The 72,089-nt window shown below is 43.3% G+C and overlaps 1 protein-coding gene across 1 annotated transcript; it reads right to left on the reverse strand.

The window, feature by feature from the left end:
- Positions 1 to 12,870: 12,870 nt before the first annotated feature.
- On the reverse strand, positions 12,871 to 42,213 carry CXCL14 (C-X-C motif chemokine ligand 14). Its single transcript, XM_086931514.1, has 4 exons — positions 41,855 to 42,213; positions 40,507 to 40,612; positions 23,199 to 23,312; positions 12,871 to 15,608 (listed from the first exon to the last, which is right to left on the reverse strand). Exons 1-4 carry the CDS (start codon positions 41,916 to 41,918, stop codon positions 15,593 to 15,595), a joined length of 300 nt encoding a protein of 99 aa, XP_086787640.1. The 5' UTR covers positions 41,919 to 42,213; the 3' UTR covers positions 12,871 to 15,592.
- Between the last annotated feature and the right edge of the window lie 29,876 nt (positions 42,214 to 72,089).

The raw sequence follows: 72,089 nt of genomic DNA on the forward strand, positions 1-72,089 counted from the left end.
CAAACAGTCTGGACACGTAGAAACAACATGGTCGCGACCGTTACGACCACAAAAGTAAGTTTGCGTTCCCGAACTTGTAAAAAACCCTCGCGAACTGGCAAAAACAGCAAATTTGCAAATTCGCACGAATTCGCGAATTTTGCGAATTGCGAGTTCGCTTTCGCATGAATTCGCGGATCGCGAATTCGCAAATTTCGCCCATACTTAATAATGATCCAAATATGTGCAACTTCATCAGCCATCCCCCCAACAAGTTGGCAATCCTCAAGCTGACTGCATTAAGAAGTAACTATGCTGGAAGCAGGCATCATTGGAAGCATAGGAGGGAGTGGCTGCTTCTCCTCCTGTAAAGCTGATGCAGTCATCTTTTATAGTGCTGTTTCCCTGCTCAAGTCACCATGATATGTGTGCCTGACAGTGACCTTTGGGAGAAGGGAATAAAGTTTGAAATCTGGCCTCCTGCAGGAGGCTGGTTAGCAAGAAAGTCTAGGAAGGTAGAACACAATCGCAGAGCTCTGGCAAAACACAGAGGAAACAGGAAAAAACACAATGTTCATATCCATAAAAAAATATTTAACAACAACATTTTTTAGCACTATTAGTGCAGAAAATATGCTCAAGTATGAATATCACAAAGAAAATGATATCCCAAAAATTGGCATACCTAGAAACTAAAATTAAACATGTAGACAAAAAACTAATTACACGAAAGGCTTTGCAGATCTAACAAAATGATGTAGCTAATAATAGGAGGGCATGAAATACTTAGTGTAGAAGTCCAAAAAGGGTCCATATTTCCTTAGCATACAAAATGTTTACCAGGAACAGAGCTGGGAAATCACTGGCAAATTACTTGAAATATACTAAAACTAAGTCGCTCATATTAGCCATCAGCAATGACACATAGGAGGGTGTAACCTCAACCCAGGGCATTCTTGACTCATTTCGAGTCTTTTATTCCAACCTCTACAATTTTATTAAACCAGTTTCCCCAAAACAATGTGCTGAGTACTTAGATTCCTGTGTTCTTCCACACATAAATCACAAAGAACGGCTATGTCTTAATGCACCTATTGAAAATGCAGACATTCTGAAAGCCATCCACAGTCTTAAGACCAGAAAGGTCCAGGACCCGCTGACTACTTGGGTAAATTCTATGAATCATTTGAATATCTTGAGGTAGATCCTCTGAAAGCTATTTTCCATCATATTTGCAGATTCCGGAACTATCTCAGGTTCAGCCACCGAAGTTACAACAGTGGTCATTCCGAGGGAGGAGAAAGATCATTTGGATGTGAAGATTAATAAATCTTGAATATAAAATATATACAAAAATTATGGTGTTGAGAATTGAGATAGTTATATTCCTCCCAGACAGGGTTCCTCAAAGGTAGATTGGCCGTTGAAAACATCAGACTATTTAAAATATCCTTGACAAGGATAAATCCATCCGCTCCTCACATTCTCTTACTGGCATAGCAATAGAATCAAGATAGAGGAGAAAACGATACATTTGGAGATCTGGGCTAATGCAGGCAATAACACCATGGGGATTTTGGAACACAAGATAACTCTATTTCTTTCTCCACATTACACATGAAATTTGCTTTTACTGAGACACAATTCTATAACATTTTAAAATTGAAAAGGGCAATTAGCAAACTGGTCCAACCCCATACTATTGATCTTCTCAGGTTGCGCCCTAACTTTAGGAGACCGGTCACTCAGCATCACATATCTACAAATAGCTTGAACCCACTAAAGACAACATAAGAAAGGGTCTGAGAAAGAGATGGTCCACATACTTGCAACCTATTCATACTAAACCCTTGAACCATTCAACATGAGTAAAGTTCTGGCAGTCCCCATTTTTGGCTGAAATCAACCTGGCTTTTCCACAATACAGATTCTGGTCCATTCATAAAACTTACTGAACTCCTGCCAAACTCTACAAATTAGACTTATCTAGGACAAACATCTACTGGAAATTCATGGAGGCGGTGGATTCTTTGGAACACGTTTGACTCCTGTAAACATGTCCAACCATTTTGGCTAAGAATACAATCTCTGATCCAAGATATTTTCTAAAAACCTTTTAGGACAGACCTTCCGACAACTGAATTGGGAATCTCTGCCGTTCCAAGGTCATCGTCCCTATCAGCTTAAAACTCATTATTTCTTAACCTACTTTTAACCTTAGGTACTAAAGAGGGTTTTATGGAGTGGAAATCAACATCCATTCAAAGAATTGTGGTCCATGCTTTGTGCAACCAACAGTGAGGATAACATCATGTACACAAAGTTACACATAGATCTCAGCTCAAGACATCTATGGGATTCGTTTGATGAGTACTTACAGAATGAAAACCCCTGCAGTTAAAACTATAATACACACATAATACCCACTAGCTAAATAAGAGGACTGCGTAGGATTCATCTGACATAGGATCCTGGCAGTCTTGATCATGAATAGAGATTCACTTACCCCCCCCCCCCTTTCTTGTCCTGCCTTCCCCTTTTGTTTGTTCTTCTATCTTATCTTTTTCTTCTTATCTCAATGTGCACTTCTATTTGGACATCATGTTCTTTTAGTCATCAATAGAATTCTCTTGCATTTCTCGAGATATGTATTTTATTGTGCTGTTTTTTAATAACTCAAATATCTGCATCTCTGTACTGTGCCCTCTATTGGTACATAAGAGGTGTTATATATGATGAGATCAAAGCCTTTTTCCCAGAGTATACTCCCCGATGTATGTTCCCCTGGGACAGGGCAACATTGAAATTGGTGGAAGTGAATGAATAAGAATGATCAGAACATGAACTTATAGCACACAGGAGAGATACTTGAAGAGCAAGGCTGTGTAAAAGTGAAAGCATACTTAAGAGAAGCTTGAAGGACTATGTCGTGGGACGTTGAATTCCTATGGTGTTATGAAAACAAATGTGAAGGGAGTAGTGGGAAAAACACAGTGTACAGGAGAGACCCATACACTCTTATGGAGTGTGTAGACCTGACAGCCCTTAGGGTGGCCTCCCCCCAAACATTTTGCCTACTCTGCTCCTGTTTTTGAAATTCGTTTTTGTTGATTTTAGGATTTTGTACACTTTAACACAGCTTACCAGTCATAAAGTGCATGTGCTCACACCTTAAAACATGGCAATATTGACCTAAACCTGACTGGCAAATTTAAAGTACTTGTATATTCCCAGGATAGTGGTACAATATGCACCCAGGACCTGTAAATTAAATGCTATTAGTTGGCCTGCCACGCTTATTGTGCCACCCAACTGAAGTAGGTCTTTAAAACAGGTCGCAGGTCTTCCATTGTATCCTGTGTGCAGTTTTAAACTTCCAATTCCACCTGTCAAAATCAACTATTTTCCAGGCCTTACCCTCCCTTTTTAATACATATAGGTTTCCCCTAAGGTGGGCCCTAAAGAAGGTTATAGGGCGGAGTGCAGTGTATTTAAAAAGTTGGACCTGTACTTTTAAGTTTCAAATGTCCTGGTGGTAAAAAACTCCTAAATTCCTTGACACTACTGTGAGGCCTACCTCTTCAATAGGATAACATTGGGTTACATTATTACATTTAATAAGTACTCACTTTTGATTGGATATAGTCGAAAAGTCAAGTTTGGTCTCAAAAGAATTGTAATTTAGAATCCTCTTTAATGGTATAGTCGGATTTCAAGTCACAATTCTGAAAATGTCACTCTTAGACAGTTAGTATTTTCTTGCCGAACCATTTGGGTCCTGCAGCCTGTGTCCTGGGTCACATGACTTTGAATAGTTGGCAGTTGGCCTTTGTGTGGTCTTCTCAGACAGTGAGACTGAGGGGGATTAGGTGTCGAAAGTATGGACCATTTTGCCAGGTTAGGAGGGGATGTTCCTTGCCACACTTACATTTCGATTCAGAAAAGGGGGTGGTGATGGACAGAGTTTCTGAATTAAGCAGAATACTCCTACCCAGTCAACAGATCAGGGCTTGATCCATCACCGTTTTTTTAGCTCACTGCACCATCCCAGCTCAGAACCTGGCTACATGCAAATTAGTCTTTCCCTGTCCCAGTGCATCATGGGAACAGGGCAAACCAAACTACCAAGCCAATTCTTTCACTGGGAAGGAAACAAGCTTCCGGGGACCGGTTTCTGGCATTACAGCCGTCATCGGCCCGGCTTGCTTGAATCCTGATGGTGCAATGAGCAAGGGACTCACATCTGAGTATACCCTTCCACGCTTATGGTGGACAAAACGATTCAGAAAAGGGGGTGGTGATGGACAGAGTTTCTGAATTAAGCAGAATACTCCTACCCAGTCAACAGATCAGGGCTTGATCCATCACCGTTTTTTAGCTCACTGCACCATCCCAGCTCAGAACCTGGCTACATGCAAATTAGTCTGTCCCTGTCCCAGTGCATCATGGGAACAGGGCAAACCAAACTACCAAGCCAATTCTTTCACTGGGAAGGAAACAAGCTTCCGGGGACCGGTTTCTGGCATTACAGCCGTCATCGGCCCGGCTTGCTTGAATCCTGATGGTGCAATGAGCAAGGGACTCACATCTGAGTATACCCTTCCACGCTTATGGTGGACAAAACGATTCAGAAAAGGGGGTGGTGATGGACAGAGTTTCTGAATTTACCAGAATACTCCTACCCAGTCAACAGATCAGGGCTTGATCCATCACCGTTTTTTAGTTCACTGCACCATCCCAGCTCAGCACCAGGCTACATGCAAATTAGTCTGTCCCTGTCCCAGTGCATCATGGGAACAGGGCAAACCAAACTACCAAGCCAATTCTTTCACTGGGAAGGAAACAAGCTTCCGGGGACCGGTTTCTGGCATTACAGCCGTCATCGGCCCGGCTTGCTTGAATCCTGATGGTGCAATGAGCAAGGGACTCACATCTGAGTATACCCTTCCACGCTTATGGTGGACAAAACGTTTCAGAAAAGGGGGTGGTGATGGACAGAGTTTCTGAATTAAGCAGAATACTCCTACCCAGTCAACAGATCAGGGCTTGATCCATCACCGCTTTTTAGCTCACTGCACCATCCCAGCTCAGAACCTGGCTACATGCAAATTAGTCTGTCCCTGTCCCAGTGCATCATGGGAACAGGGCAAACCAAACTACCAAGCCAATTCTTTCACTGGGAAGGAAACAAGCTTCCGGGGACCGGTTTCTGGCATTACAGCCGTCATCGGCCCGGCTTGCTTGAATCCTGATGGTGCAATGAGCAAGGGACTCACATCTGAGTATATCCTTCCACGCTTATGGTGGACAAAACGATTCAGAAAAGGGGGTGGTGATGGACAGAGTTTCTGAATTAAGCAGAATACTCCTACCCAGTCAAGAGATCAGGGCTTGATCCATCACCGTTTTTTAGCTCACTGCACCATCCCAGCTCAGAACCTGGCTACATGCAAATTAGTCTGTCCCTGTCCCAGTGCATCATGGGAACAGGGCAAACCAAACTACCAAGCCAATTCTTTCACTGGGAAGGAAACAAGCTTCCGGGGACCGGTTTCTGGCATTACAGCTGTCATCGGCCCGGCTTGCTTGAATCCTGATGGTGCAATGAGCAAGGGACTCACATCTGAGTATACCCTTCCACGCTTATGGTGGACAAAACGATTCAGAAAAGGGGGTGGTGATGGACAGAGTTTCTGAATTAAGCAGAATACTCCTACCCAGTCAACAGATCAGGGCTTGATCCATCACCGTTTTTTAGCTCACTGCACCATCCCAGCTCAGAACCTGGCTACATGCAAATTAGTCTGTCCCTGTCCCAGTGCATCATGGGAACAGGGCAAACCAAACTACCAAGCCAATTCTTTCACTGGGAAGGAAACAAGCTTCCGGGGACCGGTTTCTGGCATTACAGCCGTCATCGGCCCGGCTTGCTTGAATCCTGATGGTGCAATGAGCAAGGGACTCACATCTGAGTATACCCTTCCACGCTTATGGTGGACAAAACGATTCAGAAAAGGGGGTGGTGATGGACAGAGTTTCTGAATTAAGCAGAATACTCCTACCCAGTCTAGAGATCAGGGCTTGATCCATCACCGTTTTTTAGCTCACTGCACCATCCCAGCTCAGAACCTGGCTACATGCAAATTAGTCTGTCCCTGTCCCAGTGCATCATGGGAACAGGGCAAACCAAACTACCAAGCCAATTCTTTCACTGGGAAGGAAACAAGCTTCCGGGGACCGGTTTCTGGCATTACAGCCGTCATCGGCCCGGCTTGCTTGAATCCTGATGGTGCAATGAGCAAGGGACTCACATCTGAGTATACCCTTCCACGCTTATGGTGGACAAAACGATTCAGAAAAGGGGGTGGTGATGGACAGAGTTTTTGAATTAAGCAGAATACTCCTACCCAGTCAACAGATCAGGGCTTGATCCATCACCGTTTTTTAGCTCACTGCACCATCCCAGCTCAGAACCTGGCTATATGCAAATTAGTCTGTCCCTGTCCCTCTGTCCCTGTCCTTACATTTCAGCGCACTCACAAAGAACTTGACTGTAGTCTATTGTCATCCTAGACCTCTTAGAGCCTGAGCAGGGGGTGATAAAATTTCCAGAACCAGGTGTGTGGAAAGTTTAGAACTTTCTCCCACTTCAAAGGATGGCCCCAGTTTACATATTGGATCCTCAGACCAACTCTGCACTTCACTCCTGGACCTGTGGTCATGGTCCCATAAGGACTGTCTTGTACTTCAGAGGACTGCCCTGCTGCTTGAGGCTTGCTTTGTATCTCAGAAGACTTCCCTGCTGTTACCAGAGGCACGCCCTGCTGCTAGTAGCTTGCCTCGCACCTTTAGTGGAACTGCCTGCTGCTTGAGTCCTGCCTTGCTGCTAGATCCTATGACTACCAGAGTGACACAAAGAGTCTGTTCTGAGCTACAGTGACACAGCAAGCTCCAGAGGCCTCTCTGCAACTGCTCAGCAGACCTGCCATACTGGACCTGCAACTGGACCTGCTTGAACCTACTGGCCTTTGCTGGAGTGAATTCCTGATCCCCAAGTGGTGCCTCTCGGGGTCCTAAACCCTGTGAGGAAAAGTAGAAGTCCTGAAATCTTGGGCTTCTCGCAACCTCAAACGGACCAGTTTGTGCTGAAATCTTTCGGCCCACGATGAATGCCAAAGCGAAGCTCCCGTGAACATGACTCTTCGCACTATAGGGACTGCCAGCAACAACCAGTAACCGAGATCTACACTTTGCTCTGCAGCAACGACAGCCCGATGTGACTGCCAATGCAAAGCTCTAGCAGCAACCATCCATGACACCCAATTGGATATTTTTGCTACATCAACGATTGTCCGTAATACCAGGCCTACTCTTTGTGTTACATTGACATCCATCTGTGATGCTTTCCCTGCTCCTTGCATCTCCTACATCATGTCAGACTTTGAGAAAGTAACTTTTTCAGAGGAACTAACCTAGTCCCTGAATCCAGTCTACACTCCATCATGGTAGGCCTGAACTTGTGACTTTCCCTTGGTCTAGCACAACCAGAGGACTGTAAGAGGCGTTTTGTGCTTTTAGGCGCTATTCTTTCCGAAAAGTTTGAAATTGACTATTTCTAGGTCTAATGATTTTTTATCACTCTCTCTCATTGTGTCGCGTTTTATGCTTTATGACTGTTTGAGAGCTGTTTAAATACCTAACACAATGCCTCAAAGTTAATCCTTCTAGCTTTTGTGACAGAGGGTTAATCACTGGTTAACTTAGTGACTTTTTGTGGTTCACCCCGACAGGGATGGTGGTTGTTGCTTGAGCAGGGTTTTCACCCATCCCCCAATATCCCACTTTCCTACAGAATACTCCTAAAGAGAGATAAAAGGTACCAGAAACAGAAACTGTGAAAGGATAAAGGGAGCTAGTCAGAGAGATGGTAATCCAGAAGTATGGACAAAGACAAGATGGATGGGCTAAAACAAATTAATCCATTGAGCAGAAAGCAAGAACATTAGAGAGACAAAACAAAAAGTCAATGGAGAGCAATGGACAGAGTTGCTTTCCAGGCCAGCTATAAATATGTACCAAATAGGTCTTTCTCAACCAGACAGCTGTGTTGTCTAGCAGGCATCAACATAAACATGAGTATGCAGAGCCCTTTTGCGAGCGCTTCCCGCCTCGCCCTCGGCTTCCCGCCGCTGCTCCCTGCGGCCCAGCCCCGCGCCGTTCCCATTCGCCACCCCACTCCCGCCTCCCAGCTGCTCCTCCCTCCCTCAGCCCCTCATATGGAGGCTGCACGGCGAACGCACAGCGGACACGCGCAGCGGGTGCGCCGATTGTGCGCCGAAGGCGCGCCAAAGGCAAGACCGTCTACGCCCGTCCGCACCTGGACCGCGCCCAGCGCCCGAACCCCTGGTCCTCATCGATGCTAGCGCTCCCGGCGCACTTACGACGATGCAACCCTCCATGCACTCAATACCGGCCGTAACACCACCGCCTGCTACTAAACCACCCGAGACGCTCCCACGGACCCTTCACCTGCCAAGCCTGCAAATACACCTGCCTCCGAACCTGCTCCGAACCCGCCAAGCCAAGCACCAGCAACAATCACCTCAAGTGCATCCTTCTCAACACCCGCTCCGTCCACAGGCACGCCGTCGAACTCTGGAACCTCCTCGACACAACATCACCATACGTCACCTTCCTCATGGAAACCTGGATGAACGCCTCCTCAGCCCCTGACATCGCCACAGCCATCCCGGATGGATACAAGATCACCCAGAGGGACCGCATCAACCAAACCGGAGGAGGCATCGCCATCGTCCACAGGAACACCATCCGCGTCACGACCAACTCCGACGACACCCTCACCGCCGCTGAACACCTTCACTTCCAGATCCACACAGACCCCAAGACCACCCTCAGAGGGACTCTCATCTACAGACCCCTGGGTCCACGTACACAATTCAGCGAAGCCATCGCAGACTTCGTCAGTCCACACGCCCTCACCTCCACAGACTGCATCCTCCTGGGAGACATCAACTTCCACCTGGAGAACAACAAGGACTGCAACACCACCGCCCTGCTGGACAACCTCGCCAACCTCGGACTCAAGCAACTGGTGAACACCCACACCCACTACGCCGGACACACGCTTGACCCCGTCTTCTCCTCCAGCAAGCACATCTCCTTCAGCCACTCCACCGGACAACACTGGACAGACCACAGCTGCGTCAGCTTCAACTTCAGGAGAACCACGACCCACCACCACCCACAAGAGCTGGAGCAAAATCACCGCCGACCAGCTCACCTCTGCCCTCGGCCAGAACCCACCCACCAACACGACGGACCCCGACGAAGCAGCCCACAACCTCACACAGTGGTTCACCGACTGTGCCAACGAACTCGCACCACTGAAGAATCCACCCAGCAGACCCAGCAGCAGTAAAGCTTCTTGGTTCACCAACAACCTCAAAAATTCCAAGAAAACCTGCTGCACCCTCGAGTAAGCCTGGCGCCATGACCAGACAGCAGAGAACATGACAGCCCTCAAGAACGCCACCCGCAAACACCACCAGCTGATCCGCACCACCAAGAAGACAACATTCAAAGAATGACTGGACAACAACACCCGCAACAGCAAGGAACTCTTCAGCATCGTCAAAGAGCTCTCCAACCCCAGCGCCTACCACAACGACATCACGCCCTCGCAAGACCTCTGCGCCTCACTCGCCTCGTTCATCACAGCAAGATCGCCGACATACACAACAGCTTCGGCGCACTGACCACGCACCCAACACCGAACTAGCGCCCCCCACCACCACCCTCTGCACCTGGACCCCTGTCAGCACCGAAGACACCACCCGCATGATGAATACCATCCACTCCGGCCCCCCCACCGATCCCTGCCCACACCACATCTTCAACAAAGCCGACTCCATCATCGCACCCCAACTCCGGAACATCATCAACAGCTCCTTCGCAACCGCCACCTTTCCGGAGAGCTGGAAACATGCCGAGCTGAGCCCCTACTCAAGAAACCAACCCCAAACCCCACGGACCTGAAGAACTTCCGTCCCACCTCGCTCCTCCCCTTCCCAGCCAAAGTCATCCAGAAGACCGTCAACAGACAACTCTCCGCCTTCCTCGAGACCAACGGATCCCTCGACCCCTCACAGTCCGGCTTCTGAGCAAACCACAGCACCGAGACCGCCCTCATCGCAGCCACCGACGACATCAGGTCCCTGCTCGACAATGGGGAAACGACTGCCCTCATCATCCTGGACCTCTCAGCAACCTTCGACACCGTCTGCCACCGCACCCTGATACAGCGCCTCAGCAACACCGGAATCCAAGGAGCGGCACTGGAGTGGATCATCTCGTTCCTCGCCAAAAGAACCCAGAGAGTCCGCCTCCCCCCGTTCCGATCCGCAGCCACCAAAGTCATCTGCGGAGTCCCGCACGGATCCTCACTCAGCCCCACCCTCTTCAACGTCTACATGAGCCCTTTCGCTGCCATCGCACGCCAAAACAACCTTAACATCATCTCCTACGCCAGCGACACCCAGCTGATCCTCTCCCTCACCAACGACCCCGCCACCGCCAAAGCCAGCCTCCAGGAAGGAATGAAAGACGTCGCGGAATGGATGAAGATCAGCCGTCTGAAACTGAACTGACAAGACGGAAGTCCTCATCCTCGGCCGTCTCCCTCCGCCTGGGACGACTCCTGGTGGCCCCCTGCCCTGGGCAGCGCACCCAAGCCAACGGACCACGCACGCAACCTGGGCTTCATCCTGGAGTCCTCCCTCACAATGACCAAGCAAGTCAACGCCATCTCATCGTCCTGCTTTAACACCCTGCGCATGCTCCGAAAGATCTTCCGATGGATCCACACCAAAACCAGGAAGACGATCACCCAGGCCCTCATTACCAGCCACCTGGACTACGGGAACACCCTCTACGCTGGAACCACAGCCAAACTTAAGAAGAGACTCCAGCGCATCCAGAACGCCTCAGCATGACTCATCCTGGACATCCCCCGCCACAGCCACATCACTGCCCACCTGAAAGACCTTCACTGGCTCCTCGTCAACAAGACGATCACGTTCAGACTCCTCACCCACGCACACAAGGCTCTCCACGACATGGGCCCGAAGTACCTCAACAGCCGCCTCACATTCTACACACCCACCCGCCAGCTCCGATCCGCCAGCCTCGCCCTCGCCCTCGCCTCCGTCCCACGTTTTCGGAAACCCACCATCGGAGGAAGATCCTTCTCCTACCTAGCAGCGAAGACATGGAACTCCCTCCCCACGCACCTACGGCTGACCCAGGACCATCTCTCCTTCAGGAAACAACTCAAGACCTGGCTGTTCGAGCAGTAGCAACCGCCCCCCCCCCCTCTCAGCGCCTTGAGACCCTTACGGGTGAGTAGCGCGGTTTACAAATTTTGCTGATTAATTGATTGATTGATAGATACATTTCCTTCACATGCAGAATTGTTACAATTTGGCTTTCGATGCTTGGCTGGAATTCTATGAAGCACTATATTGTTCAGGCTGTGAGGCACGTTGCCTTTTTCATAAATAATTGAATTTCAGCAGAAAATCCCAGATTTGCAAACATTGGATGTGTTAATATTTAATCATTTCTTTTCAGGAGACTGAAATCCCAGATTGAAATTCTGGGCAGTTCATAAAGAAATACAGGAGCCCAGATATACAGGATGCCTGATTTTTAATTGGACATAAATGTTCACTGAAACACCTGGACTATTTTTAAAGCTGCAAAAAGGAACAAAATAACAATTTCGACCTGCACATTTTCGGCACTCCTCGCCCGTATCTCAAGGGAAGGAGGTTTCCTGGCTAATACCTTGGGGGTTATACATGCCCTTCTTTCTCTTAAGCCGGAGGACTCTCCACTTAGGGTGAACCAGATCTTTCTTCCATTCTACTTCTCACCGTATATTAAATGGGTGTTTGTGGAGGAGGTCTGTTGTCCGATTTTTTCTATTGATTGATTTGAAGAGGGTCTCCAATATATTCCTTGGGACTACACATTACAATTACTTCTAATTAAGGTCACTCGACGGAGAGTCTAACGCTGTGGCCTAGGACAAAGAGGTGGACCCATATACCTTTGGAGTTTCCCTCTACTTCCACACTTACCTGTCTATTTACCAGTTCACAAGCCCTGAAGAAGTTCCTATTGGGAACGAAACGCGTCGGTTGAGGCCTTTTAAAGAATTTTGAAATACAATAAAAGAACTTTCTTTGAAAATTTTAAGCTCTCTGGACTGAACTTATAGTGCACCTTCTCTACCTTGAAAAAATTCCTGTATCTGTTTTCACGGTTGAGCTTTTTTGTGTGGCAAGCTCGAGACGTGGTTGTGCACTTAAACAAAGATACTGCCTTACTTTGAAACCGAGGTGCAGGACCAAAGTCAGCCATTCAGTTCTCTTTCCTGGAAAAAATAACAATTTCACTCCATCTTCCCCACCATCAAGTCCCTTATTCGGTAATCTGGCCTTAAACCAACTTATTTTCTCTTTTCAATATTGCACATTTACCAATAGTGTCTGGTGAAATGTCGAAGTGCACTAAAATGTGTCATACAAAATGTGCTTGGATAGAATTTGGATTATATCATAAAATCTGTCTGGACTTTTTTGGGGGTTTGCGTGATACAAAGAAAGTAAATGGAAGGCCGTCAGTTATGTGAAACATTTCATATGGCACATGTAGCTTTTATTTTATTGCATCATACACTTCTGCCATGACTAAATGTACACATTTTATGGCATTGTGATATTTGGAAGCATTCATAAATAAAATTCCTATTGTTTTTTGCCTAAACAATTTATATGAAAGTAAGCCACATAAAAAAGACAAGCTGAATTGTAAATATTGAAAACATTTTATTATATCGATAATTTAATATCATTACATACTTTTCAATAATATGGTTCTATATACATATATACAGTCATCTATGCGAATATTTTATGACACTCTATGTACAATAAAAAAATTACTATTTCTCAGCTCATAAAAGAGAAATTAAATGATTAGCATTAAGCGAATGCATATAAATTAAGGATTCAAAATTATTGCTATTTTCCGTTCTACCTGGAATTTATTGAGTACAATGTTATATCTTTTTAGTGTCTTTAACATTTTACAGTTTTGATATAAAAATGAAACCCTACAATATTTCAGCTCACGATCTAATAATCTGTACTTGTGTTTCCTCAATCTTATTTTATTTTAAAGAAATAGATCATTTATAATATTTCATGGTGAAAAAATATTTTTTTAAATAGAATTTTTTGCAAAATGTGATTCAGGATTATGGTAGCAACTTATTGTGTGGAGAAGACAAGGCATATATCTCCTGGCATAATGTCAACCTATGCCAAGGTGTGGACACTGTGACACTCTTGAATATATGACAGCAAGCAAGAATGTGTGGAATCTTTACTGAGCACATATCAGAAGGCCATAATCCACTTTGACTTTGCTCAACGGCAGATATTTTGTGTTGATATTAACACAGTGCATTACTTGTCACCTGGAAGAGGGGTGGATGCCTAATTTGAACACTGACATATGCAGAAGAGGCAAATTAAATGTTGACAATAATTGTAGTTTGCTTCTTAATCTTTGAAATGTCATCTACATTGAACCAAAATTTAAAATTCAGGCAATTTGTCAAAAAAGCAATCCTTGTGTGTTTTTGTAAGTAAAGATGTGCCTCGTCCTTGATTCTCGCATTTTAAGTAACTTGTGAACCCAAAAACAGATGATTAGGGTTGCTAAAGGCTTCTTCAAAATGCTCTTATCTTCTTCAGAGAGTGCCTACAGTGTAGTAATAAAAGCCAACAGAAGGCAAAAAATGTTCAACAGGATAATGAAGCAGGACTCAACTTTAAGATTATGAAGATTTTTTTCCAATCATTTTGTAAAATTAAACTATCAAACTCTACCACACCTGAAGACAGTGGCAGTAAAGAAGAATCAAAATAATGATTGGGGAACCATATAATTGACCAGTACTGGGCAGGATTCATTCACACTTCTATTCTACCGGAGCTAACAGAACATACAGTGCCACTGAGCCCAAGGAAGAACATATTCAGGTCTTTTGAGTAAAGTGAACAAACCTACAGAGGGTAAACTGTGGAGCCCTTAACCTGCATCCCTTAACCCGGCCTAGATTTGTGTGTCAAAATGGAACCACGAATACAATTGTACTTTATATATTGAAGTTTAAAAAAACAAAACATAACCTGTGTCTGTTTGTTCTGAACTACCAACTAAATATCGTCTAGGTTCTTTGCTCACTGACATATGCTTGCCAAGACAGAAGCAATATTCAGCGATAGTTACACCCTTCAAGCACATACAAATATTGCTTTGTGGCAAAGAAATTGCATAATTCATGCTGCTTTTTAAGTGAGCCCAGAACTTCAGATTGTCATTGGGCTTTTCTCATCAATACGTAATGCGAGTATTGTGTGAATGTCTTTGTTCCTCCATCTTCAAGGGACCAGTTGTTATATGATTCCACTAACAAGAGGCGTGTACAGCAGTTGCAACCACTGTATTGTTTAGTCGGCCTTATTTGGGAGTCCGCCTGATTACTAGTCTCTTTTCCACAATTACATTATGGCCACTAGACTCTCAGCTACATTTTGTGTTGCTGTTCAATTTAATGCCACATTTAGCTTCCATTTTCTGACTGCGTTCCTTATGTTTGGCGTGTCTTTTCTGTCCCATCCTCTTTCAGCATGCTGTTGATAACACACGTTGGCTGGTAAGGTAGTAGTATCCAAGTGGGAAAATGGGATCACTTCGAGCACTGGGTGTGACATGAAACTCCCTCTTGCCAAGGGGTTCACTGTTGGTCCAATGAAAACCGCGCATGGGCCTTTAGAAATAGCAATTATGTGGATGTAACAGCAAGTTGAGTCAGTGTGAAAACAAGCTGTGGCAGTAAGTAAACTGGAAAAAATGTTCATTTCTTGCTACTGTGCAAAGGACAACCCCTGGGACACGCTATAGTCTCATTTACAATGTTTTGAACACATGGCCTTTGTGAGGGCAATGATGGTACAAGTAGGATCGGATGAACACCAAACTTAGCTACTCAGTATATAAAACATTAACACATTGCATGCTACTTCTGTCTCACCCTGCACAAACAATGAAAACAGATGCAATATGGGAAAAAGTTTGAAAGCTGGTGATGACAAGTAGAGTTTCCTTTGATTCACTCTGCTTAATGTTGAACAGAAAGATGAAAAGGGAAATCTCTAATGCCTGTCGCCATGCAGCATAGCACACCCAGACATCTTACAAAGAAATCACCCACGTCTTCCAATGTCCAATAATAAAGCACACAATAAAAATAAAACATAAACAGGCGTTCATGATGCAGTTATGGACTCTAAAAGCCTTTGTAACATTGGTATAAATGTGTAACTGACCATCAGTAAAAAAAAGTGCATACATTAACATCAACTGTCTGACAGATCTATCTGGAAGCAAGTATTACTGTGCTGCCAGCTCCATTCAGCAAGACTGCAGGTCACTGAACCTTTTGTCGCGACATTCGGTGTTACTCTGCGTAAACCCTGTAAAGAAACACAGGAGACACAATTAAAATTATTTATGATATATTATTTATTATGAGAGGTGCAGAGGTGTCTGATAACCTGTAACTGCGAATGTATCTTTCCTTCCTTCACATTTCCAAACATTGCTTAAACATGGCTCTCTTTGCCAAGACATATATCAGCTCAGTATAATGCATAGGCCGGTCATGTATAAATGGAAACATAAACCACAATATGAACAGTGAACAGGTAACCACCCTTGTTTGAAACAAAATTATTATTACCGCACTTGCTGTCTTTGGCTTAGCACAATTTAGGTAAAATAAACCTATACTCAAATAGACTTTGTAACAACTTGAGTTTCCTAGAACATCTTCTTAGAGTGTGCTATCAGACCTAATCACATTTCGAGTCAGTCTATTCGGGTATTCGCCGAAAATATTGTTAGTTACCAAAAGTGTATGTCACAAATGCTCAAGTGAATAAATAATGTCTTTTAGTAAATTCACAAACATTACCTTGTGGGTCTCAATTAAACACCCAGAAATTATACACTGGGGCCTCAAAATGATAGCTGATTTTTTCAGCTTTTTTTACTATGTTCATGCAAAATATTACTGCTATCCAAAATATGCATGAGAGTGGTTACAGAGAATGTCATTTAACGTCTTTTCATTATTGTATTCATTTGCCCGTGAAAAAATGTTGTCCAATACACAATACCACTTTATTCACACATCTTTTGGATTGAGGAAATAGTGAGGCCCTTGCATATTGCTAACCTATGCTATATGTTATGCCTTGCTGTGTTATTCCTATATTAGGTTATGTTTTGGTATGCTGTTATGATTTGTTGAACCATATTTTGCCAAATTATGTTACTTTGGTATATTATGGTTTACTCTGCTACATTTTCCTATGTATGTTTTTTTTGCTATCCTATGTTATAAAATGCTCTTATAATGCACATTACCTCCACATGTTTCTTGCCTTTGTAGATATCAGATATGTTGCCAAATGTTCATTCAATTTATGCCATCCCCACTTAGATTTTTGACGTGTCCCTTTAAACAAGCAAGTAACAGGCTAAACTTTTGTTAATTCTTGAAGTCCACTATACTGCGTGTGGTAGTACCACTTTTTCTTGGAGAGGTGCATAAGAACACTTGCCACTCCCCACAATCGACGACGGCACGCATTACACAATTATTGTATGCATGTAAGACAGGCAAAGCAGAGTAGCATTTATGCCATCATAACTTAGATGTTTTTATTTATGAATTTGACACAAGCACAATTTTTATATTTTCCATACGGATATCTTATTTGCAGGTGCCACATGATTTATTTATCTGCCTCCTTCCTAAGAGGTGAAAGCATCCACTGCCTTTCAGTTTTAGGGAATGATCAACTTAACGATTTGAACATTACAGAACACACAGCCATATTCCTAAAAGATGTCCAATGATTCCACTTCAGATACACAGAGAGAACGTTGTTCTTGCTTAGAAAGACACTCTTCTTTGGGAAATACTCATAAAAGTGTATTTGTTACAATGTAGAGGTTGAAATGGGGAGTGGCTTTCTTGAACTCAACTCTACTATTTGTGCATTTACTATTGTATAGTTCCACTACTTGCTACAATTGTTTACACATTATTTGATTATATTTTTATCAGTTAACCACATGCGTGCGGGGGTTATTTTTGCGCTACGCGGCTTTTTTCCAAAAGCCGCGTTACATGACGAGCTCAGCTCGTCATCAGCACACGACCACCGTGGCTGATGACGAGCTGAGCTCGTCATCAGCATCGAAGGGGTTATAGGTGTCTCATGTTATTTAAGAATGGAATTCTGTAGTCTTTAAACAGATTCATTTCACTTGTGCTGCTGAATGACAGTGAACCATCTAAAATCTGCTATCTTTCAATTAATCCCCTCTCCCTCTCATCATCTATCCTATTCTATCTGCACCATGCCGGTCACATTTCACATTTGTTTTTGTTACACTTACCTTCCTACCAAAGCGCTGCTATGTGTCACATTCTCTCATTACAGCAGGCCACGCAAGCTAGTGGCAACTCTCTCTGTGACCATGATCATGCTACATATAAGCCCCAGAAACAGGGGCCATAGAGGAATAGATTTTTTGATTTGTGAGAATAAGAAAGTCGCTTATCTGTACACAGCTGTGGTACAAAAGAAATCAGTGGGCACACAGAGGCATTCATTATAAGTTGGAAAGATATGGTAATATAGCTTTCTGAAATTCCAATGTTGCTGGATGAGGTAATATACATACAAACCCATCACAAGAAAGGGGACTGGGAGAGGGGGCTTCCTCATATATTAGTGATTGTGTCCATATTTCAACAGGCTATTACCACATTACAGACACTTCCCATAAATAGGTTTCCCCTGATTTTAGCAGTAGCAGCTGGCATCTACGGGAAAAGGTGAGGTGGGCGGGTGTGCAAATTTTTGTTAAAAAAATTACCAGGCAAACACAAAGTCCTCTGCTCAGGAACTCCTCAGGCAATTGAAGCTGGAGCCTGGAACTCCCTTGACCAATCAGGGCACAGCTCTAATGCTGTGAGAGCAGCACTCTGATTGGAAGGAGTGGCCTCACTCGGTGTGCCACAGCAACCTGGAGGCCTGCACTGACTCTAACCCTGCTATCTGTAGACAGCTGGGTTAAAGATGATTAAAGTGCGCATGTATGGCTGGCCATCTCAAGACAGCCAGCCAAAAAGACATGCCCACAAAGAAACACGCTCCAACAGGTTTAATCCACTACTGCAACATCCCTTGTTTTGAATTCTGACCCAGGGACTCCCGAATAAAGTGAAATGGGTAACCTGTAGCTAGTTTTAACTATCACATCATTACTTGTACACTCTGCTCACCTCACCACCCTATAGCTCATAGTTGGGCATCCACCCTATCTCTTGAGAACATCTGTTCAGCTTCCCTCCTGAGTGGAGGGGTTATAGCCTGTACCATGACTAGGTTACACTGTATGAGGAGGTTCCCAATACCGAACCACACCACCCCTGGTGGATGGGGGAAACCATCCTTAAAAAGTAATACCCCTTTTCATTTGGGTTGCCCCAGTTTTCTAGATCAGTTTCCTCTTTTTCTTGCCACAGACTCAGGTGTTTCATTTTGGTTTAAAAGATTTGAGACTACTGCATTTGTTTCGATCTTTTACAAATGAGGAAAAAGAGAACGAATCCTGGTGTGTTCTTTGTTGGTTCAGACATGTCAATCGTCTTTGCTCTTTTCTGTCTTTAGTTTTCTGGTGTAGCTCCACTGTGTGTACATCTTCCTTCTGTCATGCTTATACATAAATAATGCACAGCTCTGTCTCTGTTTTTGCAGTATTTGATCAAATAATTGAGTGCACGCTACATTCAATGTGTAGTAGTGCCTCAACCTCTAAACCTATGCCATTGTGCGGTCCAGTGCTCACAGTCCTCCTCATTTCTTTTGGCTTGGCTTTATGCCTTAATACACGTTATTTGCCTTCCTGTCTTTAGCTGGGAGTTGTAGGTGGCCTCCAGAGTGGATGCCATCAAAATTGTTTTGATTCCTACATATTGTTATGTCTCCGGGTACGTCTTGGTAATATTCTATTTCTGGCAGATCTCTTCTACATTGGGCTGATGTCTGTATTCACATTTAGCTTCATGGTATGCCTTCTATTCCACTACTCAGTGCAACAGTATGTCTCAGCTTCACTGTGGTTATTATGCCATAATGTGTTTTCTACAGTATTTCCAATGCTATTTGTTTATTGTGTTTCATGTGCAGAAGGATCACTTGGGTCAATGGACTCTGTTACTATTTAGGTCGGGCATTAGCCAAGACCTTTAAGTTTACTAAAGTTATATGTATAATATTCTTGATTAGAGGGAGGGGCTTTGAGCCGTCCCTCTCCATCCACTGGTTTGTTGTCGTGTCATTCTCATTTTTCTAGTACCAACTACAGCATACAATATGGGTCAGTAGGTCGGACAACTTCAGCCTTCGGCTACATTCACTGTGAGAGATGGCTTTCTGCCCTTTCCCAAGGATTACATATACACACATAGTGATTCCCCTTAGTGCCACGGACCATCATAGCATTGTGGGCTTTTGGGACCAATTTTTGTTTTTGTTTTTGGCCTCTATTTTGTCTTAGATTGATGAGTTCCAGACAACTTTTACAACAGTAAAGTTTTGCAAAACTCATGGCACAAACAGCAAAGCATTAACAAATCCAAAAGGCTGATGGACAATGCAGACGTATTGACTTTACAAATGGTTGTTTCAACGTGCATCGAACGAACTTCAATGTTTTCAAAATGACTAATTGAAATGACCATGCCTCGAATCTAACATTGATGCTAATTTTGTGCTTCCTTCATCAAATAGCTGTAGTCAAACAACTAGTTGTGATGTTTCTCACTTGAAATACATATTTAGAGCTAAATGTTCGTGATAAAAGACTATACTAATGTTTCACATCAGCTACCCTCGAGCTGAAAGCTCAGACTACACCATGAAAATCTAATTAAAGTTGACACAGCAACGTGTCTGTGATTGATTTACTTACAGAGATACAATTTCAGTGACGAAGGAAAGCAAAAATGGGACCGAAAAGTTATATAAACACTGTGATCAAAAGTCCGCGTATTTTTCGTTTACTATGTACATTTGAATGGAAATATTTTCAAATGATATATAGTTAAGACGTTCTGGGTCCTATTTTTCTACGTTCTTCTTTTGCAAGTAGAATAATAGATGTTATTTTTGTATGCTCCCATTTTGTTTTTATTTTAATGTCTCTACGCTGAATGCGGTTTGTTCCCTCCGAAATCATAAAGTGAAAAATTGCTGGCATTGAAAAATTCCTATTAAAAACTGAAATTCAAGCAATGGAGCGCCATTTTGTCAACGTCTGATGAATGATTAAGGGGCATATTACCAACAACTAGCGATGATTATTGCTATGTTGGTTTAGCGGCAATATTAATATCGCCGAGCTCCGCCGAGTTTTATCGCTTAGGAGCCTTGCTATTATCAAGGTTTATCTCCTAAGCGATAAAAATCGGCCGAAATGCATGAATATCGCTGTAAAGTCAGCGATATTCATGCATTACCGAGCAAATGCTCTTAGCCATGTTATCCACCTACCATTGGATAACATGGCTAAGAACTGGTGTTAGCGACAGCTAGGTAATAGGGTGATTCCCGCTAAAGCGGCGATAATGCCCTTGGTAATATGCCCCTTAGTTCTGTGAATATTTTTGGGAGACGATGTAACATTCCACTGAAAAGGTTTGGGAAAGAAGATTTGACCCTGGAAAAGGGACATAGTCCTTGGTTTATCTAGAAGATACCTAGTCAATAAACTCAATGCCAGAACTGTCACACACGAGTAGCCGGGAAAGGGGAAGCATGGCTAAATGACCACAGGGCAGAACTAGGTTTACCACATCAAATATGACCCTTTTGAAAAAGGGATGAGCTAAATCAGTGAGGTAATAAAGTGAATAATACTACATCTGGCATCACTAGCCTTTAACAAAAGTTTTTCTCTCTCTCTCTCTCTCTCTCTCTCTCTTTCATGGCGTAATTTTTTTATTCTGATTAAGGACAGTTTTAACTGTCCTGCCGAGCTCATTGTAGCACAACACATAGAACACACAGCCACACTACTGACACATAAGTTACACAGAGTGGTGTGGGGTCAGCTTTCATCTGGCAATGGCTTTTTTTGAAGATCCTGGTTTAGGCATCAGATTCCTAAATTGTATCATGTTTAGGTGTTATCCCACGGCATGACATAAATGTGTACATTGCTGCCGTTTTCTGAATTGAATTGGTGATGGAATAAAGAGTAGTTCGTTTTTTTGTTTCACCTTCTGTAAAAGCAGAATAATGTTCCTTATTACATTATAAGGATAGTTGTGGATAAAGGAGCTTTAACAGTAGTATTTTATTATGCAATACTGCTCTGCCTACAGTGAAAAGGGGAAGACTATACCATCCTTACAATGCTTCAACTTGTGTGATATGACGGCGGTACTCCCGACACTTAAGGGAAGGACACGTCCTTGCACACATACTGGGGGTTATACATGCCCAACCGGTTGATCTTAAGCTGACCTAGACATCGCTCCCACATTCATTACACCGTAAACAGTATAGGTGGTTTTGGAGTGTTTTCCTTCTACTTTAAGTATTTTAGAAGAGGGTCGCCAATACATTACAGGGGTATTCCCTAATCTTACACGCTTCCTCAAGACAGCTCTACTCAGACCATATGCCGCGCTGTGTGAAAATGGGGTGGACCTGTATACTTTATAGACCGTTTTAATCTTGGACTGTTCAGATATTTACCTTTTTTGAGCCCTGAAGAAGTTCCGCAAGGAACAAAATGCATTGGCTGAGACCTTTTAAGAATTTTGATAAAATAAAAAGGACTTTTTCTAACGTAAAGCTCTCTGGACTAATCTTTAGTGCACCGTCTCTGTTCCAAAAAACATCCCTACAATGGACATCCATTAGCGGGAGGATGTTTAGCTAAGGAACAAGAGAATCTTGTCTGCAGTGACCACCATAGGGCGCAGCTCACGTGGACCCGAAACAAGGGGTTCCTATAAAGAACTTGGATATAGGACAGAAACATGAGATTGAAGTTTATCCTCTTGAGAAACTGGTGAATGAACCCCATCTCATGGTCTCGTGTTCCAAAATCTACTATGAATAGGGCACTGGGATTGCAGAACTCCTGCGGATGGTTCAGGGCAATCTGGGCCCTCATGAGTCAGTGATGAGTAGTGAGTTCTGGTATGAAGCCATTCTGATCTGGGTGGACCAATGAAGAAGTCACTTTAAGTGCTCTATGAGCTAGGAGTTTTGATACCAAGTCAATGTTGGCTTCAGTACCTACTGTTGCTGTCCCTTGCAAGAAGTTTGGCTTGATACACTATGACCTGTAAGTGTGCCAATGGATAATCTCCATGTGTTACCAACTCATCTTGCTTTCATTGTTTACTACAGTGTGTATGCCTTTAATTTAATTACTGTTTATGATGAAAACAGGAGTGTAAATTGACAAGAGTTCCAGTACTAGTAATCAGGTAAATCTCAGAGATTTTTTCTCAAATACAAAAATCCCCAACGAGAAAGGGAACCATAACTGAGTTCAAGGGAGAATAGTATGGTACACACAAATGAAGTTGCCATTATCTTTATTAAGCCCGGCATGGCACCCATATTCACTTAGATTGATGTTAAATGGTAAATCTGACTTTCTGAAGAAATAGCCTGTGCAGGCAATGCCCATGGACAACGTACCGTCTACCACTTTAATTTGTATGATATATTAATCTGAGGTGAAGTTAATCTCATTTTTGAGGAAGCTCTTTCACAAGTTCTGATTCCATGGAAAGGACCTGGAGATGAAACCACGCTTTTATGTCCCCTGGCCTATTCTTGCTTCATTGCTGCCTTAAGAGAATTTGTTTTGAATTTTGAAGTTTGTTGTTAGACAAGAGTCATCCAAGCACTGAAAAATGAGAAGGATTATACTTATGAGAATCCACTCATCATACATACCTACGCTTCTCCTTCCACAAGGTGTACCATTTGATTAATTTTTTGGTGCTGTGGAGCTTGGGGTGTAAGCAGTAGTGCTGTCCTCTAAATCGCGACGTGCTTTGCATGGTTACACTAAAAACAAAAAGAACTGTTATTATAGAAAGGTCAGCAAAGCTAAGATAGACTTTCAATTAAAGAAGCTGTGCAGGTCTAATGAACTTAACAATTTTAATATTAATCAATTTAAAGTATGCATGATCAATTCTCAATACATGAATTACTTAACAAAAATAATGCCATGTCCACCAATCCACAATTCCTTTACTTGGTGCCGCAGCAACTCAGATCTATTTACATTTTCGCCAATTTCATTGAGCACAATTATAAAACACCTTTACCCTGAACATGATAAGACTCCATTTCATTTTAAAATGACACATCAATCCTTCACTGAGTACCGAAACCAAAGATGCATTTATGGGGGTCCTGATTCACCAAGCTAAACCTACACTTTAATGTAATTCTACAATTTTTTTGCTATTCACAACAGAGTATGACTGCAGAGCCTCTGCACTTCTGGTGAAGACTCTGCCCTTAAAAAGATAGGCCTGCCCTTCCTTCCTACCTTTTTATGTATGGAGTCTCTGCCACGAGTGCGCGGACTTCACAAGCATAAATATACTCCTCGTAAAATAGTTAGGGCCTTATTTATGAGGCCTTGCAACACTTTTACACCGCCGGTGCATCACTTTTTGGAATGCACCAGGAGTGTAAAAAATTCATCATGTTGAGTCATATTTACAAAGTGATGCATCCATTTTTAAACTCCAGCGCCGCATTATACCTGCGCCAGGTATAATGTATGCACTGGGGTGTTCCAACGCAAGAAAGGGTCGTAAAAGTGAAGCAGTGAAATCTATGAGATTTCACTGTGCCACTTCTAGGACTCAAATGAGTCAATATCTTACTCCTGCCTCATGGCAGGTGTAAGACTGACACAGACACATTTAACAGGGGACTTGCCCATGTGTAATGGCCCATTGCTGGAGTTGCGTCACTTTTGTGACACACTCCAGCAATGCGTAATTTTTGCGCCTACAGATACGTCAGAAATAATTATGTATCTGTAACTCCTTGCGACATGATGCGTCATAGTGTAAATATGGTGCATCATTGGTGTCGCAAGGAGGGTGCAATGAAAAGTGATGCATCGCTGTTTTCTCGCAGCGATGTGTCACTTTTCATTAATGAGGTCCTTAGAGAATAGCAAAACAAATTGTCAAATTACACTTAAGTGCAAGTTTACCTGTGAGATTCAGCCCCATGGTTTCAAACATTGTACAGTATTAATGCACCCTGACTGTGCATAGGTAGAAGGCACACTGAAAGAGAATACACACACAGTGCAGATAGTTCTGCAATCCTGCTAAGATGGCTAGATCCCCATCTATAGGGTAAGAACACACTATACACATACAATATATTGATGCCTTGGCTACAGACTTCCAAAAGAATTTATTATAGCAAGTGCAGAGAGGTGTGGAAGAGGATGTAAATGGTTGCAGGCCAGGCGAGGTATTTGAAAAGGATGGAGGGGATCTTGTCATTGTTGAATGATTTAATGTTATGGAGCTTCATGACTGATAGTTTAACCCCTCCCATGCTCATGACGGAGCCGCTCCGTCATGAGCATCGGCTGAGCTGTGCTCATGACGGAGCGGTTCCGCCATGGCCCTGCCGCCGCGCCTGCGCGGCGCTAATTTCGCGCCTGCGCGGCGCGTTCTATTGAGCGGGCGGGGCCATGACGGAACCACTCCGTCACGAGCACAGCTCAACCGCGGCTCGTGACGGAGCGGCTAGGTCACGAGCATGCAAGCGCTGCTCGCCCCCCTCCGCCCCCCCTAGCGCTGCGGCGGAATTGCCGCCGCAGCGAAGGGGTTAATTAGAGGATTTTTGTATTGTGGAAAATGCAGCAGTGGACCAGGCAACTACTGCATAGGCTGTTTTCTTTCTCTTTATTAAGGAAACAGTATAGTGCTTAGGGTAGCCCAATTTTTAAAACAAAAATATGTAACTGGCTACAGATGGAGACGTAGGACTACAAAATGGCTGCGATAACAGTGGGGCTCCATAATAACACTCAACAACATTGGGATGTGGTAATATGCAATTTCAGAGATATTACTACACAGACTTGACTTTTGAAACGAACAGCAACATTCCCAGTAATACACATCAAATATCAGTGTTTTCTTGTTAACGCCTTAACGGCGGTGGACATTCCGTCTCGGTGCGGGGCATTCTATTGAGTGGGCGGGGCCGCGTCGGACAACGGACGTGCGCAGCTCTACGGAGGAAGTGCTTGTACGGCCTTTGGCTGACAGAAGCAGAGATGAGGTTAGATGCACAAATAAAATATAAAAAAAAATGTTGTGGTTCATTTTAAATTTGCTGATTTTTGCAAAGTCAGATGACAACAAATTGCCGAGTAAAAAAACAGGTTTACGGTTCCAGGGCAATTTGGAAATGCTGAGCCAATGATGTTGTCTGCTGCATGCACACCGTTGTTATTTTTTTCATAAATATATTATTTGCTTTGCATGCAGTAAAACAACAATATTAATGTGTAGAAGTGTCTTAACTATGCACAGGTCCCAATAGTTTGATAAGCTTAGATAAGCTAAATGGCCTGTTGCACATGCCAAGCTGGTCTGCTACCACTTCCCCCGGACCGACGATGAGGAAAGGCAGCAGCATTGCAAACGTAGTAACTCACTGGATGCGAGGCAGCCTGATGAAGATGGAAGCATGTGCAACACGTTACTCATATTGCTAAGGCTCACCTGAATTTTCCCTCAAACAAGGCACATGCATTTAGGACGCCATGACAGAAGTTGAAAAGGTGTCATGGAGTGGTTCCCCTGGATAATCTCAACCACTGTGCCATTGCACCTATCACTGATAGCAGCACTTTGAACACTGTTTGCTGGTTCATTGTGGTGCCAGACAACAGAAGTAGTAATTAATTCCATGCCTTAATGGGCAATGGTTTTTCACGGTTTTGGTGTGGTAGATGTTGATGGACCTTAGTGTTCATTGCAAGGATGTGATGGTGTTCTCATTGTACATCCCCAGAACCTTTTTGAATTAATCAAGCAAGGATTCTACTTTTAATGTTAGCTTGAGGCAAAAATGGGGTTCGCGTTGAGGTGCTAAAAGAAAATGTTTTATCTGAACAGTGAAACTTCCACATTTTATCAAAGTAAGTCTATTTTTTGGAGTGCACACACAACTCCAGCAACTAGTATATTCAACAGCAGCTATGTAGGACACCTCCTTCTAGAACGATTAGCAAACATTTATGCGTGAGTTAGGGGAATCATCTATTGACGTCTCTAGTGGATGGGTGGTGTTGATGGTCAAGTCCAAAGAAGCCTGTAAGCTACTTTATAGAAAATACAGGCATAAAGTGTTAGATCCACACTTTCATTGATGCCTTTTCCCAGGCGTCCATCATAATCAGGGTAAGTGTGTTAAAGCCCATGGCACAATGCTTAGGGAGCCTTTTAGGAGGCGGTCTAGTAACAACAGGGAGCTCATGGTGCAGAAGACAATGAAGAATATCAGGCCAAGGGCTTTGGATTTCTGATCAGAGACTGCTGAGTTGACTGTGTGCCATCATTTGTTTTGGCCCAATACAAAATTATTTAAGGCATTATTCGTGGGTTTGCAACTAGTGCAGGTGAAGAATGGGCAACTTTCACATTGCACGAGCATTGAACAATGGTGAGTTTACATAGAGGTCCATTAGGGCGTGGGGCTGATCGCCTCCACCCATATGGCATGAGCACCACCCGCCACAATGCTGGGAATAGAGGATGCCACCGCCATGGAGGCTGCGGCATCCTAATCACCGGTGCGGGACCGACGCACCACTGGCGGCCTGTTCCAGCACAGCTAGGGTGGAGGATAGATGGAAGTCCACCCGCCATCCTAATCAGGCCCATAGGCTTTAACTGTTCATGGTAACTAAAGAAACAAAAATCATTGTTCTGTAATTGGCCTGGGCTAGTGCGCTCAGCATCACAGCACCAGGTTTCAATGATGATACAATGACATAGCCAACGAATTGAATGTGTTATTTCTTTTTGTTCAAAGGCAAGAATTCAGTCCTTTGGTCTCTATACATAGTTGAGACAAGTTGGTAATAGACACTTCAGGTACCAAAGAACAACTATTTAACTTAGAGATCAGATGTAATATCATATGGTGAGGGAATTGTGACACTTCCATGAACTAGATGTATTGCACAGTTCCATTGTTCATACAGAAGCATATTTTGCCTCTGGTGTAACTAAAATGAAGTTGCTGTGGCTGGCTGCTTCTGACATGATTCCAAGCAATCAAATCCGTCTAGTTTGTTTTAAACTCTATAGTGCATTATATTTAATGTTTTGAAGGTTTTGTATAGCGCTTTAAAACCTGGTTGTAGTCCTGATTCTCTTTTGAAGTTGTTGGATAACAGGCTATCCTGTTAGTTGCACATAATTGGTAGAGTGGGGATTAACGTCTGGCCTGGGTGGGAAGTGTTTAATGTAACCCATGAGGCTCCAAGAGCTCCTCAACTCTGATCTATGTAAACCTGTAGCGATGAAGAGGGTTATAAGGCAAATTAAGTTGTGCTTGTTTTTGATGAGTGGGCTTCTTCCATGTGTCTGTTAAATAGTCATTCACATTTTGCTTCAACCACCACAGCTCCCAGCTTGGGGCAGGGGGTCAGTCCACTTTTTCCATTGACTCACTTCATCTTGAGTAAATGCATAAAGCCTGTGCATAGTGTTCCGACCCGCCTAAAATTAGTTGACTTTTTTCTCAGTGACAAAGTGTGTTCAAAAAGTGCATTTAGATTTTTACACTACCTTTAAATACCAGCAATTTATTTCGCCTGAGATCGAGGCACCCCGTTTAATCGTGATTTATTTGCTATCTATTTATAAATTTGTTGTTATAATCTCTTTAAGTGACATTGTAACTTTGTTTAATGTGCAACCTGTAAATTCATCTTTGGCGAGGTGGTGATTAATTCTTGAATGTTTAACACATAACAATAAAATGCAAGTATGTGGCAGTCACACTTAGGAGGAGACATGTTTTCCTTTCCCCTGTTGGTTTCTGCTGCTTTTGCTTGGATAACAATATCCATTGAGACCTGTTCACATTGGCAATGCATGTTTCTTCTAGTGTTGTCAAACAATGATGTAAACTTTATCTTGGACGTTTGGGTGATGTTCCGTATCACTACATTGTTATTGGGATAATGCTTTCAGGTGTTTCAGAATCTTTCGGGATAATTTTTAAAAAGTAGACTTTCGTAATGCAGACTAACACTAGGGAGTATTTTTTTATGGCACAATTAAATGTAGCTAGTTTAATCACCATACTGAAACCAAATTTTAGGGAACGTTTTGAAAAAGTTATACCAGAGAAGAAAGGGGGGTGTAAGTGAGATGTTGATCGAATGGAAAAGAGAGAGTGCGAGTGAAATACAGAGAGTGAGAAATAGAATGTGTAACAGAGAGAATGTGACAAACGGAAACACATGGGCATATTATCAAGAAAGGGCGTTAACAGTATCGCCGCTTTAGCAGCAGAAAACTGCAGCTAAAGCGGCGATAATGGGCTTGATAATACGCCCTTGTGAATTCCCATAGAAGCCCATGTTCTGGCGTGAACATGGGCTTCTATGGGAATTCTCTACGGCGTATTATCAAGCCCATTATCGCCGCTTTAGCAGCAGTTTTCTGCCCCTAAAGTGGCGATAATGTTAACGCTGTGCTTGATAATATGCCCCACAGTGAGTTAGATATACAGGTGATAAAAGCGGATGGTTTAAGTAGCACAGGATAGAAATCCCAGCATTTTATTGTATTCATCATCAACATCAATATCTTTAGTCGGTCTGATTAGAAATAGATCATAAAAGTACATAGAAATATTGCACATAGCCAAGATCACACTTTATTGTATTGGAATTGCATTTATATAACGCTTTCTAACCCTGCGACACATCGAAGCGCTTTACAGCGATAAGCACAGTACTCTAGAACCTAAGGTTAGGTGGTTAATACAGAGTGTATTGGTTATTGTGCGCTGTTGGATTAGTCACGTGGTCTCGAGAAACCATTCCTTGCATTTACTCTTAAATATGTAACTCAGACAATGTTAGCCTTTGTTTCTTCTTCAGACGTGTCAAGATCATTTAGCTGAACATTTTAAAATAATACACGCAAGTAACGCCTCTTTATGAACTGACGCTTCACATGTGTGTCAAGTAAAGTAAAATTAGGTTTTACAAGAGTGAAATCATGTGACCCAGATACAAAAAATAAATTGTTTTTAGACTTTTTAAAAGTGGGATATATATTCCTTAGCGCTCAGCTCATGTTCCCTTTCATCCAAGCAGCATTACTAGGGTGCCCTACATAGCCCCAGCTTAGTGTGCAGGTGACAATCGGGCTAATTTCAGTTTAGAAAAGGGCTAGCTCATTTAAAGTGCTCGGGCCAGAGCTTTTTCAAGGCTTGTCCCATGTGTTGTTTCGACTAATTTGTGTCTTTAATAGTTGAATAGCCAAAGCGGTGTTATGTTACACCCTTTGACAGTGCTTTGTACTTGAACTTTATTAAGTGTGGTGCTTTCAACTGCAAACCGAGTTGCATTTCTAAGTGTCAATAAAGATCTAACACAACATAACAGAACATAATAAACAACACAATAACATAAAACATTAAAAAATATAACAAAAATATGACAAGACACTACACAACTAAACAACGCTCAACTAAATGCAGGACAGATAAAAACAACACAACCTCAATGCAATACAGCAACACGCAAAAACAATAGTTCAACACAAAAAAAGAAACCATCTCAATAATCTACAAAAGTAATAAAATATACCAAAAAAATACATTGCACAAAAGACAACACATAACACATTTACACATCACTCCACAGAAACAATGAAAGCACAATAAAGTACAACCAAATAAAACACAATAATGGCACAAAACAACAACACAACAGAAAAAAAATCTACCTCGACACCAAAATACAACACAAAAAAAACTGAAAAACAGACCATAATTGATGCATTGTATTGTTGTGTTGTATTACATAGTATTGTTTTACTTTGGTGGATTATTGTGCTCTGTTATTTTATTGTGTGATATGCTGCTTTATTTTTGTGTTGTGTTTTTTTCACTTTTGGGCTGTTGTGTTTTACATTGTTGTGTTGTGCTCTTTTTGTTTACTGTGTTATGTGTTAACGTTTATGAGACTGTTCTTATGCTGTCATGTTGCGCTATGTTATGTTCCTGCATGGAGTGGTTATATTGTGCTGTTTTTTGAGTTTGGTGTATGTGTTCTGTCTTCGTTGTTACATAGATTATTCTGTTGTGTGGTGTTGTTTTGTGCCATGCTGCTATTGTGTTATTGTGATACTCTTATTGTAATGAGTTGTGTCGTTTTGTTACAGCTGTGGGGCTACTGTGTCAATGTTCCTCAGCGGCAATCCATCTGCTTACATGTGCAAAACATTATTGACAACAATCTACTTTCATTATGCAAATTCAAAGCACTGAACTGTGTGCCACCAAGGGCAGGTTTTAACACCACAATACATTGTTGTGAGATCTGGCCCATAATGCACCATTATTTGTTCAGCAGCATTTGAACGTTTAAATAACACTTTTGATGATGTATAAGGTTGCCGTGAGTGCTCATGCGCCACACCTAAAATGTTGCTGCAAGTATAACAGATAATTTGGATATACTTTTCACTGAGGCCAGCAAAAATCGGAAACCGTTCATAAGCAGCACCCAAGCAGGGCAGAAGCCGCAGCTGCTCTTCTGTTGTCTATGCAAAGAAGTGCATCTGAAACGTGGGATCCGGTTCCTCCTGCCACAAACGCACTTACAATGGCGTTGTTAAATTTAGCAGCAGGTGTGCAAACATCCGCTCCTGATTTTTCCATAGGGTTACCTCACATTCAGTGTTTGGCAGGGGTTTCAAGGGCACCCGTGACGCGGGTGTCACGTGAGATGAGGATGTACCTCAGTGGCGGCGTGCGCGTTTAGTGACGCACACCTGTACTGGGCCCTATCTCATAGGTACAGGCTTAGAAGACCTAGTACATAGCAGGTGTGATGGGGGGGGGGGGGGGAACTTGTATCCCTACACGACCAGGAAGGCCCTTCTATAGGAATTGCACCTCATCAGGGTCATAGACATAGTATATTATTCCAATGCAGAGCAGCTGCCAACTGCCTTTATTAATCTGTAATGAAATTACTCAATTCCCTTAAATTTAGTAGCCCTCTTTGTAAACTCCAACATACATTCAATTTCGTTCGGGCTGGTCCATTAATGCCCTCTTTCAGGCACTCGGCACCACCTCTGTCAGTAAGTAATCAAACTCAAGTAGGCGCCAATCAAGATCCTGCAGGCACCCCAAAGTGCTCCAGTAGGCACTCAACATAGATTGCAGTGGCGTCTGAGCTCATGCAGCCATGTTGGAGTGCTGCGGGCATCGGGCCCACCTCACACAAAAAGCCAAAAGACCAACTTGAGACCCTGAACAAATAACCTGCAGGCACCCTGTGGAGCTTGAGGCGGCTTCAGTCTAAGCTCATGCAAGCACCCAATGGAACTCCTGCAAGCATCTGGTGAAGCGAACAGTGGCGTCAGCATAAGCTCTTCCGAGCACCCAACAGAACTCCTGCAGGCATCCGGTGGAGTACACAGTGGCATCAGTTTAAGCTCATCCGAGCACCCAACGGAACTCTTGCAAGCATCCGGTGAAGCTTGTGGTGGCGTCAGTCTAAGCTCATGCGAGCACCCAACGGAACTCCTGCAGGCATCCGGTGAAGCTTGTGGTGGCGCCAGTCTAAGCTCAGGACAGCACCCAACGAAACTCCTGCAGGCATCCGGTAGGGCGCACATTGGCATCTGTCTAAGCTCAGGCGAGCTCCCAGGAGAGCTCTTGCAGACACACAGTGGCGCTCAAGGTGGCATCAGTCTAAGCTGATGCAAGCACCCAACGCATCTCCTGCAAGCATCCGGTGGAGCGCACAGTGGCGTCAGTCTAAGCTGATGCAAGCACCCAATGCAACTCCTGCATACATCGGGTGGAACGCACATTAGCATCAGTCTAAGCTGATGCAAGCACCCAACGCAACTCCTGCAAGCATCCTATGGAGCGCACAGTAGGGTCAGTCTAAGCTGATGCAAGCACCCACTGCAACTCCTGCATACATCCGGTGGAACGCACATTAGCATCAGTCTAAGCTGATGCAAGCACCCTACGCAACTCCTGCAAGCATCCGGTGGAGCGCACAGTGGCATCAGTCTAAGCTCGTGCAAGCACCCAAAGGAACCCCTGCAGGCATCCAGTGGAGCGCACAGTGGCATCTGTCTGAGTTCAGGCGAGCACTGAAGAGATTCCAGCAGGCACCTAGTGGAGCGCTCACTGGCAACTGTCTAAGCTCTGGCGAGCACCGAAGAGAGCTCCTACAGGCACCCAGTGGAGCTCACAGTGGCATTACTCTATGCTCCGGCGAGCACCCAAGAGAGCTCCTACAGGCACCCAGTGGAGCTCACAGTGGCATTACTCTAAGCTCCGGCGAGCACCCAAGAGAGCTCCTACAGGCACCCAGTGGAGCTCACAGTGGCATCTCTGTGGAAGAAGTGTGGCGCAGAGGCCAGGGTGCCTGACTCCGGACCACGGGGTTCACGGTTTGATCCCCGACGCTGGCGGCAGGTCAGCCCAGCACCATGTGACTCTGGGCAATAGCTCACGTAATCTTCCCGAGGGCCCCCAGCGCCGGGAAACCACTTCGGAGGTAGCTGTGCGCTTTACAAATTCAAGGTTCTTATTATTATTATCTTCTTAAACTCATGCAAGCACCCAATGGAACTCCTACTGCACCCACCCAGAGGAGCTCACAGTGGCATCTCTCTAAGCTCGTGCAAATACCCAACAGGACTCCTGCACCCACCCAGTGGAGCTCACAGGGACATCTCTCTAAGCTCATGCAAGCACCCAACAGGACTCCTACAGGCACTCAGTGGAACTCACAATGCCATCTCTCTAAACTCATGCACGCACCCAATGGAGCTCCTACAGGCACCCACCCAGTGGAGCACACAGTGCCATCACTCTAAGCTCATGCAAGTGCCCAACAGGACTCCTGCACCCACCCAGTGGAGCTCACAGTGGCATCTTTCTAAGCTCCTGCAAGCACCCAACAGAACTCCTGCACCCACCCAGTGGAGCTCACAGTGGCATCTCTGTGGAAGAAGTGTGGCGCAGAGGCCAGGGTGCCTGACTCCGGACCACGGGGTTCACGGTTTGATCCCCGACGCTGGCGGCAGGTCAGCCCAGCACCATGTGACTCTGGGCAATAGCTCACGTAATCTTCCCGAGGGCCCCCAGCGCCGGGAAACCACTTCGGAGGTAGCTGTGCGCTTTACAAATTCAAGGTTCTTATTATTATTATCTTCTTAAACTCATGCAAGCACCCAATGGAACTCCTACTGCACCCACCCAGAGGAGCTCACAGTGGCATCTCTCTAAGCTCGTGCAAATACCCAACAGGACTCCTGCACCCACCCAGTGGAGCTCACAGGGACATCTCTCTAAGCTCATGCAAGCACCCAACAGGACTCCTACAGGCACTCAGTGGAACTCACAGTGCCATCTCTCTAAACTCATGCACGCACCCAATGGAGCTCCTACAGGCACCCACCCAGTGGAGCACACAGTGCCATCACTCTAAGCTCATGCAAGTGCCCAACAGGACTCCTGCACCCACCCAGTGGAGCTCACAGTGGCATCTTTCTAAGCTCCTGCAAGCACCCAACAGAACTCCTGCACCCACCCAGTGGAGCTCACAGTGGCATCTCTCTAAGCTCATGCAAGCACCCAAAGGAACCCCTGCAGGCATCCAGTGGAGCGCACAGTGCCATCTCTCTAAGTTCATGCAAGCACCCAATGGAGCTCCTACTGGCACCCACCCAGTGGAGCACACAGTGCCATCTCTCTAAGCTCATGCAAGAACCCAACAGGACTCCTACAGGCACCCAATGGAACTCACAGTGCCATCTCTCTAAGTTCATGCAAGCACCCAATGGAGCTCCTACGGGCACCCATCCAGTGGAGCACACAGTGCCATCTCTCTAAGCTCATGCAAGCACCCAACAGGACTCCTGCACCCACCCAGTGGAGCTCACAGTGCCATCTCTCTAAGCTCATGCAAGCGCCCAACAGGACTCCTGCACCCACCCAGTGGAGCTCACAGTGCCATCTCTCTAAGCTCATGCAAGCGCCCAACAGGACTCCTGCACCCACCCAGTGGAGCTCACAGTGCCATCTCTCTAAGCTCATGCAAGCACCCAACAGGACTCCTGCACCCACCCAGTGGAGCTCACAGTGCCATCTCTCTAAGCTCATGCAAGCGCCCAACAGGACTCCTGCACCCACCCAGTGGAGCTCACAGTGGCATCTCTCTAAGCTCATGCAAGCGCCGAACAGGACTCCTGCACCCACCCAGTGGAGCTCACAGTGCCATCTCTCTAAGCTCATGTAAGCACCCAACAGGACTCCTGCACCCACCCAGTGGAGCTCACAGTGCCATCTCTCTAAGCTCATGCAAGCGCCGAACAGGACTCCTGCACCCACCCAGTGGAGCTCACAGTGGCATCTCTCTAAGCTCATGCAAGCGCCGAACAGGACTCCTGCACCCACCCAGTGGAGCTCACAGTGCCATCTCTCTAAGCTCATGTAAGCACCCAACAGGACTCCTGCACCCACCCAGTGGAGCTCACAGTGCCATCTCTCTAAGCTCATGCAAGCGCCGAACAGGACTCCTGCACCCACCCAGTGGAGCTCACAGTGCCATCTCTCTAAGCTCATGCAAGCGCCCAACAGGACTCCTGCACCCACCCAGTGGAGCTCAGAGTGCCATCTCTCTAAGCTCATGCAAGCGCCCAACAGGACTCCTGCACCCACCCAGTGGAGCTCAGAGTGCCATCTCTCTAAGCTCATGCAAGCGTCCAACAGGACTCCTGCACCCACCCAGTGGAGCTCACAGTGCCATCTCTCTAAGCTCATGCAAGAGCCCAACAGGACTCCTGCACCCACCCAGTGGAGCTCAGAGTGCCATCACTCTAAGCTCATGCAAGCGTCCAACAGGACTCCTGCACCCACCCAGTGGAGCTCACAGTGCCATCTCTCTAAGCTCATGCAAGTGCCCAACAGGACTCCTGCACCCACCCAGTGGAGCTCACAGTGCCATCTCTCTAAGCTCCTGCAAGCACCCAACAGGACTCCTGCACCCACCCAGTGGAGCTCACAGTGCCATCTCTCTAAGCTCATGCAAGCGCCCAACAGGACTCCTGCACCCACCCAGTGGAGCTCACAGTGGCATCTCTCTAAGCTCATGCAAGCGCCGAACAGGACTCCTGCACCCACCCAGTGGAGCTCACAGTGCCATCTCTCTAAGCTCATGTAAGCACCCAACAGGACTCCTGCACCCACCCAGTGGAGCTCACAGTGCCATCTCTCTAAGCTCATGCAAGCGCCGAACAGGACTCCTGCACCCACCCAGTGGAGCTCACAGTGGCATCTCTCTAAGCTCATGCAAGCGCCGAACAGGACTCCTGCACCCACCCAGTGGAGCTCACAGTGCCATCTCTCTAAGCTCATGTAAGCACCCAACAGGACTCCTGCACCCACCCAGTGGAGCTCACAGTGCCATCTCTCTAAGCTCATGCAAGCGCCGAACAGGACTCCTGCACCCACCCAGTGGAGCTCACAGTGCCATCTCTCTAAGCTCATGCAAGCGCCCAACAGGACTCCTGCACCCACCCAGTGGAGCTCAGAGTGCCATCTCTCTAAGCTCATGCAAGTGCCCAACAGGACTCCTGCACCCACCCAGTGGAGCTCAGAGTGCCATCTCTCTAAGCTCATGCAAGTGTCCAACAGGACTCCTGCACCCACCCAGTGGAGCTCACAGTGCCATCTCTCTAAGCTCATGCAAGCGCCCAACAGGACTCCTGCACCCACCCAGTGGAGCTCAGAGTGCCATCACTCTAAGCTCATGCAAGCGTCCAACAGGACTCCTGCACCCACCCAGTGGAGCTCACAGTGCCATCTCTCTAAGCTCATGCAAGTGCCCAACAGGACTCCTGCACCCACCCAGTGGAGCTCACAGTGCCATCTCTCTAAGCTCATGCAAGCACCCAACAGGACTCCTACAGGCACTCAGTGGAACTCACAGTGCCATCTCTCTAAACTCATGCACGCACCCAATGGAGCTCCTACAGGCACCCACCCAGTGGAGCACACAGTGCCATCACTCTAAGCTCATGCAAGTGCCCAACAGGACTCCTGCACCCACCCAGTGGAGCTCACAGTGGCATCTTTCTAAGCTCCTGCAAGCACCCAACAGAACTCCTGCACCCACCCAGTGGAGCTCACAGTGGCATCTCTCTAAGCTCATGCAAGCACCCAAAGGAACCCCTGCAGGCATCCAGTGGAGCGCACAGTGCCATCTCTCTAAGTTCATGCAAGCACCCAATGGAGCTCCTACTGGCACCCACCCAGTGGAGCACACAGTGCCATCTCTCTAAGCTCATGCAAGAACCCAACAGGACTCCTACAGGCACCCAATGGAACTCACAGTGCCATCTCTCTAAGTTCATGCAAGCACCCAATGGAGCTCCTACGGGCACCCATCCAGTGGAGCACACAGTGCCATCTCTCTAAGCTCATGCAAGCACCCAACAGGACTCCTGCACCCACCCAGTGGAGCTCACAGTGCCATCTCTCTAAGCTCATGCAAGCGCCCAACAGGACTCCTGCACCCACCCAGTGGAGCTCACAGTGCCATCTCTCTAAGCTCATGCAAGCGCCCAACAGGACTCCTGCACCCACCCAGTGGAGCTCACAGTGCCATCTCTCTAAGCTCATGCAAGCACCCAACAGGACTCCTGCACCCATCCAGTGGAGCTCACAGTTCCATCTCTCTAAGCTCCTGCAAGCACCCAACAGGACTCCTGCAGGCACCCAGTGGAACTCACAGTGCCATCTCTCTAAGCTCATGCAAGCACCCAATGGAGCTCCTACAGGCACCCACCCAGTGGAGCACACAGTGCCATCTCTCTAAGCTCATGCAAACACCCAACAGGACTCCTGCAGGCATGCATAAGGAGTCTCGTTGTTGTGTTCACAGATCGCAAGACTCCATGATTGTCAATGTAAAGCAACTATCACATTTTGAAAAAGTGCTTGACATGGGAAAGAGGATGTAAAAATGAATATCAAGAAGGTGGAAGTGGAAATGATAAAGCAGTGGATGTTAACTAATGAGGAGATCTCATGAATACATTTAGAAATGTATACAAGGGCAGATCCAGCACATTTTATGGTCAGCTGAAGATCTGGTTCAGATCATTTTCTGCTACCCTGGGTGCCAATGGATATACATTTTTTTAGTCAAACTTTTTTGTGTATTTCTTTGACTTTTAAAATATTGAACTCTGAGTTGTGTGTTTTATTTAAAACCGGTGCAGGGGGCGTAGCTTGGTCAGTAAGATTGGGGGTGAGGTTAAGCTTCAGAATTACCAACAATAACACTGGCTTGAAATGTTAAAGTGCCTTATACAGCAATCAAAGTGCATGAGAGGGGCCTAAGGAGCGGTGGGAATGGAGAGGAATGCGGATTGGTAGGAGTACAAAGAGAGAAAACACAATATGTTGTCATTTAAATAACATTTTGAGAACTTTCAAAACAGAGAGTGTGTGTGTGCGTTTTTGTCTGTGTCTGAGTTAATAAATCCTGGTGAAATCTGACAGACATATCACTCACCATACCTGGTGCAGCAGACGTTTCCTAGCTTCCAGCTGCATAAAGGCGTTTGTCATTGTGTTACAAAGACTATAACCCAGCAAGCAGACTGACCTTTGAGGATACGAACAGTGGGAGTTTGTGCAAGTGTTTTTTGTGTCTATTTGTGAGGGTGAGCAAGAGTGAGAGGGAGGGAGAGAGAGACAGAGGTTGCAAAAATAGTCCCTGAGAATCATAGAGCACTTTACCTAAAGAATGCCAGCTAGGATATCAGAGTAACTTCTCGGTAGGAAACAGGTACTCTAAATAGTGAGAAGCTGCACGTGTGTATTTTGATTTTAAGCAGTGGTGCTGCCTCGTACCCGTATGTCAGCGTGGGCAGCTCAGAGAAGCAGAGGGCTGTGTCTTCCTAATCTTAAACTGGCATGGCCGCACCAGGAAGAAGGATTGGTAAAGCCAATAGATCTCGCTTACTTTTTGAATCATGGCAAAAACATGAAAATGTTTTCTGCAGATCCGAAAAAAGAACCAAAAGGAAGAGGAATTATACACCAAACGTCCAACAGCATGTGGTAGGAGAGTGATACTTCTCTAGGTGGAAAGTAAACCCACTCCATGTGAATGTCAAACAGTTGGCAACAATAGTTTGCAGTCAGCTGGGCTATCAAGCCAGACCTAAAAACTAAGTGGATAAAATAAGAAGCTTCTGCTCTGATTCAGGTACACTTCTGGGCTAAGATTATGTATGATACAAATCACCCAAATAGAAGTGCCCTGGGTGAATGCCTAATTCAATCTGTGTGTGAGTTTATGTGTGCATATGTGTGCATATATAAATATATACATAGGAAGGATAAAGTAATAAACATTACAGGAATAAACAGCACAAACATACTCATCAGTCGTGTGGTCATACACGTACACAGCACACACTTATATACAATAGCCACATAAATCAAAACTCCTACCAAGCACACACAAGGATGTATACACTTATCCTTGTGTGGGCCCTCTATTTACTCTAACTGTACACATCTTGCCCAGGGTACATATAGATATTGCACACAAATGCACACACATTCCACAGAACAACACACACTCAGAAAAGTGTACAGGCAAATGCACTCACAGGGACAGACACCTGCTCATGCTGCCCCTCTTCATACTGTATCTGTACACATCATGCTTATCACACATACAAGCACTATGCACAAAAGCACACAAATTACACAGAACAATACACTGTGAATCACTGTATTTTTACAGCAAAAACACCCTCACACAAACACCTTTTCCTGTTGCCCCTCGTGCACATCATGTCCATTACATATTCAAACGCCACACAACTGCACACTTACAGGCAGACACAGCCTTGTGTTTCCTCTATATAGACTTTAACCTGGGCTAATAATCTTTTTTATCATATGCGAGTAGAGTGTGTGCAGTCCCTTTACCTCAGTACTAATTTAGGAGTGGATTCAGGGAGTTAGATATTTGGTCCTGAAGAAAAGCCTTGGGGTTTGGCTTGAAACATGTAGACCATTAGAAGGGCATGTACATTATCACCTACAGGTTCTACTCCCTCCCCGTTTTTAACCATACTGCCTGGAGGACAGATTAAAATATCACTTACCTACCAGGCAGGTATTTTAACCTCTCACATAAGGCACCTCATACTCCTATTCGGTCTATCAATAGTAATATACAATTTAGTACTCCTGCGTATTTTGCGGGTCAGGGCACGCCCCGTTCGCAGCAGAACAGGAGTAACCATATGATGAAGCATGCCACCAATGGGCAAACCTGATGGGAGAGGGTTATATAAGAAAAAAAAGGTTTATTCTCTCTCCTGTGCACTGAACAGGGACGGGAAGTTAACGTTTGGGAGGGCGGGCACCTCCAATATTTTTTCCTTTTTTCTCCCCCTTTCTTTTGAGAGAGTTGTTCTTCCCACCTGTTGAGACCTAACCAGAGAAACTGTAAAAGCACCTGAAGTGACAGTGCGAGTTCAGAAACTTGCATGATAGCCTAAAACTGAATGAAAAAGTACTATACCAAATAAAAAAGCAAGGAACGACCTACCAAACTGACTACGGTTTTTATTCCGCTGTGTTTAATAATTAGGTTGCTAATATTAGCCCTGAACGGTTAAGTAAGGTGCACATTAATTTGCAGCAAACCATGAGCTGCGCCCTGGATTTGGAGAGCGAGGTCTCGTTTGGAGCGCGTGACCATGTAAATAGGTCAGGCATCGACTAGTGACATAACCAGCTGCTCGGCAGGACAGGTCACGTGAGCGCGGCATATGCACTAAAGCAAGCAAGCAAACTTTAAGTAGAGAACACTGCAAACATATCAAGCGCGCAGTCCCGCGCGAATCTATTCTACACACACGCACGAACGATAGGAAGTACGTACATGATCATCTTCTCCTCGCAGTAGGGGTGTTTGGGCTTTATTTCCAGCTTCTGCACATCTGAAAATCGGATCTTTGGCCCCTTTCTGGAACACTTGCATTTTGACCCTGAGGATAAAGGCGACAAGGAAGTTTGTGTTGGTTTCTAGTTTCACTTGCTTGCTCAAAATGCTCAGAGCCAATTTACTTATCTTTGCGGATAAATACCTTCAATCCCGGAAAGTGTATGTGCTATCGGCGCTTTAACGCAACAAGTCGTGTTCGCAATAAACCCTAACACGATAAATTCAGAGGTGTACACAAAACTACACAACAACTAATTCTGCAAAGTTCTACCCTAGAAGTCGACCAAGCACATGTCTGCAACCGGGCTACAGCTCACATTTAAGAACATAAAATAACATTTGTGGTACTTTTAATAAAACAGAATCTGAAGAACCTGCGATATACAGGCTTTCAATTGTTCTCAGAAATCACTGTAATTCAGGTTTTTGTCTATTGCCGGGGGCGTAAGAAGGTCCCACTCAGCTTAAGGCAAATAAAGATCCGAAAGATGTGGGAGCCTCAGGGGCCCCTCACCATATTCGAATGGGTGCATCATTCTACGTTACGCCACTCTTTGGTGCACCAGTCAGGGCAGCCCTTGTTTCAGCCTGGGCAGGTTAAACTCAGAACAAGCTATGCATAACTTTCCAGTCTAGGAATTAGGTTAAACTCAGAACAAGCTATGCATAACCTTTCAGTCTATGAGGTATGTTAAACTCATAACCTTCCAGTCTAGGAGGTTAAACTCATAGCAAACTATACATAACCTTCCAGTCTAGGAGGTTAAACTCATAGCAAACTATACATAACCTTCCAGTCTATGAGGTATGTTAAACTCAGAACAAGCTATGCATAACTTTCCAGTCTAGGAATTAGGTTAAACTCAGAACAAGCTATGCATAACCTTTCAGTCTATGAGGTATGTTAAACTCATAACCTTCCAGTCTAGGAGGTTAAACTCATAGCAAACTATACATAACCTTCCAGTCTATGAGGTATGTTAAACTCAGAACAAGCTATGCATAACTTTCCAGTCTAGGAATTAGGTTAAACTCAGAACAAGCTATGCATAACCTTTCAGTCTATGAGGTATGTTAAACTCATAACCTTCCAGTCTAGGAGGTTAAACTCATAGCAAACTATACATAACCTTCCAGTCTATGAGGTATGTTAAACTCAGAACAAGCTATGCATAACTTTCCAGTCTAGGAATTAGGTTAAACTCATAGCAACTATACATAACCTTCCAGTCTAGGAGGTTTTCTGGCAGTGTAATGCATGAATCGGAGACTGGAGGCACCTTACCTTCCACATTGACGGAGTAGATCGCAATGACGAGGAGCAGTAACGCCACCAGGGCGGGCTTCATGGCCAGACCTGGGTCCAAACGGTCTTCCCTCTGTACGCTTTAAAATCCCTCTCGGTGGTCCCGCGGTTAGCTGGGCTCAGAGGAATTGCTCTTCCGCCTTTGCAGGTAAATGTCGAACTGATAACTTTTTAACTTCAGGTGCTGGTTCGGAGCTGCTGCTGAGAGTGCTGCTCCCAGCTGTGATGTCCTTGCTGGTTGTGCCGACTGTGGTGCTGCTGGTTGTGCGCGTGCTGCTAGTGGAGCTGTTGCCTGCTTGTCCGCCTCGGCTCCCGTCTGATTTCTCCCACTCGCTCCTGTTCTCTTTTAAAACAGCTCCGGCTGCCCTGGGCACCAGCTCATTAGTATGCAGAGCTACTCAGCGACTCCCAATTTCCCAATACAGGAGGAAGGGAGGGGAGGGGACTTCGGGCATTACTGCGTGACGAGGCTGAATATTTCATAGAGCGAGGAAAAGTGACGCAACCATCAATTCACTTATAAGAATGGAAACCATCGATCTTTTATGAGAGGGAACTAAAGACGCACCGTGACTATTTTGAACGCCCTACCATGAAAACAGAACACTTTATTGTTGGCTAACATTTTTCGTCTCTTATTTGCCATAGCACCTCTGTAATCTTGAAAGGAATCTATTCATCTGACATATATATTTCTTGCATGTGCGCTTCTTTACAGTCACACACACTCCCTCTTAACACAGTTTACCCATGTGTTCTCATGTTGTGCCTGCAGGGGGCAGAATGTGCTAAGCTTGTGCATTGCGTGGAAGCCTGAAGTTCTTAGGAGAGGCCGATTTGCGGTTGTGCCCTGCGGCCATCAAACAAAGCCGCCCACTCACCTACTTAGCAGAAAAGATCTCATATTTGCTATATGTCGTCAAAACCGTGTTACACAAAGAGCCATATTAGGAGGACATCTCATATCCGGTATATTTAAACGGGCATCCCCTTTTGTACAGGAACAAAGCTATGTCCACAGGGCTGGTAAGGATTAGTTTGTCTTTCGCCACGAAAGCATCGCCCCAAAGGAAGCAGCGCGTCCAGCCCAGCAGGAAGTCAACAATAGTTATGGTCGCGGCAACCTGATAGTTTTTCCCCAACTATTTTCATCGAGCTCACAAACAAACGTTGGTCGCATTTTCTACCGAGGCCGCGAACAGTTTCCCTAATAAACTTTCAAATATTAACGCCACGTGGTAAAATAGGTAACCTGCTCACTTTGTTATTCGTTCTTTCTTTGCGGAGCGAAAACTGAAATTAGGGACGCGTGGCATACCATTTGCGAGTATTTCCGTGGTTGGAGGCTAATTGCACATTTCTGGTGATATCTGTGAACTGACATTTCTGGCGCTGAGCAGTCGGTGAACTACGCAGGCACGCTCAATGTTTATTTTCCCATCTACTCTCGAAATTAAAGGGGTCTGTGGAGACGGATCTCGAATGTGTGTGACACAACATATATGCATTACGGATTATAGACATTGTGTTGGGGAATACATATAAACCATACTTAGCAGACAGGTAAATGCTGAGCCAATCTTTGGGGCCAGCAGTTTTTGACAAAGCCTCAGGTACAGGGATATTCAGAGCCCAGACCTCATGTGTTGCAATTCACTCCCTTGACTATTGGTTTGTAGAAGCGATATCTACTACAATGTCCCATAAGCATCACGTTTCCACACTCAAAACTATGTTACAGCGAGAAACAAAGATCACAAAATCTAAGTCACACTATTTACCTCTTCAACTGCATTCCACAAAAACTTCTGCAAGAGAGAGAGCAGGAGAGAGAGAGAGAGAGAGAGAGAGTGTGTGTGTGTGTGTGTGTCTGTGTGACACGATGACAACACATTCATATGGGTGCACTGAAGATCATATGTGGAGTTCTACAGAGATCGACTGGACTGGAACACAGGTCAGAGTGGCCTGTTTCAAGTACCCAGGCTCATCAAAGAGAAGCAGGTCACAATGAGTGGAAGCGACTTAACAGAGGTGGCAGCAGGAGGAAGAGGAGGAGGGCACACTTAATGGTTCAATAAGATCCCCACTAACAATTCAAAAAGTCTGGACTCGTTTTCAATCGTTACAATTATGCCACTGCCGTCTAAAAATCTCTCTGATCATCCCTTTAGGGCATTACTAGGGAATCTCTAATGGCAACTCACTTGAAATCCCTGTATTTTATACTTTTTAATCCTGGAACTGATCTGATATTATCATAGGTTTGACCTGCTTAGAAGAAAGTCCACCTCATCAGTTTTGATAGATCAATGGCGATTTTGACCATTTTGTTCTGGTGATCAGTGGTCGGTGAAATACCACTGTAGTGTCATAACTTGTGGGCACATCTTCTGAACATTTCCCCCTTTTACTTTATTCATATTCAACACTTTATCAGAGGCACATTGGCTACTAAATTGTCCCAACATCCAATTTCTTGCTGGTGGCCAATTTCACCTACTTGTGGTTGAGAGTTTGCAGGATTTCATTTTTAGCTCTGGCTTGTCAGCTCAGCAGTCCAACTGAGATGAACAATACCTATGCTTCTAAAGTGCACACACTGTAGGCTTCAGAGAAGTAAATGTTTCTCATCTCATCCTATTGGCTGTCCAGTGCCTCATGCCATCTCTTAGGAACGGTTTTAATTGTAATACTTAATTTGGATTGTTTTCAGCGACTATTTAGTGAATGCAAAACCCATCTTTAAAAGAATGCTTGACATTCTGAAGCTGTTCTTTTTAAATATTCTCAGGACCTGTAGAAAAAACCTATGAGATTTCAGGCTTGTGCTGCTCACTCCACTCGGAAGACCACTAGTGAAAGTGTGTGGTGATACAGGCTTTGCTGCTTTCATTCAGTAAACCTAGTAACAGCCTGTGGTACTGCAGGTCTGTGCTCAGATCCTGATAGGATGTGGCACAGCAGCCAGAGCTGCCGACTCGGTACCTGGGGATCCGGGATTAGGTCTCGGTGTCAATGCAACATCGTGTGATTCTGGGCAAATCACTTAATCTCCCCATGCCCATGGACAGCGCCTGCATACCCTCACGGGTAATAATCTATATAAATCTGCAAACAAACATAATAAGTCAAATCCACTACAGCAATCAAATATTATGAAAGAAATAAAGGGCCTCACTTACAATTTCCCTGTGCTGTTGGAACGTCACTTTTAGTGACGGTCAGGCGGCGCACTCCATAGGGCCTTAGCTAGAAGGCCACGTAAAGCCACCTTGCATGGCTCTTCATGGCCATGTGGATATGGACTAAGGCAACGAGCGCAAGCCACTGCGTTACCTCAAACAGCCTTAGGGCAGCATGCCATGGGCATTACGGTGGTGTTCCCACGTAACACCCATGGCATTTGACACATTCCCAGATTTATGAGATTTTGCAGACTTGAGAATGAGTCATAAGTCTATGCCGCCCCAGGGGGGGTAGCAGAGGTGCATCAAGGATAAATAACATTATTTCACCTCATTTTTCCTCTTTCCATGTGTGCTGCATTCTGCCCTCTTTTTTTGCCATAGGGCAGCGCAGCAGCACGGCTTGCCGCGCTGCCCTATGGCAAACTATTATAAATGAGGTCCAAAGTTTTATACGTTTTTGTGGCTGATGGTAAGTCACCACCTGGGCCATTTCCTTCACACTAGTAGTTTTGTACTTGTTTTGCTTCCAACGTTTGTGTATAATTACCCGTGAGGTACATCATTTTTCTCTTTCTTGCCTTACTTCTGATCTCCTTTCTATCCCATGAAGGAAAGTTTTCAAGAAGCTCGTCTGTTGGAGCTGCTCCCATCAAGGACTTGCCAATTCTATATCAAAGGACCCCATTTCTTATGGACAATGCACTTCCTGGATCAAATTTTGTTGAGCTAATGTAGTTTTCAATTAAATAAAATTTCAGATTGGGACTTGCACTTATTTGTCGATCGTGACTCACAGATAGGATTTAAAATATTCGCAGGATGTTGGAATTGGACAGCCTTGTGATTGGGTGCAAAATGTGTCCCTCTTTGCCCTTTATTCTTTTTCACTAATCTTGCTCCACCAAGCTTTTACTTCATCTCAGCCTTTTTAAATCACTAATTCTGTGGTTCACAATTTCTCTCAAGAAAGCTTGAAAATTGAACCTGGAATGATGACCAAAGTTTCTTCAAATATTCCACAAGGATGTAGGTTACAAGATGCACTTTTGACACCATGATAGTTCACAAAATTCCACAGCTCCTCTCCCTTCACCTGTGGCTCCCTTAAATTAGTTTTTCCCACTCCATATATGTATTTTCTAACTAAGAAAAATTAATTAAGAGCAAATGAAAAATGAAAGCAAACAACTGGAGGATTGTAAGGGCAGACAAAGACAGCTAGGTAGAATCAGTAACTGATCAAAATGGAGTAAAAGGGAACACAATAATGGTAGGTAGAAGTGCAGAAACTCATTTTGCAAGCACAGCAATCACCTCTAGCTTTCTGCACAGTGCTATGCACTGTCCCACCCTGGGGAATTGCTGCCTCTGCCACCGCCAACACTCAGGGGATTACCTGATCCTTAAGCTCTCATTCCTTTGCTTGCACATGCTGCTCTTGTACATCTTTTTTAGTGGCCAAGTGCTGCAACAATTTGTCAATCTATCAGAGCTCTACTAATCATGGACTAGTCCTCAGGAGCTGCTACATACTGGTCTCTTTATATGTCCAACTAGACATGTCACAGCTTTTGTAAGAAAGGACATACATTGTTTTCCTGGCCCCCCATTTTTTCGGTCTTATTTTTGCTAGCTTAGGACTCTGTGAGCTAGGCCACTGCTAACCAGTGGCACTGCTTTTGAGCATTCCCCTTAAAATGTACTTTGTATTGGTTTCATCTCATTGGCTCATTTTACTTTCCTGTAAGGTCATAAAAAATAGCAAAAACATTTACTAGTTTTTGGGAGGTTACATTGAATATATGGGCTGTAATTTGCTTCCACACTACTTACCTTTGGTCGTGCTTTGTGTGCCAGACCCCCCAGCTGTCGCACATGGCCTTATGCCTGCCCCCTAAGGTACACCCATTCTGCTTTTTATTTTAACTCCTTCACTGCGGCGGTTATTCCGCCACAGTGCTAAGGGGGCGGGGCAGAAGAGCGGCGGGCGCATGCTGGTGACGGAACCGCTCCGTCACCAGCGTCGGTTGCGCTGTGCTTATGACGGAGCGGTTCCGTCTTGGCCCCGCCCGCTCAATAGAACGCTCAGCGCAGGCACAGAATTCGCGCCACGCATGAGCGGTGGGCGGGCCATGACGGAACTGCTCCGTCATCAGCACAGCGCCACCGCAGCTGATGATGGAGTAGTTCTGTCATCAAAGCCTGTAGGTCGAGTGGTGCTGAGATACGAAAATTAACATTGGTGTAATTGCACAAAAGATGTTGTAGTGAGAGAAAGGCTATCAACCATTGCTGATTAAGTCCTATCAGCCCACCAGATGGCGGAGCCTCATCATGTAGGACTTCCGAACTTAGGTCAATGTGCGATCGCCCAGTTGTATTTTAGCGACGCATCACTGGACCAAAAGTACGGTCACCGCAATTGATCGTGCAGAAGGTGAGGCTGATATGTGCAGTGCGAAAATCAAATAAAGTGAAGTGTATTAAAATGGCTATCAAAGCAAACAAAGACCTTTAATAGTGTTTGCCTGGACGTCAGATTAAAAAAATAGTGAAATGACAGTGTGAAAAAATCACTATCTAACTTCCGAAGGGGCGAGATTCTGCCGCGAGGTACCGACGGACAGAGCGGTGCCTTATTCGTCCGAGCAGTTGCCGGGTGAGGTGAGGTTTACTTCCCACACATTGATGGGAAAGACCTATTGCATCAACTGAACAATAATAAGAAGATGTGGTAGGATGGTCTTGAATGATCACTCTTATTTTCAATTTTTAGTTTTCATTGTTATAGCACATACGATAGTGCCCTTGCAGTAGCAGATAAGAGCTTGGCCCTGACGAATGCCAGTGACTTTTCACAGTAAGGCAGAAACATGTTGGCCCTATATAGATCTTTGTTGGATTTCTACCAAGCAAGTTAGATAGTGATTTTTTCACACTGTCATTTCACTATTTTTTTAATCTGACGTCCAGGCAAACACTATTAAAGGTCTTTGTTTGCTTTGATAGCCATTTTAATACACTTCACTTTATTTGATTTTCGCACTGCACATATCAGCCTCACCTTCTGCACGATCAATTGCGGTGACCGTACTTTTGGTCCAGTGATGCGTCGCTAAAATACAACTGGGCGATCGCACATTGACCTAAGTTCGGAAGTCCTACATGATGAGGCTCCGCCATCTGGTGGGCTGATAGGACTTAATCAGCAATGGTTGATAGCCTTTCTCTCACTACAACATCTTTTGTGCAATTACACCAATGTTAATTTTCGTATCTCAGCACCACTCGACCTACAGGCTTTGTTGTTATTGAAGTAGTTACACAGGGGGTATTTGCCTGTTTGGTCGTTAAACACCTCCCTCAGACCCTCTCTTACGAGTTGTTAGGATAATGCAGTTCTGTCATCAGCATGGAAGAGGTTAAATTGTTTTCCTATCATCCTTCTGGAATGCCCGTGTGCTTCGATGGAAGCTGCATTATTTCTATTCATGTTGCAGCCACCCCAGCAGAGTGGAAGCTCCAGTGGGAATCACTGCTGCAAGGCGACCAACTGGGAAAAAGAATTCCTGGGCCAATCAGATTGACTATTATTTGAAGGTGTGGAAACAGTGGGCCTCCCGCAAGCTTCCCACATACCTACCCACACCGATATCTATAAAATATAAACCTTAATTTCTCAAAAAGTACTAAACAAATTTGAACTAAATCACAAAAAGCAAGCTTTTTGGGTAAAGATCCAGCTTTCTACCAAATGTGGTGTAATTCTGTTCAGGTGTTTTGGCGGTAGCATTGTTAAAAAGTCTCAATGGAAATTGCATAGGGAAATTGTATTTTGGGACCCCCTTTTTTTCTGGCTGCGCTTGATTTTTTAGAAAGTTTGTAACAATTTAGCAAAAGGTGTCAACGGCAACGTTATTAGCAAAACAAAAAAATCACGTCCCTATATATGTTGGAGTAGGCCCTCTCTGTTGAGTCATTTCAAAACTTTTTGCCTTCAACCCTCCTGTTTTCTGAACTTGTCCTTGTTGGCTTTTAGGACTCTGTGCACCTTACCACTGCTAACAAGTGTTAAAGTGCTTGTGCTCACTCCTCTAAACACAGTTAAATTGGCTTACAACCAATTGGTATGATACATTGACTAATTTACTAGTAAAACGCCTGTTAATTAAATTATACTAGAGGGCCTGCATCACTTATTGCAGTTCACCTAAATATCCTTTTAAAGCAAATCTCAGGCCTACATTTGCATCCTGTGTACAGTTTTTAACTGCCTTAATGATCTGGCAAAGAAACGTTTGCCAGGCCTAAACTTTTATTTTCAATATAACTCTACTATTTCTGGTTAAGGACAAGCTGACACATTAATTCAAACACTATTTTTCCTAGTTTAATAAAAATGCAGTTCAGTAGTGAAATTTGATTTTTATTAAATATCTATGAAAAGTAACTTTTAAAATGTAAAACGTTGGCTGCCTCAACCTCTAGTAAGCTAACTAGCATTAGTCTGGTAGTAGAAGACATTTCCACTCCATTCCCTTAATGTTGCCTGTTTAATAGTACTTAACTGATCTAAGGATGACAGCTATATGTGTTGGCTTTTGCAGGATTCAAACTTGTGACCTGCAGAAGATGAAAGCAATTAGCATATAAGTAACTGAGCTATGCTGCTGGTTACTTCTCTGTAGTGCAAAAATAGTGTCCAATAAATCATTTTGGAAGTCCTTTTATTATGGATATTACAGTCCTCCTTTAGATAGTCAACCTATGATTTTCATCTTCTATCACCTCTTGAAATTGTAAGCATTGATGTAAGCAAGCAACAAAATGATAATGCAAGACTACCACACTGACTAGTGGTCCACAGTCTAAAATGTAGACATAAGAAGAAGAAAGCCAGTGCTTTAGTGAACATTCAAACATGTTGTAAAAACAAAATGTCAAAATAGGACTATATGTTTTGTCAAAGTAATTCCATTGATATAGGTTTGTAAAAAGTATTGGAGCGTGTATGTAAACATTCCTGAAATGTTGTTATTATTTTTTCAGCTGCAATTATTTAGAAAGTGGTTTGAGGGGGGAGTGACTTGGTGCCAGACAGAGGTGGCCTCTAATGCAGAGTGAGAGTGGGGCAAAAATGCCTGAATGTAGAAGCTAAACCTCCCAGCCAGCATTTCCAAAATAAGTTATACCATGCACATATGTCAGTGCTTCTGGACTTATAACAAATTTCTTTCTTACTGCAACCTGTTTCTGTTTTCCTATTAGCGTGCCTGCCTTCTTGATTTCCGATTCTCTACGCATGGGGCTGCAGCACTCATTGTTTATCTTCATTTTAACAAGCTACAATGGCAATCTTCATGTTTGTCTGCCATGTCTGCTTAACATTTTTGATAACTCCAGAATGAATTTGACTCTGTGTTCCTCTTGATCTCATGTTCTAGTCATGAACAGCATTGTTAATCTACTCTGTGTCAAAACGTAGACGTTCTTATCTTCTTTCTTTGACTGATTGGAGGACTCCTTTTTTGAAATAATTATATCATCATTGCTCAATTTAAACTAGTGTGATTGCTGTTTCCCCAATTTTGTCTCCTATTTGAGGTTACCTATTTCTTCTTCACATGTATGGGCAAAATGAGGAGATTGAAATTAACTTCCACAGGTTCTACTTGTACATATAATAGACTTGTGATTGTTGCTTTTTCAATCATTAATCCAGTCGACAGAAAACAACACACTGTCTAAACAGGAAAGGGCAACATCAACATCTTTAACTAAGTCCCCTTCTAGTTTGCTCTCATCACATTTCTTTATCATTACACCAGCTATTGATTCAATCAGCGAAAGACCAAGAAAGCACCTTCCTTTTCCTGTGAAACACCCTGTCTATTTCTCTGGAACTGCTGTTAGAAAACAGTTGAGCCTTGCAACAATATATTGTAGAAACAAACATAAGATTTCAACGCCTTGATGATAAATAGTCACAAATGGCTGAGAGAATGTTGTAGGGAATAGCCAATTTCAGGCTTACATGACACCCCACTCAAATTAGTCTTCAGTCAGTAATTTCCTTTCTTCAAAAACAAGTTGAAGACCTTATAAATCATAATAGGAGGAACAACCTAAAGATTTAAGGTCTGCTGGAAGAAACAGAAGGCAATGATCGTATCACCCTTTTCATTAATTTTTACCTACAATTCTTGATATCTCAGAATCTATCAGGTAGATTCATCAAGCGAAATCGGCTCGCAAAGGGCCAGATTCTGAGAATCTGGCCCTTTGCGAGCGCTATTTTTGCATTTGGGATTCGTCATCCCAAATGCAAAAATCGCATTCCTAGAAATCGCTAAATTGCGAATAATTGCATTTAAGGAATCTCAATTTGAGATTCCTTAGATGCAATTCATGAACCATTTTAAAATTGTGAATTCGCAATCTGGGGCCGCTATTTACTGCGAAGTCTAACTACGTGGTAAATAGCAAAAACTTAGAAAAATGCACTTTAGTGCATTTTTCTAAGTTGTATGTTACACACACACACATGTCCTTGGGACATGTGTGTGCGCAACACCAGTGTTCATTACCATTTCAGGGGTGCAACAGGGTGTCCTTTGGACACCCTGGCACCCTTGGAATTGCGGCACATTTGTGATTAGCTAATTGCTAATCGCAAATAAGGAATGACTCCCCATTCATTCCTATGGGCCTTTAGGCCCATAGGAATGAATGGGAAAGCCATTCCTTATTTGTGATTAGCAATTAGCTAATCGCTAATAAGGAAGCAGTAGAAATTACTAAAAATATTGCAATTTCTACATGAATCCCGTTTTGCGACTCTTTAATAGCGATTCCTTAAAAATCGCTATTAAGGACTCGCAAAATATGACAATGATGAATCTGGGGGTTAATCTTGTAGCATTCAAATAGCACACCATCTAGGTCACATGTCTATCCTTACGTCTCCATCCAATTAGCCAAGAAGGGCCATACAATATATTTCTTGGACCACACAGATTTAATTAAAGTCAGCTCAGCAGCTAAAATTAGGAAATAAAGTTCCTGGTTAGATAATGTCTCACATTTTTCACAACATTTTGATAAATGTACCTTTGATAAATGTAAACGTCTTTTTAAAGCAACTTGTAAGAATAAGCTGACAAACCATGAGGACCCACTGAAATTAAAATGCTTTCTAGACAAATGCAGAGTTGAACAAACTGAGACCTCCAAACCTATGAATAGCTGAACTCATTGATCATTTGTTATTTGTTGATTCGTTTGCTATTTCTATTGTATTTTTTCTTTTCAGCTCTAATTTGCATATAGTGTCTTGTCTTGTTATTAAATGAACTTATGAATGTACTCATTAGTTAGTGCTCTTCTTAATCTTCTTGCATTGTTTTCCACAGGTTTTCCTGCTTCTATGTCTGTTACCAAACACAGTCCACCTTCCATTGCCTAAATTCTCTCCCAATCCACTTTGGAGTTTGGATGTGCCGTATTTAGTATGTTGCTTCAACACCCTCAGTGTTTTGTCCTCTATGTAGGTATATTTTAAATTATTTTCTTGTTTTAGTTTTACTAGATGTCCACAATATATTTTGAAAAATCAATGAATATACCATCTACAAAGACCTCAAATTAAGAAAGAAAATCAAATACAAGGGTGCACCTGTTGGCTTCAAGCCTCTGGACATAATGGACGTGGAGAGGCATTAGGAATCCCCGTACGCTAACCCAAATCGTGCAGGTTGCTGATACCATCTCATGGAACACCAAAGGAAGTCCTGAGGCTTACCAAATTTAGATATACCTCAGGGTAGGTGAGCCCACAAACAGGGATCGAGTAGAAAGAGACAGGGAACTTTGTCTTCAAAATAGGTATGTATTCATAGTTTGTTTTAAAGCAGACCCATTTACTTTTGGATGCAGTTATTTGTTATAATTGTTTTACATTTTTATTTACAGTTTATATAGTTCTATATCATTTGAACAGAGCACCAAACGGCATTACTTTATTCAGATTGAGGTACACACCAGTCATTTTAGACACAATTTATAAGGATAAGTAAAAAAGATACCAAAAGTATCACAAAGACCAAGGGCATGTACATGTCATCCCAAAGTGGCTCACGAGATTCTAATATTTGATCCATGTGTACATAAGAATTGTACTTAATTGCTGTGATAAAAAAAAGATTTTGAAATTCTTAATAGCGATAACACATTTGCGAATTTGTAATTGAGCAATGTATTCATGGCATAGCAGGAAGCCAAATTCTCTCTCTTTAGGTGGAATATGCATAATATTCAAATAATCTATTATCTATAACTATTATTTTTCTCATTTTGATAAAGCATAGTTGTAATTCTGCATCTATACAACTATTTTCCATAGTAATAACAATAAATGCTATCACAACTGAAGCAGGCTGATAAGCCTCATGTGAATGTAGGTAAATATTGGCTGGATAGAGATATCCTGTTCCAACACAGGGTGTTCCCCTGCAGATCTGAAACATGCAAATAAAAGGTCTGAGGGAATTCCTACAAATAAACACACCCAAAAGCTTTCTGCATGTACGTACAATGTCCTGGCAGAAGGCGTGAGCAGATAGATTTCTCCTCACACGTATACCTGCAGGCACAGTTGGCATTGAGTCACATCACATTCTATGAAAAGTAAACAATCCGTCTTTACGGCCTCCTTCCTAGTCTATATACTTTCCAGCCTCCCTTATGCAACCCCTTGGAATGCCTGTGAAAGAAGCATAAGCCTCTAGATTTACTGACAAATGCATTCCTTGACTGAAACAGTGAGTCAAATGATGTGTTATGCTATCTGTATGAATAAATACTTTATTGTATGATTAATTAAAATCTTTACAATATGAACATCTACAATATTCTGACTGATAAGACACAAATACATAAGAAACCAGTACGAACCATGGTTAATTAAAAAGTAAAAGAAACATTTGACAAAAGGCCAGAGTTCTGCTAATGTAATCACCCTGAAGCGTTTAGCTGCTAGAATACATGCATGTTTGGCAGTTTAGGATTTTCTGCTGGCAAAGCTATAAGGTGCTTGGGTTGCTTATTCTCTTGCTAAGAAAAGATAGTAACAATACGACATACGACCACAGAGGTGGCAGAGATGCGTGGCTTGATAGTCTTGGCCTCTAAGGTACATAAAACTGGCCTCTAAAGTACCGACAGGGAGAGGCTGGAAAACTAGGTTACCAGAGTCTTTGCCAGGTTGTTTGAGCGCAGTTGTTCACCAGTAGCTAGCCAGTTCCAGGGTTGACTGTCTCTAAAGGTGGTATGCTGCCATTATTTACCAGATTGATTAGGGGTTACGTGAAAATTATATATTTACCAATTTCATCGCCTCTGTGATGGTGAACACTAGTTTTGTGGCCTCATTACACCAACAGGTGCAGTGGGCCTGAAAACGTGATTTTTTTCAATCTGCAGCTTGGTAGCAGAAGTGACGGGCAACAACATAAAAGGTGATTGAGGGACTCATGCTTGTAGCCGCAGAGTCTACAGTTGAATATTTTGTGATTGACAGCCACCTCAGATTTACTTCTTTGGTTTTTAGACCCATTAGCCTTGCAAACATGATTTGTTTAAGGCACTGTTTACATAGAGCACAGGAGAAGAATGGTTGAGGTCTGAGGCAATCCAGCCGTGCACTCATATAAGATTGGACCACCACTTGTAATAGCCTTAATTTATTGAATATGTCCATATCACTTGGCTTCAAAAGAGTTTTTGTCTGTTTTTTCAGCATGGCTTGGAGAGTGGCACACACAAGCTGAAGATTGTTGAATGCTGTCTAGTAAATTTGCAGAGTGGTGATTGAGCGTTGAAGATAGTCCTGCCATGGAGTCCTTTCTTGGGCAAAAGTGTACTGGAGGACAGCTTTCATGGTGTTAGGGAGTGCATTTTTACCCTATAACAGTAGGTGAAAAAGACACCACGATAGCGTATGTTTGGGCCTCAAATATGAATGTAAATCTATAGATGTGATTGGGATTCGCAGACCCTTTTGTATGCCTTGAGTTGGTATTTATCCATGGTGTTAACTAGCAGACCAGGATAGGATTTGTGGCTGTATCTGATTGTTGGTATAAGGGCTGCTCCTAGTACTCGTCTTATACGGCCAGTGGGCGGGCTTTCCAGGGAGTTATTCATTTTGCAGGTGCTAATTATTAGTGACTCAGCCTTTGCAGTAGTATGCCTCAAGTGCTTTTGGGACCTCCTTTTGATGTTATCTAAACACGCAGGTAATTGTAGGTATCAACTACTTAAATTTTTAGTGTACCCAGGCTCCAGCTGAAATTTGTTATTTTGATCAGGTTGCAGAAAACTAAGACTTTGGTCTTAGTGCTGTTTGCCACCATTTTGTTGGTCAAGTTGTAGTCATGCAGGGTGTTAAGGGCTTTCTGTAGGCCTATCCCAGAATGATCCATGAAGATGATGTTGTCAATGTATTGTAATATTGTAACCTTAGTACTTCTAATTTTCGGGCGAATAAGGTTCGCTTGTTTTAGTGCTACACCCATATCAGCCGTGAACAATTTGAATAATAGGGGAACGAGCACACAGCCTTGTTTAGGGCCATTTTCTATTGTGATCTTCCTGGTGACTGCTGTTGGTGTTAGCTTGACCCTGACCCATGTGGAAGTGTATAGCGATATGATGGCATCGAGAAGATTGTTCGGAATGCTCCACCCTCTAAGCTTTCTCCATAAGCTGTTCCTGTCTACCAGGTCACAGGTAGGTGAGTGGTTCACAAAGTAGACAAAGTGTAGGAGCTGCTTCTGGCACTTTGCCCTTTGGGTAAAGTAGGAGAGGGCCACAATGTTATCCCGGGAGGAGAAGTTTACCTTGAAACCTGTTTGGGTGAATCGAATTATGCTATTCGTTTTAGCCCAATGCTCTATTTCTTTCAGAAGGGCAGAGGCATAGTCCTTAGTGTCAATGTGCTGTTGCCCTTCTTATATAGGGGGTTCAAGATGGAGCCCATTCAGCTCTCTGGGAACCTGTGTGGTCAATAGACAGGTTTGGTAGCGGGGTAGCAGTATTGCAGACTACAGGTCCGGATCTCCTTTAAAGACCTGTTTGGTATACCATTTAGACAGGGAGCTCCTGTTGCTCTAACTTTCTTCAAAGTTTTATAAATCCTGCTTTCTGTGAACTGTGCTCCTGGATACTGGATTTCAGGGCAGTGGGTTTGTGTGTCTGAGTCATCATGGTTTGGTAGGTTTTGAAAGTTATTCTAGTACCTAATCACCACCAAAGAGTGGGAGATGTGAGGCATATCAGGGATGTTGCTCTTTGACTGGCAGAATACAAACAAATGGTGATTTACAAAAACTGCCTGTACCATGGTAACAATAGTCCTTCCAATCACTGTAGATATAACCGAAATAGTAGAGCGACAGCTGCATACATATTGAAATTGTACACACAGTTTTAGCTCCTTAGTCACTTGGTAGTTTGAACATATTACAAAAGATTCCTACTTGTTTCACCAGTTTTCTGAAATACATCCAATTCATACGTTAGACCAACTGTGGTGATGCTGTTTTCAAATTTAAGAGGCCATTCATTTGTTGTCAAATATATTGCACACAAATGAATAAAGTAACAATGGATAAAGCAAACACAGAGTAGGATGCTAATAAGCTCTCCTAGGCCACATGGTCTGCTTACCACTCACATAATGTTATGTACTCAACCTAGGCTTAAGTAGCAAAACAACCTTTCACCTAAATTTGTCCTACCCTGTCTGCATAACAGTTTTACCCAGTTATAGGCTGAATAAACATTGATTGATTTCCTTGAAACTAGCCAGATTTATTACGCATGAGAATTCTTAGAAAAGTCCCCTGCACATAATGTAAATAACTGGATTAACATACTCTGTATAAAAGTCATGGTCATCCTCATAATAGGACTAATTTGCATAATTGCAAGTATTGATTAGGTTCCTTTACATGATCATACTCACAACATATTGATTGTGGTATGAACCCCGAGGCTATCTTTATAGTATAAAAGAACCACACCTTCACTAGATAAGCAGAGGAGATGCTTCCATCCTGACCTAATACATTGAGGTCCAGGCCTGCTGAAGCTTCAACATGCAGCCGTCTGACATTCCTTGTGGGGTGTCCACATCATGACCAAGACAGGACCCTTCATTCTCTCCCATTAGGTAATGGGGTTGGCTCTTTCCTTAGGGATTCTTGGCTTTACACCCACATTCATGCTAGGTACACTTCGGTACACTCAGGCAGGGTCCAATCCTCAGAGTGTGATTGATTACTGTCATGTTTATATGCCTGTATATATTCACTGTTTTAACACTATGGTAGAATTCTACCTTCTTTTTACTCTGTTTGTGCTTGTAATCTTTTTCATTTGCTTCTGTCGAATGTGTGGCACAGCAAACATGTTTTATACTAGAATGACGCTGATTCAATTAATGCTTATTGAAAACGTCTCCAACGTTTATTCTGTGTATCTCTCTGAGATTAAATGAGCGTGATTGACTGAGCGAAAAATACTGTACTGTTTCCATGATCCCTGAAGGATCAAGGGATGTCATGTTAGATGGTTGCCAGAAACTATTCACTCCTTGGTAAGGTTAGGGGGATTATGGTGACACTGTGAGCTATCTGGTCTATATGCTAACAAATCCTGTGGGGGTGTCCGGAATCAGTCTCGACACCAATCCCTTAGTTTATGTTACATACAAACGTGTAGATCCTATGTATTTTTCAGAACTACAAGATAATATCAGTAAAGTAAGAGTCAGAGAGTAACATCATCAAATAGCGAGGGAAATCGGTCTTCAGCTCTTTCATAAAACTGCAACAATTGCAAAAATCCTGTCACTACTTTTGTCAGTGAGGTCTAGTCAAGACAGTCACTCCACAGGTAACGGCGTGGCTCTAACAGAACTCTTCTTCTCCATTGAGTCCTTGCATAAGCACCAGTTACAAATCTCCCACTTCTCCTTTGACTTCTCATCAAGTTAAGAGGCAGAAAGTTTTATTGTGTCCCATGTGGCCTGGAACGACAACAACATACAAAGTGCATCATTGGTCCATGGGTGGCAAATCTGATATAACTGTTGAGGAGCTTATGTGGCTTTTGCATACATGACAACTGGCATTTTGGAATGTACTGTTGTACAGTTAGAGGTGGAAATGTTATAGAATCTGATATGTTAATAATACTGAATGGTCCCCGTTTTTCCCACCCTTAAGTAACATAACTGCACAATGTAAAGAGCATGGTCTTTTAGATGGTCTAAGAGTAGCACACTCTATGCCTTCTAAGATGCTCGAGAGCCGTCTTGGTAGAAAGTCTGCCCCTTCGAAAGAAGACATGGCAGACACTCCTATTAAGGTCTTTTGTACACCATGAAATCTGTTTTCCTGTTGTATTAATATTACATTTTAACCTATTCCTCTCAGGATCCAGATCCAAGCTACAGTAAATTTAATAGATGAATATAAATGTGTTGCTTATGAATGATTAAAAAAAAACGTGTGCAGTGGTATGAAAACAGGCTAAGCAATAGGAAAATGCAGCTGAAAGATGTTTCACAGATAAAATGAATGACCACCCAAGTAATGAATTGTGCACTTCTTCTAAAGTGTATGTCTCCCTTAATAAAATTACTGATACATGCAATATCAAATTTCAAAACATTTAAAACAACAAGCTATGCAACATTGTAATCTTCAGCAGATTTATAAAAAAATAGCACCATGGCTTGCTGCTACTCTTTTCCCCTGTGCTATCACCGAAATAGGCTGACACAGGCCATGCAAATATCTTTGCACCACAGTGTACCCTGGCAGGTGTTCCGTGTATCAGCTAAAATGCATTTTACTTTACTTGCTCTCAACTGTCAGTGTGGCGTTCAACTAGGATTCACAGAAGACCTGAGGCGATACAAAAACCAACTAATGCCTTCCAGACAAGTTCAGAATTAAGTAGTTGGTAACATTTAACTATCTAATTTTTACATCAAATACATTTTGGCAGGTCAAACCTGAGAAATGCATATTTTGGTGCATTATTGTGGAAATAACACTCTGACAGGTTCAAAAGCAGAGAACAGAAGTCTTTAATCACAACATCTCAGAAACCCACTAATGGGTATCCTCCTCCAGCACCAACTGACTTAGATGGAATATAGAGTCAGATGGGCAAGAGCATGGATTACAGTGCAGAGAAGATTCCACAAACATAAAGATTCCTAAGGCAAACTACAGAATAAGTGTCAAATATCACACAACTTCTCCCTAAAGTGAGAAAAGTAACCAAAAACCAGTGAACAAATTTGCATTAACCATCTAACAATGTAAAATGGAGAAAAACAAGAATTAATGGACCATGTGGAAACTCAAGGTAAATTTCCCAAGTTACAGTTGAAAAGCAGCACATAATTTAGATTCCATATCCTTCCATCATCAACTTTGACAGCATTGCCGAACCACGTATGTGCTGAAAATTTGGAGACTCCTAGTGTAAGCACAAAAAACTTAAGTAAAACGACATGATCAACTTTAATGTAACAGACTTATGAATTCTTTTCTGCTTCCATTTCTACCTCTAAAAAACTCAAATGGTGCTTTCGCTCTTGTGGTATGTAGAGTTTATATGTAAGGATGCAAAAAATGGAATCAAACCAACCTTCCAAATCCTACCTGCAATTCTCCCCAATATATACATACCTCTGTTACTCTGTTAAACATCTCTACAGTACATGTTTCTTCTGAATTATATAAAGTACACTTTCTATGCCGTATTCCTCAGTGTCTCAAAAGTTCCTCCCCATCTCTTTAGAATTATTTTGAGAACTGTATCATTCAAAACACAGCTTGGAAACCCCTCTGTACAGGGAAAATGCATGACTCTTTAATCTCCCACAATGACAATGTGAGCCCAATGGGAAAACTGATCAACCAACACATGAAGATAGGTAAACAATTTTTCATGTTGCCGTGAACCTACAATATCCAACTAAATTTCTCCCTATGGCATATTGGGTAGTGTCTTAATATCCACTGGTAACCTCCTAACTTGATAGATTTTTGTCACTATTCATGCAATCATGACAATCTCAAAACTTAACCTAATCCTCACTTTGGTCCTGCTCGTCCCTTGATGGTTCATTGCCATAATTTTCTCTCTGAGTGATGCAGGAATGATCTTTCTGTCCTTGTCAATTCATCAAAATGATCCATTGATAACTGATTTCTCACCTTAGAAAACATCCAACTCCTGTGACTTTCCATCATGTGTTCATCCATTTTGTATCACCTCACACACTTTTTAGAACACCTCAGAACTTTGTAGAGCATACACCCGACCTTCTTGGGATGCAGCACCTTCAGTGACATTGCACACCTTTATATGCTGATCCACTTTAGAATCTTCTATTTTTCCAGACCTAGATTTGAAAGTCAAATAGCCACATTGTTAATTGGACCACATTTGTAGTGAAATACTGTAATTATATCATTGTAACCTCACAATCCATCTGCTGATGTGCAGGGATACAGTTTCCAGGCCCTTCTTTGTTACTACCTCTATAAATGTTTTATGATCTATACAAACTGCATATCATCCCTCTTAAACAATATTCCTCAATTCTCTGATGGCCCCAAACAATCATGAGACCTCCCTCTGATTAGTAGATTAGTTGGCTTCCAATCCACCCCAGTTCCAGAAATGTGGGCTTTGTCCTATTCCCTGAATCTCACCTTAGCAATAATACGGCTCCAAACCCCAAAGCACTTGCATCCATTATTATCCAACACCCTTGGGTAGGATCAAAACTCTGCGGATCAGCTTCAATTTTTCAATCTCTTTGTCACACTGACAAACTCCCTTTCATATCTAATCAACCAAACATAATCTTTTCCTGGTTTTTAGGAGACAGCCTCATTATGACAGTTTTAGAAGCCAGATTTGGAATAGATTTAGCTTGGATCTCTATCATGCTAAACAGACATCAACCTTTTGTTTAAAGATGGACTTCATAGCTTCATGATGGCAGAAAACAGACCTTTCTTTGGACTGACTTCATTCTTTAAAAAGCAGTTTCCAAAATATTCAATCTCTTTCCTCATAGACATACATGTGGTGAATTTCACACTCAAGCCTGTCTCACAAAGGTTTTTTAAAACTTATCCTACCATTGGGCTATCTATTTCAGTAGACCCACCAAAATCCAGATTATTATCCTGAAATCATTTATTTGCTTCCATTTCTCTAGATTTGTGGTGCATCATCCTTTGGAAGACAGCTGAAGCTGACAACAGACTAAAGGGCATTCTCACAAAATGTAAAGTTTCAAGACGTGTCATAAAAGTGACGAATTTTTTGACTGTTGGTGTAGGTTATTCTGATGATACGCTTCAATGATATCAAATGCAGGACACAATCTTGAGGACCAAAATACTGAGAAAGTAAGTACAAAATGGTAAGTGTATATTAACTGATCTTAACTCCACATCTATATACCTTGAAGTATATAGGTAATTAATGTACATATATGTGGAACTAAGTATAGTAAAACTTTGCTTATCTTTAGAAACTTACCTTCACAAATGTTTTGTCTTTGATATGCTTGATACAATATGTAGCCCACACAATATTTTTAACTCAATAGTTTGTCTAAAGACTGATTAGGAAACTCCCTCACCTTGCTGACTACAGGAATTGTGCCTTCTTTTAACTTTATTTAGTGCATATATTCCTTTAGATACATCAACATGTGAGCAAAAACATTACGAAATTCAGGTACAAAGTTTCCACCATCTCCCAAGTCAATTACCTACAAATTCTCTGTGAATTTCCTTTGAAGTTTTTGATATAGTCTTCTTTAAGCCTGGCAGGACAATTGGTTTTGAGATGTAATAATATTCCCAAATCCTTTTGATGTGGTCAACCCAGAACACTGTCTCCTTTCACAGAAACATTCACTTTACTCGTAGTTTTGTGACCCTAAACTCTATTCCAGCAACATAATAACCCTTTAAATCAATAATAATTCCTCCTTAGCCTCCAGCAATTACACCAGTGTCCTTCAAACCACTTTTCCCCAGAATGTCCATAGGAAAAACTTAATTTGATATGAGTGACACTAATGCCTCAGAGTCAACCAAACACCCCACTCAAATCCCTTCAGTTATAACTACATCTTTAGTTTGTTTCTCTGGTTCACCTTCCGAAATCATCAATACGCAGTCCTCCAAAACTTCAGCAGATTCTGGCACTACTTCATTTACTTTGACACTACCTTTAACTGAGATATGGCCCCTTTTGTTACAATTCCCACACACCATTGAGAGCAGACTTTTTTTTACAAGAGGCCATGTGACCAATAACCCCATACCTGTAACGAGCACCTCTAAATTTAGACGTTCTGGATTGTTGATTCTTTCTTTTTAAATGATCTTCCCTCATTTCAACTTTGCGGAAAAAGGAGTTGCTATTTCATCTAATCTTACCACACAAGCTACAGAGTTTTCAATTTGTTTGACAATTGTTATTGCCTCACTCAATGGGGTATCACCCTTCAAACATAGTTCTTGCCTGGCGTTATACAGTTTACATTTAAGCATAAATTGTTCCTTTATGATTTTTATCTAAATTAGACCTACATTTATTAGACAATGGCAATTTTCTAAATGCACTAATGCACTTTCTAATACACTCTCACCATGTTGGAGGGGCCGATTCACAGAACTAACTTACGACCAAATCCTAAACTTACTACTTTTGGCATTCACAGAAGGCATTTAGTAGTCTTAAATTATGATTTTGTCTTAAATTATGATTTTGTCCTAAATTAGGATTTTGTCTTAAATTAGGATTTTGTCCTAAATTAGGATTTTGTCCTAAATTAGGATTTTGTCTAAAATTAGGATTTTGTCCAAAATTGGGATTTTGTCTTAAATCAGTATTTTGTCTTAAGTTTGGTTTTTGTCTTAAATTAGTATTTTGTCTTAAATTAGGATTTTGTCCTAAATTAGGATTTTGTCTTAATATGGATTTTGTCCTAAATTAGGATTTTGTCTTAAATTAGGATTTTGTCTTAAGTTAAACTTAAGACAAACTTAAGTTAAACTTAAGTTTAACTTAAGACAACATTCTAACTTAAGACAAAATTCTAATTTAAGACAAAATCCTAATTCCTAATTCAGGACAAAATCTTAATTTAGGACTAAACCCTAATTTAAGACAAAATCCTAATTTAAGACATAATCCTAATTTAGGACAAAATCCTAACTTAAGACTACTAAATGCCTTCTGTGAATACCCAAAGTAGTAAGTTTAGGATTTTGTCTTCAGTTAGTTCTGTGAATCGGGCCCTGTGTTTCCGCATTCCGAAATTGCATCTTTCTATAACAGTGCTTATTTAGTAAATAATGCAAATCTATGTTTTGATGCAAATTAATTCAAATCCCCGTCTTCTTTATCTTGCACATCTAGTATTTTCCAACACTTAAAGTCCAGGGGGTCAAGGTACTCTAACCCTGCACCTTTAAATCATATTTTATTTTAATTTTCAGGATACAGGGACCAAGTCCACCCCTCCTGGAATGGCAGTCACAAGATTTCTCCTCATGTTGTGGCCAGCCAATCAGAGCATGAGCTCCTGTGGGAGTTCGCAAGAATTTTTCATTCCTGTGGGACCAGATGCCAATGGGAAAAAAACCTCAGCTAATCAGATTGCTCTATTATTCAAAGTTGCATGATTGCGGGACTCTCAGGAGCATCCCGGGAGCCCAAGCATCCAGAAATACAACATTTTTGCACCTTCATTTCTCAAAACCTACTGTACCAATTTACACCAAATCACAAAGAGTAAACTTTCTTGATCAAGAACTAGCTTTCTGCCAAATTGACGTAGTTCAGTTCACTCTTTTACACTGTGTCATTGTTCAATTTACTACTCAAAAACTGAATAGGGAAATTGAATTTTGGGACCCTCATTTTTTCTTGCCCTCCACTTGACAGATCTCCCAAAGCATTCCAAAATGGAGCTGAGGTGGATAAATATTTTGTGGAAAGTTCCTTGGAGATTTGTCAAACAATGCCATAGTTATTTGCAAATCAAAAATGCTCATCCTATGGTAGCTAGGTTCAAAACAAAAAAAAATAACACTGAAATTCACCAGTTATAGTTATCCCAAGTAACTATACCTCATGCCTCCAAGGAGGCGGGTCTCACTGAAGCCCTCTGTCCATATAGTTTTAAATGAAGAGCCTCCCGGGCCCTGGCCCACCCTGGGAGTCTAATATTTAAAATTAAAAAGATCACCAACAGGATCGCATCATAAAAAATGATTATTGGTTTTTTTGGCCCTGGGGACCTCTTCGATCCTCCCTCCAGGGATGTGGGGGCAGGGTATCCAAATATTTTTTTAAGCTGTCCCAGGACAGGGGACGAAGTCCCAGAGTCCTCTAATGGGTGCAGCAACAGTGCTTGCTCCTGCAGCAGTGCTCAAGGGAATCACCCCAGGTCAAGTAGAATGCTCCATTTATTAAAGTTGGGCTCGAGGGACTCTTGCTAGAGTAACATTGTATCTTTTGAATGCAGGCTTACAGCTATGCTTAAGCCTATTAGCTATGGGTGATGTTTGCTTTCAGTACATAGATCCTCCCTAAAATAGATAACCCGATCCTACTGACTGAGCAACAGCAGGGTAAAATCGATTGTGAAGCTCAATTTTGTAGTGATTCTTTTTTTAGAGGAGGCTGGTCCTCTCAGAACCTTCCATTCAGGACTCTAAAACCCACACTCGTACTTGATCATTTTGCTGAGTTCGGAATCTTCCATCTAAATCCTTGTTCAGCAAAGATCTTGTTGGCGTGCTGTTGTTGAAGCATGTTTACATTAAAATAGCCTGTAATTATTCATTCTACCATTCTATGATCCAGTTTGAAGTCCAATAACAGTGACTGCAGGTTTGCTTCCTCTTTGCGCTTTTCAGATGTTGCCGGAATGATATGTATATTCAAAATAATTAGTGGGTTGTTTGTGTCCTTAGACGAGTCCTCACGCTTTACCACCAGGATCCAGGGCTGAGTTAGATTCAACTATGTTACCTTGAGTTTTATATCAGCGGAGATGTAGATTGACAGACCACCCTTCAGCCGATCCCTAAAGGTATGTTTGATAGCAAAGTTGTTGAATTCGATACATCCAATCTGTGGCAACATTTCAGGGCCAAGGTCTCTTGCAGTAAGATGATATAATGCCTCTTCTAAAATTCAATTATTGCAATGGATTGAACAGATTTCTAAGCCAACCATGTTCCAAAAACAGAGTTGGAAACCTGCTAGATGTTTTGAGTTGCTACTCTTAAATAGTTGTATGCCTTATGTCATCCCATTGCTTTGCTGTCAACGGCCTGTGGCAGCCAGCTCCAATTGATGTTATGATAATCACATAGGGCTTGTGTTATTGTTGTGTTGGTTTTGTGATAATGCGCAACTAGCAAGATTAAAGAGCTAACTCAAAATGCTTTAGAAAAGGGCTGGATTTGTCATAAAGAGTTTGAATTTTTGAATAAAGAGGACCCCACATACCAGTGATTTAGCAAAAGTGCATGAATACCTTAATAACCTCCCAAAGAGACCCATTATTTAAGCTTGTAGCTCTCTTCTCTAGCTCCTAGCCCAATACATAGACACCATCCTGAAACTGTTTGGATGAAAAACAAGGGCATATGTGAGAGATTCTATGGACCTATGGACCTCATTAATAAAATAGAGGGGTTGACCTTTGATAAGCTCACAAACCTTCCAGTCATGTTTGACACAGAGTCATTATATACCAACATCCCTCAGGATGAAGCCATTACGGTGCTAACAAAAGTCTTGAATTTAAGACCACTATGTCTAAGTGATAGGGTACTGATTTGTGTGGAGAAGCACCAAAATGAACTGATTTGGGTGGGTAAGTCATAAGGTCCCCACAGATTTTCTAGCTGAACTAGCATCCATCTGTTTAAAAAATAACTTTTACTCATTCAAAAATGATTTGTTTCTACAAGCAAAAGGTGTGGCAAAGGGTTGTAGCTTTGCCCCTGAGATACCTAATCTGCATATGTCACTCTTCGAGAAGAAGTGTATTAATGGAGCTGACAACCCATATCAACACTTTATTAAAACCATATTGACAAGATCTTTATGACTGGGCCCCAACTAACCCTGAACAAGTTCAATAAATAGCTGAATGTGCGGACAGAGGATTTGAGATTAATTATCACATGCGATTTCATGAAGGTGAATTATTTTGACTGAAGTTAGAGAAGAAGAATTAGTCATTACCCTTTACACCAAACTCACAGACCACAATAGACTTTTATACTTTTCCAGTGGACACCCAAGATCATTAGAAGAGAACCTTCTATGGTCAATTCCTATGCTGTAGGAGGAATTGCACTAATAGAGATGACTATTTTGGAAACCTTATGGGCTACCCTCCGAAACTTATAAAGGCAACTCTGAAAAGGGCTTAGTCACCACAAGGGAAACACTGCTCTTGACAAAAACTAAAACAAACACCAACCCACTCGCTTGCATATTGATTTACAACCCCTAAGCCAATAAACACTCATCCTTACCTCCCCAGACAAACCCACATCGCATCCCACCTCAAGAAGCTACACTGGCTCCCGATCACGAAGAGATGTCAGTTCAAAAAGTCAACCCACACATACAAAGCTCTGCATAATGAGAGACAAGCATACATCAACAAACGCATGGCCTTCCTCTTCCTTGCAGAAACCCCGTCCCCCTGATGCACCAAGGCAACAACAGACAACACTTCTTCTCACACCTATGGCAAAAGCTTGGAACGACCTTCCCCTACACATTAGGACCACCTCATTGTTCCAGCAATTCAGGAAAGGACTCAAGACCTGGCTGTTCAAATGAACAGATCACCACGAAGCAGCTAGCAATTCTAGTGCCTTGAGACCCTCCCTGGTGATTTGCTGTGCTTTTTAACATCCATTATTGATTGATTGAATGTGAAATTAATAATTTTCAAAAATTAGAAAGTTTTATCTGAGTTTAATATTCAAAAGCCCTTTTTTCCTTTCATGAATGGAAAGAACTTGTGCCAACAACTCATAAAAGCCACTTAGCCTGGCTGGGTTTATGAGGCAAGATGGCTGCCGTGAGGTTGTGGTGAGCAGTCGCATCAAGCCACTCTCCCTCACACAGACTAGCTGATGGAACACTGAGAAGGATGCTGTGCTGCCCCGATGACCTTAATACTCTGGATACAGGCAGGATTAACGGCGTGGAAACCTGTGAAAAGTCAGCTACCGTTCAGGATAGGCTCGACCTGGCTTAAAGAAAACTTTCCAACTGGGTTGTCGCTCTCAGACTGTGGGAGAAACACACATCGGCAAAGATGGCCCCCCCTGGCCACCCGGCCCGCGAGGCAAGAGAAGACGAAAGCACAGACGGACCCTGGCACAGCAAGATCAAGCGCGATTAACAGCGGAGGAAGTAAGGAGGCTGGTAGCGATGCAGCCGGGCCCTCACAGCGTGCACCGGGAGCGATTCGGAAAACTACAATCCCTTCAGTCAAAGGGAAAAAAACTGAGACTCGAGTGAAAGAAAAAGCACAGGCTGAAAAAGCCAGCCCTGTCAAGGATCGGATCGGCTCTGCTGATAAAAAAAAGCAATGGAAAGCGGTTGAAAAAACAACAATCAAAGACATCGGCTTAAGGCAGCCTACCTTGGTTGAGGCTTTTACTCCCAGACATACTGCACTAGCTGACGGAAAGCCGATCCAGAGCAGAAACGTCCTCGAGGACGCTCAGAACGTAGAAGCTATGGTTGCTAGGCAACGCTCCGTTTCAGACCCTGATCGCGGCTCTGGTAGCAGCGCGCCTTCGAGCAAGGAGACTGAATCAACAGATCCAGACTACGGTGAGAAGGCCACGGCCACGGGGGGGCAAATTCCATTGAATCAGGAGCAGGAGTGGTGAATAACTCCGCAGGGAATGTAGACATGATGGAGGCTCTTTTGCTGGTTGAGGCTGAGCTCAAATCACCACTGCAGGCTAGAGGCACCTGGGGTAGTAATGTCAGCCTGGCAAGGAGAGGCAATGGTGGTTCTGGTGAAGGGGAACGCTTCTTCTCCCCCTATGAGGATACAGACACAATACGAACTAGCGATCTCAGCTCGGAGGAGGGGTCAATTTCTGGGTCTAGTACATCAGACAAACAAAGTACGCAGAAGAAGAGATGGCCCAGATTAAAGAGACATGGCTCGGGCTCGGGCTCGGGGCCCCCTATAGACCCTGGGAATAAGCTGACATGGGACTACTCTGCTACCTCACAGTCTTACCAGGAAGACAATAATTCTTTGGAAGTATCTGAAAAAATGCTCCTCAAGCATACCCCCCTCCAGGCCCCCTTCGACTTACTATTTAACACACTCAAGCAGATCCAGGGGGAGGCAAGGATGGAAAGCCGCAGGGCAAGGTAAGCCACAAAAAAAATTCATAATACATTGAGGAAAGTTAATAAACTATACGATGAGATGGCCGTTAGAGTCACTGAGGTGGAGGAGAGAACAGGGAAACTGGAGGAGGACATGGGTGCCTGGCAGGAGTTCAAATAAACACAAGAAAAGCTAACGGAGGACTTGCAGTGGAAACATGTAGACTTTGAAAACCGCCAGAGGCGAAATAACATCCGTCTTCTGGGTGTGGCAGAAGGGTCAGAGGGCCAGGACATCTTGAAATTCGTGGTGAATCTACTAATGGGGGGCTTTTCCTGACTCTGAGTGGCAGTGGGAGAAGGAGGTTCAACGTGCCGATAGATTCCCCTTTACGCTGAGGAAAGAAAGGGGAGCAGGAGGAGGGGGACAGGCAGGTCTGCCCAGGGCAATTCTGATAAATGTAGGTAACTTCCTCCTTAGACAAGAGATAATGGACAAGGTAAGACCGGATTGTAGGCGGACATTTGAGGGGACCACCTTCTTTGCTAGGCCCGACTTCTGCCACGTTACGGTGGAAAGAAGGTGGAGGCTCAGACAACTAATAAAGCCTTTTCAATCTGCTGGCTCAGAGGCATACCTCCTATTCCCGGCCAGGTTGAAGGTAGTTACAAGGGGGGCAGTGAGGATGTTTCTATCCGAGATTAAAGCCCAGCAATTTCTGGAGGAGCTCAAATCCCAGAAGGGGGGTTAAGTAGCTTAGTATTAATCGAATACAAGGAAGTTTGAAGAATGTTAAAAATAGAGACTCCTCATGAAGGGGTTTGGAAACAGGGTTTGGGGCCACAAGTTCAGCGGAAGGAGGGGGACACAGGGCATAAGAACTAGGGGGAGCACAGGGTATTAGGATGGTTTGGAGGGAGAGGGGTGTGACATCCACAATCTAAAGCAGCCACACATAGGTCATTCTTGACCTATTTGCCAGTAAAGGGGAGAGAGGGGGGTGGGGAAGCCCAGGGTGGGGTAAGGGGGTAAGGGAGGGAAAGGGAGGAGAGGGGGAGAAGAATGAGTATGTAATGTTATATGTTGTAAGGAGCAGCACAGAATAGGAATCAGCAGTTTAAAGTCAACACAGCGAACGCAGTATGGCACGGTTTATTCGTTTTCTGAAAGTGTAATTGATCTTCAGTACAAGTACCAAGAAATGTTTTATGAACGTTTTTCTATTTTGGGTAAGATTTTTGATGTGTTTTAAATGACGTGTAGGATAGCCACAATCAATGTCTGTGGTCTAAATGATACGAATAAAAGACTCAGGGTTACTGCACTACTTAGAACACTGCGATTGGATTTGGTTTGCCTGCAGGAAACACACATAGAGGCATCAAGAGGGTACCTGCTGGAACATCTGGGGTTTACAGTTTTGGAAAACTCTAAACAGACATCAAGAACTAGAGGGGTAGCAATATTAGGAAGAAGTAGAGACGTGGTGGTGATGAAGAAGGAGGACCAATGGGGTAGATGGGTGTTACTGGAGATAGGCTTTAAAGGAGAGAAGTTAACACTCGCCACAATTTACGGCCCAACAGAGGATGACCCTGAGGTCTTTCAATATCTGGATACAGAGCTGGCACTGTGGCCAGAGCCTATAGTATGCTGTGGCGATTTCAATATACACGACCCTAGTAGAATCTTTCTTCAGCCACATGGTCAGTACACAGGGAGGAAGAAGAGGTCACACAGAGCGCTATCAGACATGGTGTTACATAAACTCTCTGGATGACCCATGGGTTAAGACCTACCCTTATATAGATGGAAGTACTTTTTACTCATTTCCGCATAAAGTTATGGTCAGGTTGGACTATTTTCTGATTACCAACTCCCTGATGACTGATGTACAAATCAAAAGGAAACCCCGAATTGTCTCTGACCATAGTCCATTAATCCTAACGATTAGACTAGGGCAGACACAAAGAAGGGCTACCCAATGGACATTTGAAAGAGCGCTTTTGAAGGACGAGGCATATAGGAAACATTTGGAGGGGTGGATCAAGAGTTTTTGGGATATCAATAGAGAAACCGCGCCCCCGGGAGTGGTATGGGATGCCTTCAAGGTGGAAGTCAGGGGTGAGACATTGAGTTTTCTATTGTCCAGCCAGAAAAGTGAAAAAGAGAGGGTAGAGGAATTATGCAGAAATCTCCTTAAAGAAGAAGATGAATTAGCATTAGCTATACAGCAGCATCTACCCTTAGACCAACATCTACTTAAAATTGTAGCTCTTAGGGCAGAAGCTACGGAACATTTTGCCAAGAAGGCAGCGGAGAACTACCTGATTAAAAAAAGAAGCTACATACGAGCTAAGCGAGAGGGTGGGTCATATATTAGCCATAAGAACCAGGCAGAGACTAGCGGCGGCAGATATCAAGGAAGTAGAGGATGGGCAGGGTAGTACTGTCTCCGAACCAGAGTCACTGAGGGAGGCTTTTAGGTAGTTTTACACAGAGTTATATGCTAGCGGCAATACAGGAGGATTAGAGGAGAAAGAGAGCTACTTAAGAGATATCCTTCCGCCATTCATCACAGAGGAACAAAAGGAGGGGTTAGACTCCCCATTTTATCTTGAAGAATTCATATTAGCCTTGACTAGTCTCCCTTCGGGCAAAGCAGCTGGCTCAGACCAGCTGCTGGTGGAGTTTTATAAGGTATTCCAAGGGGTTATTGCTGAAGATATGTTTAATGTTATGCTTCAGGCACAGAAGGGAGAGTCGATACCTGAATCATGGGGGGGAGCAGACATTATTGTGATTCTAAAAAAAGGAAAACCAGCAACTACTCCTGGCTCATACAGACCGATCACACTAATGAATGCTGACGCCAAAATGTACTCCAAAATGTTAGCTATGAGGCTTGCTGGGATTATAGAGGGTGTGGTAAGTCCCGCACAGCACGGGTTTATCCCTGGCAAGGGTACTACCCAACATGTGAGACAGATGATCACAATGTTCGATGCGGCAGGTACCCTGGGGGACCCTATGGCAGCGCTTTTTCTAGACGCTGAGAAGGTGTTCGATATGGTCTCCTGGGACTACCTGTGGCAAACATTGAGATGGAGCGGCATAGGAGAGGGCTATATAAAAGCTAAACGGACCCTATACAAAGATCCAACGGCAAGGATTAGAGTCAATAGGGGATACTAGGCAGCAGTTAAGATATGCAGAGGGACCAGACAAGGCTGTCCATCATCTCCTCTGCTGTTTGCGCTATATCTGGACCCCTACTTGAGGAGGTTGGAAGGTAACCCTAGGATCCTCCCAATGAGAGAAAATGGGTGTGAGGTAAAGACGCTGGCTTACGCGGACGATGTGGCCATTTTGACAGCTAACCCATCTGAAGCTATTGGAGAAGTGGAAGCCAAGGCGCAGCGATTTGGGCAGATATCGGGGTATAGTTTAAACAGAAACAAGACCCAGATAGTAGGCAATAGGTTAGTAGTTTGTAATGATCAGA

Source organism: Lissotriton vulgaris, chromosome 7, assembly GCF_964263255.1.
Source record: "Lissotriton vulgaris chromosome 7, aLisVul1.2, whole genome shotgun sequence".
NCBI lineage: Eukaryota > Metazoa > Chordata > Amphibia > Caudata > Salamandridae > Lissotriton > Lissotriton vulgaris.

Coding starts and splice junctions, on each gene's coding strand:
- CXCL14 (XM_086931514.1), bottom strand. CDS start 41,918: ATGAAGCCCGCCCTGGTGGCGTTACTGCTCCTCGTCATTGCGATCTAC. Junction 40,613..41,854: donor CTACTCCGTCAATGTGGAAG/GTAAGGTGCCTC, acceptor CTTTATCCTCAG/GGTCAAAATGCAAGTGTTCC. Junction 23,313..40,506: donor TGCGAGGAGAAGATGATCAT/GTACGTACTTCC, acceptor TTTTGTTTTTAG/TGTAACCATGCAAAGCACGT.